The sequence below is a fragment of the Balaenoptera ricei genome, chromosome 7, assembly GCF_028023285.1.
Source record: "Balaenoptera ricei isolate mBalRic1 chromosome 7, mBalRic1.hap2, whole genome shotgun sequence".
In the NCBI taxonomy this organism is placed as follows: domain Eukaryota; kingdom Metazoa; phylum Chordata; class Mammalia; order Artiodactyla; family Balaenopteridae; genus Balaenoptera; species Balaenoptera ricei.
The window spans coordinates 70,550,009-70,622,097 of NC_082645.1; the positions used below are offsets into that span (position 1 = coordinate 70,550,009).

The 72,089-nt window shown below is 38.4% G+C and overlaps 1 protein-coding gene across 1 annotated transcript; it reads right to left on the reverse strand.

The window, feature by feature from the left end:
• Positions 1-7,465: 7,465 nt before the first annotated feature.
• Positions 7,466-40,509, reverse strand: FRZB (frizzled related protein). The gene is made up of 6 exons (XM_059928281.1): positions 39,404-40,509; positions 32,380-32,427; positions 16,533-16,598; positions 12,231-12,435; positions 11,819-11,882; positions 7,466-8,749 (listed from the first exon to the last, which is right to left on the reverse strand). Exons 1-6 carry the CDS (start codon positions 40,182-40,184, stop codon positions 8,633-8,635), a joined length of 1,281 nt encoding a protein of 426 aa, XP_059784264.1. The 5' UTR covers positions 40,185-40,509; the 3' UTR covers positions 7,466-8,632.
• Between the last annotated feature and the right edge of the window lie 31,580 nt (positions 40,510-72,089).

A 72,089-nucleotide genomic window follows, 5' to 3' on the forward strand; every position in this document is an offset into this window, starting at 1 on the left:
GTCTTAATCCACAGGCAAACACAATGTTGGCTACATTTCATGTATGCTTTCAAAGCCTGGTCTGTTCATTGATTGGAATGATTCAGTGGCAGTCATATAATTGTTTCCCACAGGCTACTAAGAAATGTAAACTAACTCAGATAACAAGGTTAAAGTCTGATTTATGAAGATGGTACACATGTTTCACATACCTAATTCATTCCTGCACACTCAAGTGGGATTAAATAATGCAGAATCATGTCTAACTCTGTAATCCTGCTCTTACATCACCTTCAAAGAAATGTCAGCGTTGACATATTCACACATGTAAAGCCCTATCCATTATATTAATAAATGCCTTCCTAGATATTCCTAATACAACTTGTTGTGATGATTGCAACCTTCTGGCAGTAATTCTGCCCACCTCCAATATCTTTTTATTAGGTCATCTTTGACTCTTTTCTCTTCCCAGCTCCCTACATCCAACCCATCAGCTAGGATTTCAGAATCTAACATGTATCTTAAATCTGTCCAGTTCCCTCCATAACCACTACGACCACTGCTGTAATCCCAGCACCATCTCTCGCCTGGAATATTGCCACAGTCTCCTTTCTCTAATCATGCTCCCAACCTCATATCAATTCTTATCGTCTGAGCAATCTTAAAAAACATAAATCTGATCATGTCATTTGCCTGCTTAGAACACTCCAATGGTTTTCCATATCACTTTGACACAAACCAAACTCCTTCATACGGCCACCGTGGCCCTCCATGTTTGCCCCTGTTACCTTCCCCAACTTTCCCTCCTACCCTCTCTCTCTATTCCCCATTCTACTCCCTCCACAGGTCCTCCAAGTGGCTGGGCAATTTCCAGCTTCGGGATTTTCAAATGGCCCTTCAACCCAACTGGACTACTACCCCCGCATCAAGCATGGCAGGCTCCTTCTTAGCCTATTGGAATCAACCAAAATGTCTCTTCTTAGAGAAACCTTCCCTAACCACTAAGAATGAATTCAGATTTTGTGAGCCCTGAAGCTTACACAATTTGGGAGAAACTTTTTTTATGGAAAAATTTTAAATCTTAAATTTGTAAATCTTATAAACACACACCATCATGGGACCCCTGTGGCTGGGACAAGTGAAGGGCCCTAAAGCTTAGCATCATACCCTTCACAGTGACTCTCACTCAATGACTACCGTTGTCGAGCAGGTCCTCTCCATCCCCACCCCCACCTCCACCCCATGGCCTCTATCAGTGCATCCCCTTTACCCTTCTTAGCACTTCTCACAATTTGTCACTTGTCTCGTCTGCCCCCTGCATCAGACTGTACCTTCCAGCAGGGCAGGTACCATGCAATAACACCCACCACCAAACATCACATCAAAGTGCCACTGAATGAGTGGGTGACAAAGTGTCCTTTGAGATGAACAATGCTAGATAAGTGTAAAGAACTATTTTACGATTTAAATTTGCATGTCATTAAAGCAGGCTGGTTTTCTGTCCCTCTGTCCCATGAGAAGAACCTGGCAGTCCAGCGGTTAGGACTCCGCACTTCCACTGCAGGGGGTACAGGTTTGATCCCTGGTTGGGGAACTAAGATCCCACATGCTGTATGGTGTGGCCAAAAAAAAAAGAACCTTACAGTATGACATAATGCCTGGTATGGAGGAAACACTTGCTATGTCCTCTCTATCTACTCCAAGCCTCAGGAATTTTTAAGCCCACCTAATTTCCAGAGACAAAAAATCAGTTGTCCAAGAGGGTGGGCCTGGTTTGGGTCAGGATCACCATCCTCTGTGTTTTGGGGAGAGAGTTCTGCATCAACATGACTCTGGCTGTGGCGACACTAGTCAGGGGCCAGGGGCCAGCATCCTCTGGCATCCTCTTCCCAGGCTCAGGCCTCTCCTCTTTGGATATGTTTGTGTACCCGTTGCCTCGTTATAATCACATTTTTGTCTGTTGGCCTGTCCTCATCACCGCAAGACGTTTCCCCAGTCTCCAGGCTGTGGCTTTGAGAATGGCATCATGGAAAGGGGCTGGAGTTTGTCTCCAAGGAGAGCTAACACCTGAACCCAGGTGTAGCTGGAGCTCACACACTCCTTCCTTAATCTGAAGGAGAAAAGTAGAACTTGAAATTTTCCTGATTTACTAAGATGATAGTCAACAAGTCGGAAATACTTTCCAATTTGGCTATTTAGTGTAAAGTATTAAACAAGTACTTGAAAAAAAAAAGCATAGTTTTTATAATTGTAGCTAAATATTTCATGTATCTTGACATTTTCTTGCACTAAAACCTGCAATGTAACCTGCCAATAGCAGGAATAATTATTAAACCTTAGAATTATCTACCAATAGAAATCATTAAATGACTTCCAGCATACTCTTTTTGAATGCGAGAGATATAAATAAATCACTTTCTTAAATGGTTTAAATTTGGTTTTACCTGAACTAGACAAGGGTGAGTGGGGTTGCTCTCAGGTTTAGAATGCTGCAAAAATCTTGTCTGCCTTCCACTAAAAATCCCTCAAAGTCCTCAAAAAAGAATAAGCTGCACAAATCCAGAAATGAACTTGAGGTTCTTCTGTATTTATATGAACAACCTGCATTTCATTTGTTGAGTGACTCAGGATCTATGCTATTCATTTATTTGTGGCAGGTTAAATAGTCAGCTGGGGTGTATATTTTATGGTTAAATTAACCTGAACTAGGTTAATTATGGTGGCAATTGAACCTCAATCCTATACCTTGCAGACTGGACCTTGGTGAGACCATATTCCACTCTAAGCTACAGTGTATCAAACACAAACTTCTGATTGGAAGCAGTTTCAGAATCAATTTACATTCAAATAAAAAGGCACTCCAGTGAGAGGCACACTAAGATGTTTAAATTATGGGGCATGTGGGGTTCATCAAGCAAGGAAAGCCCTGTAAATCAAGCTTATGGTGAATGGGTTAAACACACAAGGGGGTTTTAGTGCATGAGCAACACTTCCTAGTATCTTTTTCTACTTTTAGCAACTTAAATGGAAATGTTAAGGAAATAGCAAGGAGTAAGTAAGGTTTTTACAAATGACAACTACCAACCATATTTGTAGTTTTCCACTGTTCCTGTCATGCCAGCTTTAAAACTAAGGAATAACTAGCACTAGGAACACATTTCAATATACCAAACTAGAATGAATGGGAGGGAGGGCAAGAGAGAAATGAGACCGGTAGTGCGAAGGGCTTTTAAAAAGAATTACCCTTTGTTCTTGCTTCTTTTGTAGATTCTACCATTTTGTATTATATGTGGATTTTCCTTGCTGGATTATCCTATTCCACGTCTTACCTTCATTTCCTAGCCCTGAGCCTTGCAACAAAATAGGTGTTTGTTGAATGGGTGTGTAGTAACCGAAGTGGCAGTCTCTGTCTGGATATCTAAGCACTCATTCATGCAGGACATTATTCCTAAAGAATGTGCCTTTGCAGGAACAACAACAACAAAAATATTATTGGGTGGTCAAATGGATCCTATGAATAATTGTTTAAAGCAGGGAGACAAACACCTGCCTTTCATAGCTCTCCCCTTTCAATCCCCTTTTCTTTACTCTAGGCACTATGTGCTCTCGTGCAGCTTCTAGGGCCTCTTTTGGTCCTAGCTACTTAATTAATACTAAAGAAATGCTGACTTGATATGTTTCCCAAGCACTTGCATTTTAAGCAGGTTCCTAAAGAGAACAATGTTCAACCCATAAACTGAATTTCTAATGGTAAAATTTTAGGCAAAGTCCTTTTTAAGCACAAATCTAACTTTTCTTAGTAGTTAATTTCTCTATGCTACCAAAACCACCTATTTCATTAAGTCCATCAAATGATAAAATAATTCAAACTAGTCGGGGAGCATTTGACTAGATCCACAAAGATAGACAAACTACAACCCAAGGGCTAAATCCAGCCTACCTCCTGTTTTTGTAAATACAGTTTTATTGGAACACTACCATGCTCACTCATGTATGCATTGTGGAGTTTGCTTTTGAGCCTCAGTGGCAGAGCTTGCAACAGAGACTGTGTGACCCACAAAGCCTTAAGTATTTACCCTGCAATCCCTGGGTTAGGTTGTTCCCTTTTTCAGCTGGCTCTTAGGTTATCTTCTATTTTTCCAGTATGTACTAGTCCAAGCCCTTGTGAGTTATTCTTATTTCCAAGTTTCAGTAAAAGCTGCCTCTGTTTTGAGAACCCTCAGTGTGTAGCCTGGAATGCAGAGCCTGCACTTTTGAAACATAAACACTTTGTCTCGATATAATTTTAGTACTTCTGGAACTCCCTAGGAAATGAAAAACACCAAGAAGCTCCTCTGACAAAATTCAACTCATATTGAGAACGTGTATCTTTGCAAGAGGTCTCTCCTTGCTCACCTAAACCAGGAGCAAAAACCTTTTTTGGAGAGCCAAACTTTTACCAATAACATTAAGAGAAAATTGTTTGACCTGCTTCGCTCCTTGATGTGAAATAATTTATTACTTATAATAGATAACAGTAAAGTATAGAAGTCCAATTCCACTTAAAAGTTGAAAGATTAATAAGTGAATTAATCTGGAAGTTGACATCTCCATCGAGATGAACAGCATAAAGATATGAAGCTTTCTATAGTTTTATCATCCTCTATATTTAAAAGTGATTGGAGAAGTATTCTGGTTGATTTCCAAAATAAATCACATTTGAAATAACTTTGTATCAGTGATGTAAGTATTTGTAGAATTGACTACTATGTTGTTTTTACAAAATCTTATCTTTTTCAAAATTGATTAAGTATTCATCTAGTCTCCTGATCATGTTGCTTTCTAAGCACATCTACCTGGCTGGAGGAGGTAAAGGAAGATGATTTCAATCATCTTCAACTTGAGGATGAGTTGGGGGGACTTTTTTTGAGTCTGGCATCGTAAAGATGGAGGAAAGAGAACAGGGCAGGGGGTAGGATCTCTTGGAAGCTGCTTTTCTTCTTGCGTTAAGCACTTGCGAGAGAACTGTTAGAGAACTGAGTACCTCATAAAAGTATTCAGGAGTAAAAGGTGGAATGATTCTGACACTTATTAAGCACCTCCCATGCTCTAGGCACTGGCCAACAGGCTCCACCCAGCTCAGCTCACCTGATCTTAAAACTTGGAGTGTAGACTAAACAGCCAGTAAGTTGCAAAGTGAGAATTTGAATCCAGGTGCCTTAACAAAGCTCTTTTCGAAATGTGATAAGGGGACCATTTTGAATGACTGAATGTCTCTAAGGAAAAAGGAGTGAGGGCAGCTGTAGTTCCAGGTTGATGGCACTGCTGGGTGTTTATGTCAGGAAGCACTTAACTTTTTATCAGTAATTTCAATGGTGAAAAACATATAACTTGGGGAATAAGATGGTCTGAGGCCCAGCTCTGCTACTTACATAACTCTGAAGTTCTAAATTCTTGATTTCTTCATCTGTAAAATGGAAATAACAATTCCTCCTTCACAGACTTCCAAGGATTACATGAGGTAATACACATGCCAAATGTTTTGCAGAGCACTCGAGCCACTGTTAGACATTATTATCCCAAAGAGGTAAATTATCAAAGGCGTAATTATACTGTTTTTGGTAATATTAGTACAGCTGGCAACCATATTTTAAAATTCTATTGGTTGGATTTCAATAACAGTATTAGAAATCTCCACTTTACCTCACTTTTACCCATGTTCTTGAAAGCTTGTATTATTAAAATATTAAAATTCAGTCTAAATAAACATCACTCTTGAAACATTTAATTTTTCATTTTACTTGTTGAAAGATAATAGCAAATAATTTCTTGCAGAAGACAATAAGTAGTGCTATTTACTCACAGTGATTACAATTTTTGTATTTGCCTTCTTAATCTATAACAGATGTGGAATGACATGGCTTTGTCTCAGCCCACCTCCAATGCTCAGTGCAACATATGGCACCGAATCAGATTACACTCTGGACGTGACACAGTAAAATACTCACGTATCCATGAGGAGAATCCAAGTTTGCTGTTATTGTACTTTTTGCTAGTTTATTCAACATGCATCTAACATTTTTAGTGTTGTTATTTGGCTAGGAAAATTAAAATCCTGAAAGTGAACAAAATTTTCCAAAGAAATGTTAAATTAATTTTGTAGATCTCAAGCTTACTGACAAGGAGGCATATATATTAAATTTTTAGTGGCTTTGAAAGTTAATACTTGTCAGAAAAGCCTGTAGAGGGGCATTAATTAGACGTATTTATATTATGGCAATTACAGAGTAGAAATGATTTTGCAGTCTGGTTAGAAACGTGACCATTAAGATAAAAAAAATCATGTCATCCTCCAAAATAGGCCTATACATAATTTATTAATGGAGATATTGCAACTATCAAACTGAAAAAGCAAATGTACTTTATTCAGGGACCTTATACCATTAGAAACTGTAGCTGACAGAGGCTCGTACTGATGAGCAGAATGGAGGGTGGAAAAAAACACAGCTGAATCTAAAACTCTGGTCCTCTTTTGCTTATAAATATCACAATTGTATATGTATTGAACATAAATTGTGTCAAATCTCTACACAAATATTATTGCCCTCCCCCCAAAAAAAGAAACCTGAAGGAGCTGCAAACAGTTGTGGCTTTCATTGTACCTCAAAAGATTTTGCTACTTAAAATTCCTCTTACTATGGTTTGGAAGAGTTGATGATATTTTGTGGATTTGAGAAACCAATTCCTTTAAATCTCCTGCAGCCGGTTCTTGCCCTTCTTCCCTCATGAACATGAAAAAGGCATGAGAGAAACAGGAAGAGGCAGAAGTGCTAGTTTCCAGTCCTCAGTCCTTGAAGCTCAAGTTGAGGTCAGGACGAGAGATACTGAGGTGCAGTTCATCCACTGTGGGACTTCACTACTACCCCGTGACACCCAAACTCCCCTTTGTGGGCTACAACAGCAGCATCTGGAAAGAAATGACCCTGTCTTAGCCATCTGAGAGTAAAGCCCAAAGGGCAGATGGTGAAAATACCTGAAAGCAACCATATGGCAGCTCAAAGACTATGTGGGCCTGATGTAGGCAAAGGTGAGAACTCCTTCTTCTGGGATTGTGGAAATGGTTAGGGTTTGGGGGTCAGTCAGGAGGCAGGGATGTTCTCTTACTTCCAAAAGAGGGAATTTAGATGAATTGTTATTTACCATTTTAGGGAACTTTTGTTCAGGAATGAATTTCTTTCTTGCATGTTTGTCCTTGTAGAAGGAAACAGCACCATTTGCTTCATAGGTGTTTTCTTTTCAGCATGCCACAGCTTAGAAATTTGGTTCTATTAATACTAATATCAAAAATGTAAATTTAAGAGAATGAGACTGTCAAGTGATGGGCACAGGCTCTAAAGAACCCCTGCTGGAGGAAGAAGTGATTTGTTCCCCATGGTCCCCGGAGGGACCCCACTGCAGCTTGGGTAATGAGAATGAGCATTTGTTTCAAAAGTCAGAGTCACCTCTCTCCTGACAACCGTAATTCCTTTTATTAAGCATATTTTACTGAGCATTAAACAGCACAGATCCAAATGATAAAGTGCAGGCCACTGCACAGGCCTGTAATTCAGTTCAGCTTGGGTGTGAGTGTACGGACACACACCCCACACTAACACACACAGACACACCCACACCCAGAATCTTGCACGTTTTACCATCTTGCAACTACAGCATTTTAGAGAGCCCCATATCTTTAAAAAAATAACACCCTGGTGCATATGCTTACACACTTTCTTTTCCTGGTCAAATGCAGCAAGTGAGATTTATTTTAAAAGAAGAAGAAAAAAAAGACTTACACCAATGGGTTTATCTAAAAGGAAGCAAATTAAACAGAGCCATGCTGATAACAGCTGATGTCTGGTTATAATTCACTTCCCTAATGCTGATTAATATATTCACAAACAAATCGAATGTGTTGCCAAAACAGAAACGCTGCTGTTAACACCCCAACCAGCTACTGGTTTCAGTTGTGCTTCTCGATCAGGCAAAATGCTCTTTCCCCAGCTCCTAACACTGTTTATTTTGCTTCCTGCCAATCTTGCAAATAATTCGTCTTGCGTGTCGTTTCCTCATAAATGCTTCCTGGTGCTTGATCGCTTTGCCTGTGTGGCATTTGATTTCAAACTGCCAGTTTACCTTTATAAACATTTAGAACTTTCTAAGCGTGAGGAGAATGCCCAAAAGGCATGCAAAAATGAGGCTGTAATTAGATCAGCAAAGTATGCTTTACAGCCTATCTAGCTTTCTGTGTATACCAGAAATCTCTCTTTGCATCCAATATTGCATTCCCAATCTGGGTGCAGAACAGTAAATTAACATTTACTCCAGCAAAGAGGCCCTGGTATCAACATGTTTAATTTATTATTATTGCAAAGAACAGTTTTCCCATGATTAGTGAAATAGAATACATATAATATATTTAAGGATCTGCACCCAGACCACAAAAAAGGGGGGTAGGGATGGAGGGAAGGAGAAAAGCAGAAAACAAAAGAAAAAATAGAAGTAATATCAGTTACCACCTGATTTTTGTGGTTAAAAAATAGAATATGACGTGCAATAGTGCAATTTTCCTCTGCTAGTCCAGCAACGCAAGTCTTAATAGGAAGTCCACTGAGGATTTTCTGCATTTCAGGATTTAGTTGCGTGCTTGCCGGGGGTTAGCGTTCCTACCAGACTTCTGACTCTGAGTGGAATCACTATGGCTAGAATCGCTTTTATTCAGTCCAAGATGATGGAGCTTCAGATCCCAGCGCTGTGAAATTTAAAACAGAAAATGGTCACAAGCACATATTACCAGGGTCATCACTTCTATTATTCTAACAACTGAGTAAGACTGCAAAATCAGATCTCAAAAGCATTTTACTACTTTTCCAAAAGTATAAAATCTATATCCCAGGGTAACGATGAGATGGACGCTATAGAAACATAATTCTTTGATTTGAAAAAGCACAAAATTGGCCACTTGTAATGTATCAGTAATGCTTTCATATCAAATCTTAAACTTAAAATCTCCAATAAACGGTGACACAAATATACATTGATATCTGTGGGTATTTCCTGAGGTAACATATACAAGTCTAGTACTTACTTCATGGGTGACCAACCAATGGAAGATTTACATAGAGAATTTGAAGAAAGGGCTACTTTTTATTTTCCTCTCTTATGACTCGTAAAAACACAGCCTTTTAAACCTGTGTGATTTGAGCAGTGAAAAAAATGAAAATGGGGGGAGGGGGTAGAGTCCCTTAAAAATATTTCCTAAATAATATCTACCAAGTGCAACAAAACAGAACAAAGTTCTGCCCTCATTCTACGTTTTACAAAGCAGACATCACCAATGTTTCTAATAACTACAATCAAGTTTATTAATATTTCATATTAACAATTTCAATAATGTTTACATTATTGAATATAATAATTTAAAAAGAAGTTATATTATGGTATTACAGGTAGTCAATAAGAATAAGGGCTATAGCAGTACTTCTTAAACTTCAATGAATATAGAAATAAATTGGAGATCTTGTTAAAATTGCAGATCCTCATTCAGTGGGTCTGGGACGGGGCCCAAGATTTTCATACCTAACAAGCTCCCAGGTGATGCCAATGTTGCTGGCCCAGGGACCACACTTTGAGCAGCAAGGAGCTAATGTCAGATGGCCCAAGTTCAAATTCTAATTCAGTTACCATTAGAAGATTCTTGGACTTACTAGACCTTATCATTTACATATTAGAATTAATTCTAGCATCTGCTTAGTGTTCTGAAGATTCACAGATGAAAAATGTATAAAATTCTTAGTAGATAACAAATTCTCTATTTTCAATTACTGAAATTACTGAAAGTAATTCTTCATTTTAGCACACTTAACTCCACAATCTTACTGGATTTTCACATTAAAAAAAAAGTCTGAATTTCAGCTCCCCAAGGCAGGCCAAATATCTTGATTTGAACAACCTGCTATTACAGAGACTTAGGTTTAAAAAAAAAATTTGCATTGCAAAACCATAAAAAAGTCTTTATTTAATTCTTGATCTATCCCTGAGAGCAAAAAAAATCAGCTGAAAAGGACAACTCTTATTTAAAAAAAAAAAACCAGTATCCTCCCTAAAACTCTTTTTTACATCTTCAGAACTGACTGGAAAACTACAGTAAGAATCTCAGTGATTCTAGCCAAAAGAGGTTTCCCATTTATGGTCTTTAACCCTGAGTTCTGCGTATGAATTAAAAATTGTTCAAGTTATTTCTTCCCTTCAGCATGTTTAAATCCAGACTGAAAATATAAATGAGTTCACAATAATAACTGTGAGTTCCCTGTAGAAAGCAATGGAAAATATCTTTGCCTTACTAGGAAAAAGGACAAACACGCCATGTGTCCTGGGTCTTTACACGATGATAATTGTTTTGGTACCAAAAGAGAAGCAGCAAGCCATGTTATATGCTTTGCAGCAATGATGTTGAAAGCTCTTCCAACTGGTACAGGAATTTAGGACAAATTCCTGTTCTGCATTAGCAAGCAGAAAACGGAATTAAAAGGACAGTAAGAGATTCCAACACACTGAAGAAGAGCTACTTTTTAACAGACACCAAACAAATTGAAGAGAGATACAAATAGAAGATTCTCATGAGTCTGAACTTGAAATACATCTCACTTTTGACAAAATACTGGGGTGGGGGGCGGGGAGCTTTCTGGAGGGTATTTTCTCCCTGCAAAATAATGCCCTCTACGTTTCTTGTAGGTCACTTAAACTGAAATGTGTCTGCTGTGTCAAGTGCCAGGTGTATAAGATAAACTGCCTGGGGTTGTTTAACTTACCCTTGTAAATGTTTCCCAAGCCTTCAGACTCAAAGAGGGAAGAGGATGTATTATGTTTGGTACAATTCCCACTCTCCCCTCCCCCCCTTTCTGCCCACTACACACACACACACACACACACACACACGGTTTTTGATTCTTTGCCCTTCTGTGCATACTCCCCACATTCCTTTTGTTGAAACAGATTTGCTTAGTAAGGGGAAATGGAAACTTCTATAATAAAGTGATTTACTGTGATTTTTTTTTTAAATGCATCACTTACAGAATCTAAGAGTCATTGGCTTAAAAATCAAGCTATGTTTCTGCTCTAAGGACCTAATCTGGTCAGATCTCTTACATACAGATGAATGCGGCTGCACCTTGTACATAGGAACTGGTGTCTATGCATTGGGACAATATTGGCAGTTTTGTACCCAAGCTTTATTCTCCCCTTCTTCTCTGACTCACAGAACTGCAATTGTTCAAGGAACCAACATATTCAGCTAAAAAAACTACATTTTCCAGCTTCTCTTGCAGCTAGGGATGGACAGGAGACCCAGTCCTAAGTAAAATTGCTAGGTAGGATGCTTGGAATCTATTTTTACCTCCCTTTTCTTTCTCCCTGAAATGTAGGTGTGATGTGGAGGTAGGGCAGCCATCCTGTGACGTCCAGCTAACCTTGAATATGGAAGCAATATCTTTAAAAATGACAGATCCGTAAGCTAGATGGAGCCTGGAGCCCTAATGATAATGGGAAGCCACCAGAGCAGGGCTGGACTAACTACAGCTAGACTTCCCATGGTGAGAAGTTAGGCAGCTGTAGTTAGATCTCTGATACACACACAGAGAATTTTCTCCTTAAATGAAACAGACCTTACAGACAAACTCAGTTCTTGGAATATTAAATATATATGTATCAGGTTTTAATATTTCTCATGAAGTTGAGGGCAGCTATTTTGTTTAAATGACAAATGACTGTCTTTCTACTTTTATTTTCTGTTTATCATTTTGAACATAAAATTTAGGCTTACCTTAACTTTTTTACCAAGTCGATCCTTCCATTTCTCAGCAATAGAACCTTCCACCAACAGTAATCTATATTTTTAAAGAAGCAACCATTTTTGAAACATTAAAATATATTACTGAAAAGTACAAGGAATCATTGTCAGAAAGACTTAACTGTTTATACTAGACTAGGACAGCCAAGTTTTAGAACAGTAATTCTAACTAATCGGGAGTCATGGACCCCTTTAAGAACAAATGAAGTTATGATCCCTCTCCCCAGAAAAATGCACACCCACAAATTTCCCACATATACTTTTGTATCCAATACATGAAATTGAAGGATCCAACTAAAACTGATCTTTATTCCCCCAGAAGGTAGACAGATCCCAAAGTAAGAACCCAGGAGTCATTATTCTGAATCCTTAAGGAGTGAATTACCTGGAGCGTTCCTCATCTTCATAGCCCATGATGAGATACTCCTCATTGACGTTAAGTGGAGGACACAGGCAACCGGAGCTGGTGTAAAGGTTAACAGTGTCCCTTGGAATGTTTACCAGAGAAGCCTTTAAAATCTCCTTCACCTCCACTACTGCAGTCACATCATGGCACTTGATCTTTACTTCTTTAACTTTAGCCCGAATGACTGGATAAAAGACAATAAAGCTGATGTGGTAATATGATACATAATAGGCACTGCATTCAAAAAAGATACATAGGCTTCTTTCTAGTCAATTCATATCCACTTAATGCTCAAAGAATAGAGAGGAAAAGTCAACCCTATATTTTCACCTTAGACAGTAGTGAGTGACACACTACACAACACACCTGCCCCCTTAATGTTCAGCCCTGATCCCCTTTGCATGTAAGTTTATATTTGTGTGTATATAAGCATACATGTGTGCATGTATTTCATGGTGAGAAACCATTTAGATAAGCAAAGATTGAATCTGGATGTAATTTTCCTTCAAAATTTCTTTTTGGTTGTGTGTATATGTATATGTGCAGTTTCAATTGTGCCAAGAAGAATTTAAACTATATTAATTTCACTATATGTAAAGACCTAGTACTTAAATATTCTTTGTTGCTTTGTCAGCATTCTTCTATAGGGTCTATTAATAGATTTTCTAAAGAGTTGGGGTTTTCTTTAGTGTCGTAAAGTTGTTCTGTTCTACGGTGTTCCCAAGCTTGTTCTTCGATCTTTCCACCTTCCTCATCTTAGCTCACTGTTCAGACGTCGGCTCCTTTCTTCCTTTGTTTCAGTATAGATTATCTTTCATACCCTCCTTAAGGTATACTGCATTTTCTTTTTGAATAAAAACTGTCACCACTCATGTGCTATGGAATGTGGTCTACTATGTCAATTGCATTAATTTACCTCTCTCAAGGGATATTCTAGCACCCAACTTATAAGACTCGGCTTGACTTCTCAATATAAAGACAAACTGCCTTAAAAATAATTCAGTTGCAAAGTCAAAGTATTTGACTCAGAATCTAGAAAGTACAGTTCTCCTTCTTTTCTGTATTTCTCTCCTTTGGAAGAGCCAAATTCTTTAGATTCCTACTTCTGGTAAATGAGCTTTTTACTTTTTTTTTCCTAAAGGGGGAGTTTGAAAAAGCCTAAGAAGAAGGAAAAATGTCAATTAGTAAGAAGCCAGTGGCTTTTGACCAGGCAGCCTCATTGCTCTAGTTCAATATCCATGGATGTTATACAGAGGAAAACACAACATATCTAAATGAATGTACTATTTGAAAGCCTCTTAGGCATATATCTGTAAACTACTTTCATCTGAGTCCCTTCCCACATATTTTAGGTGTTTAGAACTACAAAGAAAAAAGTAATCCGTGAAAATATAAAGCCAGCTAATAAGCCATTGCCTCCCGTCAATGCCCCAGTTCCATACAGAAACTTATTCAATAACATTCCACCAGTACAAGACACATACAATAAAAATTAAGCTACTAATTCTAAAAACTTTAGGACAAAACCTCATTTTTGCTTCACAGGTATTTCAATCTTCAGAGAATTAGTTGTCTCAAGTATGAGAGCTTATACTAAGCAAAATGTAACTGCCCAGCTGTCCCTGCTTGGTGTAATTTGTGAGTGAAGGAGTCCCTTTTTATTAGTGTTCTACTCTTATTTTAACAAAAGATAAGATTGCCCTTGTTGAAATGTCATTTGGGAGAATGAGATGATAGATTCACAACCCCAGCTAGCAGACATTTTTGTGCGTCCTGGCTTATGTGAATGTGCTTCATAGCATTCACCAACTATCACAGATTAGTGAACTGTGCAAACCTTCTCAAACTAATGATTTATTTACCCAGTGTGTCTACTATTTTTATTAGAAATTTTTAGCACATGTACCCACTCCAAAATAAATATCTCTCTACAAGACTTACTTTATTATTCAAACAATTTTGTTAAAGCTCAAGAGCTTTTAACTGAATTAATCTGAATGAAGCAGAGGTTTTATCTGAATTATCAAATGCTCCCACCCCCACTTTGTTTTCTCAGTAGACACATGTAGATATTTAAGAAAGACAAAAATCAACATATTTTGGAATTTAAAATGTATTTTCTTTGCAGGGTTTTTCCTTCTATTTAATCATTTCAGTGCCTGCCTTCCCCAAAGAAGCTCTGAGTAAGCCTCAGACAAGTGAAAATCCTTAAACTATGAGCAATCTAGTTATTGTTTGGCTATGAGAAAGATATTATCTTTTTTCCATTAACTGTGCTCTGTATCCCATTTTCGGTTGTAATTTTCACTCAGCTACCTCGTTGCTGATTTTCTCTTCCCATGACTTGTAACCAGTAGTATTTTATCTTTTAACAAAAATAGCAGCACTAACCACTGCAGCACTAAGAAGGTTGGGTATAGTAAAAATTAATAAGTAAAATAAATATAAATTCAACTAAAATTCCCCAATATAAAATTTCTATCATGCTTTTGTTTTTAATATAACCATACTTAAAAGTTCATATAGCATTTTTCAGTCTTACAAAGCTAACCTCCTAAAAATTAAGACTTCCCTTTTCTTGTGATATTTCATATCACTTTGTAGAGGAGAGGGTCCTCAGGTGAGCAGCCAGGCTCATCTTAGGTAAACATTTCAACCTTGGAAAGTGTGTCTACCATTGGCTAAGAGAAACTATAGATTCCTCTAAAGATGTTAGTAAACAAAAAATAAAAATTGATTCCATTGAAGAAAAACTTGAGAAACTAGGTGTATTTATTTTAAAGAGATTTAACTACACTGAATCTTTTACTTGATACCTTTCAATACACAGTATTCTCAAAGATATCAAATATTACTCTTACAGAGATTTACCCATTTCTCTCCATACAATTCCCAAAATTATAAAAGTAGGATAAGTCTGCTGTGTATGTCCTATATTCTCTAAAGTAGGGCATGTAAACTCAATAATAAAGCCCTCATTTTAATAATGTAGGTGCCTTTAAAAATCTATTTAATTGCCATGTTTATTCATTTACTCAGCATCGACAGAGACAGTAACATGAACTTTATTAATCTCATAAATGCCGGGGGGGGGAATTATAATAAAATGCCTATGGAATACAGCAAATACTGATTTGTTCCTTATTTTATCAACTGGAAAACTCTATTAATTGACTCTTTGAAATATAATGGTAATTGATATTTGTGACTCTGAAGCATCCCAGTACCCAAAAGTAATTCTGAATAATCAAAGGAAAGACAACTTAGGTTCAATAATCATTGATAAAATAAGGATAATAGAACGTCTCATGGCGCAGTTGAGAAAATCACATAAGACAGTGTATGGAAACCACCTATCACAGTACTTGGCACAGAGGCAGCAGACTTTTTCCTCTTCCAGTTAAATTTGTCAGCTACATTTAGAATGGTAGCTCTTCAATTAATATTTTGTTTATCAGAATACCAGATGTCTAGGTCAGGCTAGATAACAAAACATTTCCTTAATTGAATACTAACAACTTTTGTGTTACTTTTCAACTCTGTCAATGTTTTCCATGAGTTAGACTGAAGAAACCCAGTTTGATTCTTTTAACCACTCATATGCATTGAAGTGCTCCTCTGTTTACCTCACTTACTGTTCACCCCCGTAAATCACAACTGATGACCCACTGCAGCTCCAAATCCTCCCTGGCCTGTCAGAAAGGGAAGAGTCCCTCCCATCTGTTTTGAAATGTATCTCTGTGTACTTAATTGCATGGTTCTAAGATGCCAGCAATGTTGCCTGATATGCTTCAAAAAAATCAAGCATTTGTTGAGAATGGTCCCCTTATGAGACCGTTTAGTTGTTTGGAACAGGGAGAGTTTGCTCTTAAAAGTTGTCCCTGTTGGGGCTTCCCTAGTGGTGCGGTGGTTAAGAACCCACCTGCCAATGCAGGGGACACGGGTTTGAGCCCTGGTCCGGGAAGATTCCCACATGCCGCGGAGTAACTAAGCCGGTGCACCACAACTACTAAGCCCATGTGCCTAGAGCCTGTGCTTCATGACAAGAGAAGCCACGGCAACGAGAAGCCTGCGCACCCCACCCGAGCCCCTACTCGGGGCAACCAGAGAAAGCCCACGCACAGCAATGAAGACCCAACGCAGCCAAAAATAAATCAATAAAATCAATCAATCAAAAAAAAAGTTGTCCTTGTTTGTTTTTAAGCCTCATTCTTATTTACACACACATACACATCCTTTCTTAACTCAGCAGTTTATAAATCAATCATGAGTTATCCTTACCATAGTTGTAATTGTTTCGGAAATAGGTCTTCTGTGTAGCTCTGATAGGTTTACATTTGCAGCGTTCTAAAAAATATAACATTTTATCTATTATAAGCAAAACTTCAACATCAGCTTTCTTTTGTTTATGCACATTTTTTGGTAATATTAGATCCAAGTTCGGCAGCAAGGAGGCTCTTAGCAATTCTACGTGTCTGGTCTCTTTCTCCTGGAACTACATTCACGTTTATTCTAGCTACATAGCCTCTTATTCAATGTCAAACGCTCATAAGATCCCACTCTCCAACAAACCACCCAGATCCTGAGGAAACACTTCACCACCATGCAGGAGGAGAGCATGACTCCAGAGTCCTGAAAGAGACACGCTTAGTGCTTGTGGCAGAAGAATCAATGCCAACTGAGAGGCAATTTATGCTTATGCTCAGGTAACTGGTTTACCCCTGTGCAAGACCACTTGCATTCATAGACATTTTACAGATTACACAGCACCCCTCCAAATATTAGTTTCCAGATCTAAAAGCAACTCAGTGAGATAAGTAGGTATTGTTATAACCCAGTGAACTTATTGAAGAGGCATGAGTTCCTTCTTTTTTATTTAATTTTTAAAATTTTTACTGTTTAAATTTTTAACTGAAGTATAAATGAGTTACAATATTATACTTGTTTCAGGTGTACACCATAGTGATTATCATGACTACCTTCTACAGGCAGAATAACTGCTATTAAACTCAATGGTATTTTTATGTGTATTGGCAGAAATTACTAGATACATATTTCAAAATGAGAAGTTCTGTGCTTTTTAAATATCTGGTGAGTGGTGACCAGAACACATATTCTATGTGACATAATACAGGTGTATGTAATAAACGTAATTATCTCAAAATGTTTCATGTATTGGATAAATCATTTAACATCTTGGAGAGTAGATTACTATACTGTTTATAGATGACTTAGCTAAGAAATATACAACATGTATACATCATACATCATAATATGTATACATCATAGTAAATTCTTAGTCATTAAAGTCAATATAAAAATAGGAAATAATACACAATTACCTTAGAAAGCATTTTAGTTTATGTAAAGATTTATTTAAAATAGTACCCCTGAGAAAGCTTCATTTAAGATGAAATGGTATGTGTTTCTTTTATTTTCACACAGAAAAAGGAAAAACGAACACAGGAAACACAGAAAAGAAGCCAACAAAAAATTTTTCTTTAAAAAGTGTTTTATGTTAGCATGGAGACTAATAAAAGGCAGAAGCTTTCCTTGACCATTTGACATTGTGTTTTCTAATCAAAATAAATGTTATTTCCGGTTGAACTCACAGATAACATGCTTTGAAGTAGTAGTCCCAAGGGATGTAACACCTCACTACCCGCTTTTCAGTTCTAGAAATAAGCGTCTCTACTGGGGGCAGGTGCTGGTCTCCAAAGCAGGAGCAGCAGTGCTATTGTTCTCACCCAGGAGAGAAGTGAGGGTGTCCTCAGTGCTACACACAGCAATTCTCTTGTTCTGCAGGTCATTTTTAACACTATTTTTGTGGAAGAACAACCTCAGCCCAATACACCATACGTAACATCAGTGCTGGTTGCTAGTTTGAAGAAGACTCTTCAAAAAATAACTTTCTTATTAGCAAGACATTTGTATTCCCATTTAAAACAGAATAGAAAGTGATCTAGTTCTACTGTTTTATTTTGTACCAAAATATTACACATTTTTAAAAGAGAGATATTCTTGAGATTGACATTATTTCTGAAGAAATATATGTTATGGTCTTTGACTTACAAATTATCCTCACCCATATATAGATATGGATTTATGCTTTTCTATCTCTTTATATTTTTTTTAATTAAAAAGAATTTTTTTATTGGGGTATAGTTGTTTTACAATGTTGCGTTAGTTTCTACTATACAGCGAAGTGGAGTTCCCTGTGCTATACAGCAGGTTCTTATTAGTTATCTATTTTATACATATTAGTGTATATATGTCAATCCCAATCTCCCAATTCACTTATGCTTTTCTATCTCTTTAAAAATAGATATTTATTCATTAAAAATAATGAATGTAGATAAATTATCTACATGTTTGTAATTCTTCAGAAAATTGCACATGTTCTAATAAAAAATTCTTGGCAAAAATACACCAGCTGTTACTGGATTGCATCTAATATGATGTTGTTACCGTATAACTTTGCTTGAAGCATAAAAAATGGATTCCAAAACACTTTCCAGGCAGAGATTTTTCAAAAAAATTATATCATAAAACAATTTAGGAAGATTTTAAGTAGGTGTTTCCACAACCAATTGTACAACTACATGTATTAGCTAGTCTCTTTCCTAACCTAAGCAATTATTTTCTTGGGACTGAATTTTGTTCCTCCTCAATGCACTTGTTTCTCCTGCTGGCCTCAGAGGTGGCAATGCCATACTATATGTTTGAAAACTTTCCTATGCTCCAAACCTTAGCTCTTGCTATCAGCAAATATCTGTCTGGTTGAAGTAACTAGTAGCTCAAAAAATAACAGAGTAATAAGGAGGAGTGGAATTTCATATCCACAAGGTTCAAATACAGAAGAACTTTCACTTATTTATGCTAACTCAACTCAAACATTCATATCTGAAGGTTTTCATGAAAAGTGTATCTTAGATCAACATATCTGGAAGATTATCCCTTTTCTAAAGTATTTCTACCCACATCTACATATATGTCTCCAAAAGCCCAAGAACTGGGAAATGGCCAAAAAAAAAAATCATAGAGGAATACACTGCATGCATTATTCACTATATTTTTTTGTACCAGCCACCCTAAATCAGACTGTAACAGCTTCTTTCTATTTTACTACCAATAGTTGATTTCTCAGACTTTTTATTGGGCCAGTTGCATTATCATCATATCTACTTTAATTCACCAATAATTTTGCCACTAGTCTCCCTCCCCCAGCTTCCCAATGGCACAAGGTCTTATTTTTTTCCCTAAGTGGCAAAGTAAAATCTATTATTTTACTGAGCTTTGCACAAAAGACCAGTAAATATTGATTTGCTTGCATTCCACTGTTGAGAAGAAAAACGTGTAAAGGAACTGCCTTGGTGCTCTTATCTAAGGAAAAAATACGGCAAAATTTAAAGGAGTTGGTTGTGACACAGTAAAAGAAGTGACAAGGAGTTCTTCAAGTGTGGGGAAAGTTTTAATATTAGCAATTCATTCACCTCGAAGTCTAGAATTAAGTACAACCTGAATCACAGAACAACATGCAGTCCTATATCTCACAAGCATCCGTGGAGCACAACCAGGAAACTGTCTTGGGCAGCTTTCCCTCATATTCTCTAGCTAGATTCTCTCAGCTACTCTTCTAGAATCCAAGATCTCCTACTCCTCTGCTAATGAAAGTGAAAACTGTTTATTATCCTAGTATGAACATGAGTTTACCACCCTAGAACAGATAGGAGTTTGTAAGATTAATATGCCCAGTGCTGCACAGAACCTGGTCTGCAATTCAGGGGAGCTGCCGTACGGTGCACTGCAGTGCCTGAGCCGGGAACAGCTTCACTGTCTCAACACTGGGGCTTCTTAGAAACATAGCTCCGGGTGGGAAGTCATCACATCCTTCTTTATTCATTTTTTTACACATAAAAATAAGAATCAGCTCATTTATTGAAAATACATAAAGACAAGAGTCTTTTTTAAAGGGTTCCATGATTTTACAAGTCTAAAATTTATAAGTACCTGACAATTATGAAATTTGATACTCACCAGACCTTAACTATTTAAGGCAACCTTGTTTGAGTTCAAGCTTAAGTGTGATATGACTTTCTAACTAACCCTGACCTTTGTTTGAAATTGACTTCTCTTGGGTCTTCTCCAGAGCTGTAAGACTATAATTAACTTTGGCAGATTCCAAAACCCCTATAACCTTTCATGTACCATGACTTTGGAATACTACCATCTGTGAGTGAGTACTTTTCTGCTTTTTTTTTTAGGAAAAGGCCTTAGATCTGTGCTCAAGATTTATTTTCAAAAAGTAGGGGGAAAAAAGAAAATACAATTCTATTTGCATTACAATTTCTATTATAACTCTTTCAAGACTGACTCTAATCAGATCAGAGTTTAAATAATTTTAATTTGTACCAAATGAACTGTATGTTTTATATTTGACCCTGGAAGCCCTCTTGTCCACCTTCGCTCCATTTTAAGACACATAGAAGACCACAACAATTTTTAAAACAGATGTAAAATATAAAATGTTATGATCCTTAACTATGACTTCTTTACTGAGATCCAGATCTATATTTTCAATTGCCTATAAATGGTGTCCATGGGCAAGTCTTGAGTAATTTTAAACATATGTCAATGTCCATCACACCATAAACTTGTCTTTCTTCTATAGAAATAGCGTTTTCTGACTCTACAACCCTGGGATTAACTATGCTTCTCTAAATATAAGATGGAAAAGGAAAAGAGAACTAACATTTGTTGAACCCTTTGAGTCACTTACATATTAATTCATTCATTCTACAAATATTTATTGGGTGTCTATTACATGCCAAACTCTGTGCCAGGCATGTAGGACACCTGATGAGCAATACAGACAATTCAGAATAGGATACAGACATTGAACAAATAATTACACACGAAATAATTTATTTTCATATGTAATACATCCTATGAAAGAAAAGTACAACGTGCAGTGAGAACATACAAATTGATGACCTAAACTAGTCTGGTCTTCAAAGTCCTCTGAGGAAATGACATTAAAGCTTGAAACCTGAAAGATCAGCTGTAGCTATCTAGGCAGGAACTACATCTTCATACATAAGATAGTGATGAAGAAGACCATAAAGGAGACTGAGAAGGAGCATCCAAAGATGGGGAAGAAATACAGGAGAGTATAGAGTCAAAAAGCTGAAAGAAGATGGTGTTTCAAGAGAAAAGGAGAGCTCTCTTTGAGGAGAGCACCCTCAAAGCTCAGATGACTTAAGAGAGAAAGGGGTCCATTAAATTCAGTTGGCAAGGGGACTTCCCTGGCAGTCCAGTGGTTAAGACTCCGCACTTCCACTGCAGGGGGCATGGGTTTGATCTTGGGGAACTAAGATTGCGCATGCTGGGGGGCCAAAAAAAAAAAATTTAGTTGGCAAGGAAAAGATGGGTGAAAGCCAGAGGGACACTCTAGGACTGCACAAGAAGAAAAAGGAGAGAGGGGTACTGATGTTGACAGCTTCTAAATCTGTTGCTGGGATGATGAGAGTTCATTCTGATGGCTTTTACTTTCTCATTGAAGGATGAAGTCATCAGCTGTGGGGAAGGAGAGGCTAAGAGAAGCAGGGTATGGAAGAGTAAGGAGAGAAGAGAAAGTATAAAACAGTTATTTTATTGAGTGGAAAGGCAAACTTTCTAGAGAAACAAGATAGGATTGCTAGGCAATGTTGATCATGTATTTGAATTTTGTCTTGAACTTAAAGTAAAACCAGTCACCCTACCTAAGTAATCTCCTCCAGCGTCAGGAGTTGAGAGTTTGCCAGGTGACTAAGGCAGAAGAAAAGATAGGCAAGGGAATTGAGGGTATTTTCAAGGGAATGATTATTACAATAGACCATGAAATCTCAGGTAGACAAGGAGGTTAAGGTTGAACAATAATAGTAAGTGGTATATGATGAATAGGTCGTCCCAGTGGAGTAACATTTTAGCAGTGATGATACTAAAGCAAATCTGCTGGAATGAAAAGAGATGGTAGGCAAAGAAGTGGATACTTGAAATTAAGATTACAGAGCTGGCACCACTGCTAAATGGCAAGGTACAGAATGCACCCATGGAAGTGGATGGCTGGGGTAGAACAAACAGGTTAGTGAAGTGAAGGAGTCAATGCACTAGATGGATGATCTACTTTATCATCAAAGTCATCAAAATGGCAACAGGGATGGGTGCCATTATGGAACATGTACAGATAGAGCTTAGTGCAGGGTGGGCAATGTATCATTTGGCCTTCTGGAAGTCAGTTTCACTACCCTTCTAGAAAAAAAGAGATGGTGAAACATCCCTAGATGCCACCCCTAGGACCACCTTCCCTCTTCCCAAAATTACAAGTCATGAAATGGACACTGTATTGAAAATCTAGAGGATATTATTATTCCTGGTGCAGTAAAAAAAAAAAAACCAAAACAAACAAAAAAACAGAACCCTAATGTCCTGATCTCAATAATGAAGGAAAAATTTTAAAAAGAACAGCAATGCATCTCTTACAGAATCAGGAACCATGTTGATCTATACCACTAAGAAGATCTATACCACTCAGGCAGAGTCCAGGAAACACCATGGTTAAAAGGATGGACTTTTATTGTGAGACACAGCTGGGTTTGAATGTAGGCCCCATCTCTTACTATTTTTGTAACTTTTAATATCTAAAAGGTGGTATCTTGCAGAATAACTGAGAGAATTAAATGAGATAATACACATAAAACACCTTTCACAGTACCTAGCACACCACGGCCCATAAATGTCAGATTTATTTTTGTGCAAGATTCACTGGGAATCCTAATCCCTCATTTGTAAAGACCATTTAATGAGTAAGATAAGCAATATTTTCCCAAGGCTCCTTGCCACCTACAGAACTGTGGTGCCTACCAAAAGTAAGCAAAGCGATCAGATTTTTTTCAGTAGTGCCTGACTCTGCTATTTTGATTCAGGTACACCAAGCTCATTTCTTTCCTGATGTAGGAACTCCATTTGAACTATTATGTACACATCCAAAATTTGAAGGATCAAACTTAGCGAGCCAAAGTGATCATATATGTGGCCATTCTAATAAACATTAGTGCTAAAGAGTATGGCAAAATTAAGGGCACATGAGTTTAAATCCCATCTCTGTCCCTTCCTACTTTTGTGGCCTTGGGCAAGTTACAAAACCCATTTCTAAACTAAAGCTGGCTACCTCATAGGGTTATTGTAAGAATTTAAAGAGTAATTCACATAAAGAATTTGGCACAGAGCCTGGTACTTAATCACTCATTGGATGTTAACTAGTAGTAGTAGTAATATATAAGCAAACCAAAAAGATTGGAAGGAAGATACTTATGCAAATTCAAGAGCAGTTTATGAAACAGAAGAGATAATTTTCTAACAAAAAAATGATCTATATGTTTGAGGATAAAAATTTGCTAATTTTTTTCCTAGAGATAGAAACTTAATTTAGATTATTACATTTTGTTTTGGGGGAACTGTATAAAAAGAATAGAATTTAGAAATCATATTGGTATTATGCTCACACAAAGGCATACTATTTCACAATAAAATGATACACAGAACTAAATGGGTAAATCTCAAAAGCATTATACAAAAACAAAAGCAGCCAGTCACAAAAGAGTATGTACTGTATAATTCCACTTCCATGAAGCCGAAGAACAAACATTAATTTATGGTAATAAAAATCAGACCTATGCTCACCTCATGGTGGGGTAGGTGATTGACTTGGCACAAGGGAATTCTCAGGGGTGATGGAAATGTTCTTTATCTTGATCTGGGTGACAGCTACATGGGTATATACATTTGTCCAAAGTCAATGTGCCATAGACTTAAGAATTGTGCATTTTACTATAAGTACCATTGACATAAAAATTCATACTTATATGAATTCCTTTCATTTTTCCATAAATTAAAGTGTCATGACTTAGCAGCTATTCATTACGTGTTTAAAATAATATTTATTTCCTAAACATATACATTGGGCAAAGAATATCATATTAGATTCTATTTTGGATTAGAGCAGTATGTGGAAAATGCAATGAAGTTGATTGGTGAACTCAGGTAATATAATCAGGCTTTAAAAAGCAAAACTAACATTTGCTTAATCTAGCTCAAAAAACAAACCTCGAACATTGTAATAAAGGTCTCAATTCATAGTAATTTGCACTTTGTAAAAGGGAATTGCTTAAGATTGAGGGAACTAACACTATATTAATATGAAAAGGAAATTTAGTTTTATTCCTTTAGGATTTATGTCACTGGAAATTTTAAAATGAACTGTCTTTCAGAAGGTTTCTGGATCCACAAGTCATTCAGGATATACAAAATGTAGAGAACCAATGTGATATGCCTGTTTTCTCCTGTGAGATCTGAAGTGTTAGTTTTGTGATATATAAAAGAGGTCAATTAAGAGGGAATTCCCTGGCAGTCCAGTGGTTAGGACACTGCACTTTCACTGCCGAGGGCCCTGGTTCAATCCCTAGTCGGGGAAATAAGATCCCCACAAGCCACTCGGTGTGGCTAAAAAAAAAAAAAAAGGTCAATTAAGAGAAAAGCAAAGTGGGTCTTTCAGAACATCATGCATCCACTCAATGTCAACCACACAGAAAAGAGGTGGGAGAAAAGGGTAGTGCAGTCAACTGTTCATTCCTTCACTCCCTCCCTGTTCTTGGCATCAAGTATGCCTGGTGCAAGGGGTGGTCATTACATTTTTGATGAACGGTGGGTGGATGGACTAATAAGTTTATCGGTAGATGGACTATGAAGTTTCAGTACTGGGGCTCTGGGAGAACAATAGTGCCACATACTAAAACAAAAGTTGCAAGGAGTAAACTTTTAATGAAAAGAAAATTATTAAATCATGTAGTATTTGAAGTACAAATAGGCTGCCCAGGTAGAAGTGTTCACTGGAGGAGAAATGCGGAACTCTACCTGCAAGAGTGATCAGAGCTGTCACAAGAGTGATCATTAGGCCTATGTGGCTGAATGACTTCCAGCAGGAAGAACTCATTGCAAGGAGGAGCAGAGGCCAAGCACAGAAACTTGGGGAATGCCCATAGCTGTGGACAGGAGGAAAAGAGCTAGGACAATTTGGGTAGTAGCTCAGGGAGAAGAATACTTAGGAATAAGTATTAATCAAAAGTGTCCAGGGACTTCCTTGGTGGTGCAGTGGTTAAGAATCTGCCTGCCAATGCATGGGACATGGGTTCGATCCCTGGTCCAGGAAGATCCCACATGCCATGGAGCAACTGAGCCCATATGCCACAACTACTGAGCCTGCGCTCTAGAGCCCGTGAGCCACAACTACTGAAGCCCACGTGCCCTAGATCCTATGCGCGGCAACTACTGAGCCCACGCACCGCAACTGCTGAAGCCCACACCCTCTAGGGCCCGCATGCCACAACTACTGAGCCCATGTGCTGCAACTACTGAAGCCTTCGTTACCTAGAGCCCGTGTTCCGCAACAAGAGAAGCCACCGCAATGAGAAGCCTGTGTACCGCAATGAAGAGTAGCCCCAGCGCAACTAGAGAAAGCCTGCTTGCAGCAACAAAGACCCAACACAGCCAAAAAAAAAGCGTCCAATACTGGAAAGCAGTGAAAAAAGCATATATTTGTAAGCTACTATATAATTACAAAATACGATTTTTATCTATCCTAATTTTATTTTCAAATAAAAGGTAGAAGTTGCCACAAGTTAAGTCAGCCTCTATAGTCAGTATACATTTGCACCAAAGGAAAAAAAAACATTGGACTCCTTCCCAAAATTAGTAGAAGCCAAAGGGGAGGAAATAAATTTGGAGAAGGAAAGAGAGAGAATGGGTCTGTACTACCCAAGCTAGGCATTGGTCATCCCAATAAAGGGGGGGGGGGGTTGCCAGGGCAGGCCTGGCAGGTGCAGGCAATCAAGAATCACCAGTTACTCAGCTGCTCAGAGGAGTTTCTCAGAAGCAACTTTGAAAAAGGGTCAGGAAGGTGTTAGTGAAAACTGGGAGACTACCCAACTTAACACCAGCAGATATTACTCATGTTTCCCTAATTTGAAAATATATCAGATATGGGACTTCCCTGGCGGTCCAGTGGTTAAGACTTCGCCTTCCAACGCAGGGGGTGCAGGTTCGATCCCTGGTCGGGGAGCTAGGATCCTATGTGCCTCGCGGCCAGAAAACCAAAACGTAAAACAGAAGCAATATTGTAACAAATTCAATAAAGAGTTTAAAAATGGTCCACGTCAAAAAAAAAATCTTAAAAAAAAATTTTTTTAGAAAGAAAATATATCAGATATATATCAGAATTCAGCAGTCAATATGATCTGATTTTATCTTAAAAAAACAGACCCAGAATAACAGGTTAAGTAATTTGGTCATGCTTATACAGTTAATTAGTGTCAGAATTTACTAACTATATCACCTCTTTGGGGAAATTTGTATTTTTCAAATACAAAAGCTCATAAATTGGTCACCATCACCAAGTAGAAAACTGGAGTCGGGGGGGAGATTCTTTTTCAGAATTGTTTTAATAAACAACATATCTTTTCATTGCACCATTTGAATACCTGTCTTAATTTTCTGTGTTGATTTGACAGACGAAGTGACTCAGCAGAATAGAACTAAAATTGTTTTTCTCCATATTCCATGTTATGGAAACTAGAGAGAATGTACCCCTTATTATGATAGTGGATTTACAACAGCAAAACACACTCACAAACTGGAAGCTACTCAGACAGTCACTGTCTCCCAAAAAAGAAGACTGTTAGGCTTTGAGGCAAAGGATAAGTTAACCAGAGAGAAAGAATTTCATTTCCAAATTCCAGACAGAAACAGCTTGACACTTTTGAAAGAGGGGTTATGAGGGTTACAATGTTTTTGTGTCCTCCTCATTTCCTGCTTTGTCATAATCAACCTCAGCTGTTACATTACTCCAACGCACAAAATTCTGAGTGTGAACAAATTTTCTTTTCTTTTGGAACATGTGACTATGTCAGTGTGTTTCTTCACAAGCAAATGAGCTTGGTTTTGCCTCCCTGTTAATTTGTTTTCATCGCTCCCATTATACCAGGGGACAGGAAAACATTTATAAAAGAGAAACAGTAAACACTGAACCCTGGGACACTGTATTCATTCGAGGTAGTTTTACACATTGAACTATCTTTGTGTATGAATTTATAGTGTCATTAATGTCTTCTCTCTTTCACACACTGAAGTGCTATATTATTCTAACCATAAATTCTAGACAAATTGATAGCACATGCATGCGCTTGGCCTGAAATTTTGACTCACTAATTGTACTATATACTAATGAGTTTTTCGGTTTGTTTTCAGCAAACATGAACATAGCAGGAGTGATCCTTAAAATAGCACCACTACTGGGCACCAGTGATTTCCAGCTAATTTTATGACACTATAAGAACACTCAATTACATTAAAAAGGTAACAACATAATTCTAAATAAATCATTTTAATTCACTTGTGTTTTTTAAAAGATAAATGTTTGTTTGGTACACACTGCCTCATGTCAAATACTTGTCACTCTGATAAGATTCAGTGGAAATCAACAGTGAAAACTCTTCCAATCTAATGAAAATTGATGTTTCAAACTTATTTACAACTTAATAAAGATTCCACTTCCACATATAAGACACCTTACAAGGCAGTACATACAGACCCAAATCAGTGCACATTACTATTTCCAGAAAGTAAAAAAGAAGTATACAGTAACTAATTGTAGTTGTAATGTTCCTGCAGAAACAAATGCAGCATTAGTCATAGTAAAAAAACAAAACAAAACTAGAAACAGAGCAAACGTCCAGGAACATTAGAATGAATAAATGAAGTGCGGTATACTCATATGATAGAATACTATATAGCAATGAAAATTTAGAAGTTCTGCTATACACAGCATAATGAAGAACAAAGGAAGCCCCACACACGCACACACATATGCACACACACTATATATATATTAGGATTCCATTCATAAAAGTTGAAAATCAGGCAAAATTAATCTATGCTGTTAGAATTTCTGCTAGTGGTTACCTCTGGGAAGAAAGGTGGAAGTAGTGGTTTGGAAGAGGCACAAGGAAGTGTTTCTGGAGTGCTGGTAATGGTATACATCTTGATCTGTGCAGTGGTTACATACGAGTGTTTACTTTGTGAAAAGGCACTGGGCTGCATGCTTATGATTTGTGCCTTTTCTGCACGTATGCCATACTTCACTTAAGGGTTTATTTTATGGAAAGATGGAGTAAGTAGACTCCATCATGTATCTCCCACTGAACACAGTTATAAAACAGAACGCAAGATGTTGCTACTTAAGGACTCTGAAAAGTAAACAGTAGCAGGAAGTTTGAGGAGAAGCTCAGTACCATCAGACTGATAGTGGGTTCATCATTCTTTCCACCTCTGGTACCTCCCAGCCTGGTTTCAACACAGCCAGGAAGTAATCATCATGCAGAGAGTCCTCCAGGAAAAGCCCCCTGGTTCTGACTCAGGAAGTCAGAAAGGGTCTCCTAACACTCCATTCTCTTCTATCCCCATCTCTGAAGGAATCCTGGGACAGTGGTGGCAGCAACAGCTGCTGCAAGGGAGGTCCTTGGAAGCCTAAAATGACGATGGAGGGGAACCTTCCTTTCTGATTGGATGACATGTGGTGTCAAGAGACTGGGACAAACCCCCATTGCTTTGTCCTCCACCACTTGGCCCCTGATACAGAAGAAGTCACAGGAAGTATATCACAGAGTGGGATAAATAAAGCTCCAGCTTTCTGGCCAAAGGACAAAAAGGGGGAGCCCCCAAGGAACAGAAAAGTACTAAGGCAATCACAGAGAGGGAGGAGCTTGGGAAATGATCCCATAAAAATATTTATGAACTGCTGGGCTCACCCCGGGTATGTGTGAATCTGACACTAAACAGTATACTATAGACTTTGAAAACTCGACTATGGTATAAATCACAGCCTTGATCTCACACTGGCCACTGAGTAGTGTACACATGGGATAGATCTGAAAGGCACCACAAATGCCTTTGGAAGTGGAACTGATATTGAAATCACAACCCACAGAAGACTAGTCAGAATTTGCAGCCTAACCCAGTTAGGTAGACTGCTGCTAGAGCAAAAATATCACCATTCTCCATATGATTTTAAAGACCCAAAGTCTTAGAACATAATATTCAAAATGTCCAGAATCTAATAAAAAATTACTCCGCCCATGAGAACCAGGAAAATCTCAATCTGTATGGGAAAAAACAATCAGATGACACAAATGTTGAAATTATCCAACCATGATTTTAAGGCAGTTTTATAAAAATTCCCCAGAAAGTCATGGTGAACACCCTTGAAATGAAGGGAAAGATAGAAATTCTCAACAATGAAATTCAGGATATAATAAAGAACCAAGAGGAAATCTTAATTTTGAAAATTACAATAATGGAAATTTAAAAGTTCAGTGGATGGGCTCAACAGCAGAATGGAGAGGACTAAGGCAGGAGTCAGTAAACTTGAAGACAGGCCGATAGAAATTATCCAATGTAAAGAACAGAGGAAGGCTGGGAGGGAATGAACAGAGCCTCTGGGACCTGTGGGAAATATCAAAAGGTCTAAAATTCATACCATCATCAACTCTCAAGTAGAAGAGAATGTGGTATAAAATATTTTTTGAAGAAATAATTGCTGAAAGCTTCCCAAATCTGAGAAAAGGTATAAACTTATAGATACAAGAAACTCAATTAACCCTAAACAGGATAAACCCAAAGAAATCAATGTCCAGACATACTGTAATCAAACTGCTAAAAAGTAAAAACAAAGAAAACATTATTGAAAGCAACCAGAGAAATCTGATGCATTACTTACAGGAGAACAACGATCTGAATGACAACCAATGTCCCATGAGAAACACTGAGGACAGAAGTAAATGAAATAGCATTTCTTAAGGATTGAATGAACTGCCAACCCAGAATTCTATATCCAATGAAAATATCCTTCAGGAATGAATATGAGATGAATTTTTAGATGAAGGAAAACTGATAGAATCTGTTGCCACCAGAACTGCTCTAAAAGAAGCATAAAGGAAGTTCTTCAGACACAAGGGAAATGATACTAGAACATCAGGGAAGAAGGAAGAACAATAGAAATTATAAACATCTGTAGAAATACAGTAGGCTATTTTTCTCCTCTTGAGCTGTTTAAAACATATTTAATGTTTGAAAGAAACATGAATGGTTCAAAGAGAAAATACTACATTGTCTCATGGAAAGATAGATATATATATATCACACAGACACATACATGGGTGTGTCTGTGTGTGTGTGTACACACACATGCACATGAAACAGAGAGAGAGAGAGAATGAGAGAGAGATTCATTCAAATAATCCAAGAGAAAGCTAGGAAATTGGAAACAGGAATGAAAAAGAGAGGGAACAAACATAAAACAAATAAAATAGTGGCTCTAAATACAAAGATATTAATAATTACAACAGATGTAAATGATCTAAATATACTAATCAAAAGACAAAGGTTGACAGAATGGATAGAAAACCAACACCAACAAAAAAAACCAACTATATGATGTCTAGAAGAAATTTATTTAAAACATAATGATGTAGGTAAGTTAAAAGTAAAAGGATAGAAAAAGATACACATTGCAAACACTAATCAAAAGAAAACTGGAGGAGCTACATTAACATAAAACAAAATAGACTTCAGAGAAAAGAAAATTACCAGAGATAAAGAGGAACATTACATCATGAAAAGGGTCAATTCACCAATAAGACATAAAAATATTAAATGTGTACACACCAAATAATATCACCTTTGACTTCATGGAACAAAACTGACAGAACTGAAAAAAGAAACAGAAAAATCCACAATATTTGGAGACTTAAACATTTCTCTCACAGTGATTGATAGATGTAGTAGATAGAAAACCAGCAAGAATATAAAAGAACTAAAAAAAAGTATCAATCAATAAATCTAATTGACATTTAAAGAACATTCCACCCAGTAACACCAGAATATATATTTCCAAAGTACACATGAAACATTCACCAGGATAGACCATATCCTGGGTCATGTAATAAATCTTAACAAATTTAAAAGATTAAAATCATACAAATTATATTCTTTCACCATAATGGAATTAGAATAAAAAATTAATAGCATAAGAAGAACAGAAAAACCTCCAAACAGCACCAAATTTAACAACACAATCCTAAGTAAGGCATGAGTCACAGAGGTAATCTCAAGGGAAATTATAAAACATTCTGAACTGAAGAAAAATCAAAATAAAACCTATCAAAATTTGCAGGATGCAACTAAAGCCATTCTTAGATGCAGAGCACCTAGAACTCTTAAGTATTGCTAGTGCAAAATTGAACAGTCATTTTGGAAACAGTTTGGCAGTTGTTTTATGAAGTTAAACATACCTTTATCATTTAGCCCAGTAATCATATTCCTAGATATTTACCCTAGAGAAATGAAAGCTTACATTTACACAAAAACCTATACACAAATGTTTATAATAGCTCTGTCTATGATAGCCAAAAAGTGGAAACACCCCAAATATCCTTCAAGACATAAATGGATAAACAAATGGTAATACATCCAAGTAATAAAATATTCAGCAGCAAAATGGAATGGACTATTGATACATGCAAAAACTTAGATGAATCTCAAAGGCATTTTGTGTGTGAGAGAAGCCAATGTCCAAAGGTTACATACTCTTATCATCCCACATACGGCAATCTCAAAAAGACAAAAGTATAGCAATGAAGAACAGATAAGGGATTGCCAGTGGTTAGGGTGGGAGAAGCTCAAGGGAACTGGGGTTTTCTTGTTTGTTTGTTTTGAGGTTATGGAACTGTTACGTATACTGACTGTGGTGGTAGTTACACAAATCTAAACATGCATTAAAATTCATAGACCTATACACAAAAACAAAAGATCAAATTTTACCATGTTAATTTAAAAACTAAAATTAATACAAATAAATATTTTTATAAGTTTACTTTGAAAATATAAGACACAAACTTCCCCAAATAAGTTTTGAATATCTAGGTAACATCAAGACTAATCTGACCACAAAAGAAAACCAGGAAGATAGTGATATACTCACCACTGCTTGCCCCTCTACAGTTTCCATTACTAGAATCCATAGGAAAATCTGAAAGGAGGTGATAGAATAAAGTAAGAATCATAACATATTCATTATTATTTCAAGAATTCCCATATTAAAATCTAATTCAGTCACAAGTTGATTTGGGTAAGAACCCAGGTGTCTCAAGGAAATTGATTCTTGTTAGTGTTGTGAGGTTGACACACTATCATTTGTAGGTCAAATAAGGACATGATGTATCCTTTCATGTGATTGAAAGTTGATATACTCTTTTGAATCTTCATCAACTGTGCATACTATTTCAGTATGTAATAAACAAAGTTTCTGAGTTTCACAAAAACTTCCTGTAACTTTAAAGCCCATGAATATATTAGGTATTCACCCAACACATTTCTTGATGGCTAAAAGAACTAAATACACCTCTTCGATAAATAGATGTATCACACTTCACTGGCATACATTTTAATTCTTAGTGCTTAAGGAAAGCATGCAGAAAGCATTCTTGTGCTTCGTGTTAACTGCAGACTAAACAGTTCGTTAGCTGAAAGGAAGCCTACCATCCAGGGACTACTCAAGCCAATGCAATTAACAGACACAGTAATAATTGGAAAGTGCCATCGACTCTTTTCATGATCCCCAGATCCCGGAAAATGATAAAATGATAAATGGTAATGAAAATGGTAATTATGTAAAATTCTTCTTTGTTCTAGTTTAGAAATCAGCCTCTAATGAATAACACTGAGTGCCCCAGCAAAGCACTATGCTGCACCTAATTATATGTTCTTACTGACACTTCAACTCAGTACACTTACACGAGCATTTTCCACTTGTATTAACACTTTATGTTAAATGAGTTTAATGCCTCTGTTTATCCTAATAGAAAATAATGTTCTTCCTCTGTCCTTTTTCTTCACAGGTCATATCATGAATAAATTAAACAAGAAGGGATAATACCATTTTAGAACAATAATACCCAAAATTACAACTAATGAATTACTTTCCCAGGCTTAGTAATCATTAGCTGGTATTTTAAAAGTTATATCCTAGGGAGTTTCCTGGTGGCCTAGCGGTTAGGATTCTGGACTTTCACTGCTGTGGCCAGGGTTCAATCCCTGGTCGGGGAACTGAGATCCCGCAAGCCTGAGGTGTGGCCAAAAAAATTAATAAAAAATAAGAAAAAAAGCTATATCCTAGGAAAGATGGCAGTCACCAAATAAAAATATAGATAATTAGGCAACAAATACTTGATTCTAAAATGTTTGGTTCCACTCAGGTCAGATTCTATGAATTCTATTCTTGAATAAGTCTAATAATCATGTGATAATATGCATATGATTTATACAAAGATGATCTCTCCATAAATTAAAAAAATATATTGATCCACATTTAAAATAATTGTTTAATGTCAAAAGATTGAAATAAAACTGAAAGATAAAATTCTTCTCTTGGAAAAAGAAAACCCCTTTGAAGCAGCTGAACCTCGGAGCTTGGTTTTCTTCTTTTACTCTTGTTCATAGGAAAATGTTTCTACACTTTTTAAAGTGCTTAGACATCAGTTGTTAGAATTATAAGAGAGAAAACCAAAGTTTTCTGATCAGAAATAATCCAAAAAAATGTTTTCAGAAAGTTAAACTTAGGAATTCTAACAAAATTATCCTAAATTAAAATAGCGGGTATTATTAGTAGGTTTTAATGCCCCAAGGATTTCAGGTAGGGGTCATAGAGGTTTCCAGGAGAAGAGTTCTAAACAAGAGCTGGAGGAGGAAAGGAGGGTTTTCCAAATAGAGACTAGCACATGCAAACGTCTGGGATGAGAAACCACAGGACTCATCAAAGGACCTGCAAGTCTTCCAGTGGGGCTAATAGAGTGGTGTAAGCAGAGAGAAAGGAAACTAGAGAGGTAAGAAGGCATGAGATCATGAAGACTAGAGGCAGATATCAAAGGATTTTAAACAACAGATTTGTACTTCAGAAAGATCACCCTGTTGGAATAGGGAGGCATCATACTGGAGGTCAGCAAGCCAATTATCATTCTAGTTCCATAATCCATGGAAGAAATGGTGAGGCCAAAACAAAGAAAGTACCATTAGGGAAGAAGGGGAGGGAACTGGATTCAGAGTAGATCTCATAGCACTTGATACCTATTGAATGTGGGGGATAAAGAAAAGGGTGGAAGCAAAGCTGACTCCCAGGCCTGGAGTATGGGTGTGGTGGTGTCTCTTAACAATATAGAAAATACTAGAAGAGAATAGGCGTATGAAGGTAAGGAGATGATGAGTTCAGTCTGGGGCCTGCAGAGACTGAGGGGCTCAGGGTTAGACAGGAGAGTCTGCAATGTATGTCTCCTGCTGTCTCAGAAGTTCAGAGAAGTACTTATCTCTTATCTCTTGGAATCCATTGTCCAGGACTGTCTTCTATTCTCTTAAGCCATATATAAATGGGCTTTTGAAATGCAATGACGAAAACTTGTTCCTTTAACTGAAATCTGATGGTCGAAAGACACAGATTCTCTGTACAGTTAGTATCACCTATTTCTTCATAAGAGAGGACGTATAGCTTAGAACAGGTCCTGGTTTGAATCTTCTTTCTATTAATAGCTTTATGGACTTGGTGCACTTAACTTCTCTAGATGCTTCAGCTTCCCTTTCTGCAGATAAGAGTAATAGTATTATACCTACTGTGCAGTTATTATGAGAATTAAATAAATTAATATGCATTGCCCACTTAGAACAGCACCTGGAACATACTAAGTGTTGTTAGTTCTTATTCTGTGGCCGCTAATGATTCCTGTTCCTCTTCCCAATCACATTAATGTTGATTTACCATTTATCATTCACTTCACATGAATATTTCTTTCTGTTCTTCACAATCCCAATGTTAAGGTCAGATGACTTGCTCAAGGTACAACATTAATGGCAAATCTGGGATTCCAACTAAGGGCCCATAACTTTTAAACTGGTGTTCTTTAAACTGAGGATATATAGCCAATTCTTCATCATTTAAAACTCTATATGGTGGTTCTTGGTCTCCTCTTTTGATACACCTAGTAGGAGGAGAAAGGACAAATATAACTTAGTCATTTTTGCTATTTATAGCAAACAACTATTTAGAATTTTGTGGGAATAAGATAAAAGTGAGTTACTGAAATACAATTTGGAAACTACATGAGATTCCATTACCACTAATAATTGTGTTAGCTATAAGTAGAATTTAATATCACCGCATTCTAAAATACTCTTCCCTACCCCATCCAGAGTGCCTTTCAATATTTTACATGATGAAGAAGCTTTAGAATCATGTTTTCTCTCTAGTCTTAATCTAAAATGTCCATTTCTCCTTTCCATTCCATTTTTCTCCTCATATCACACTAAATAATTCTCCCTTCTTGGTATTTGGCCCCTCAAATATTTGTAGAACAGGGCTAAAGAAAAGGCTGCCTGTTCCCCAGAAAGTGGAGAAATGATTAAACAGCAGTGCATGCATGTGAAAGTTGGCACAGCTCTGCCAGGCGAGAGAGGGCTGGGAGAAATGTGCTGGGCAAGAGCTGGGGTGACAACAAAAAGCAGCAATGACTGAGGAGCGATTATAAAGCCCTTGGCATGGCAAACCAGGAGGCTGTATAAACACCAGTTAACTATCAGACCATAAATTTTCTTAAACACTCAACGTCTACATTTCTCAGATAAACTATTTGTAACTAACAGACATCCATCAGACTCATTCTTTATACCTATTGCTCCCAAAGGGATTTGTTCTTGAGCCTGAGGTCCAGGTCCATTTGTGTACAATGAAATACTAAGTTTATATTCAGGAGAAATAAGATCCGCTTTCCCAGTTAGTTCTCAGTGTGAAGCTTGTTTCCCAGAGTTGAACTGATAAAAGTTCTAGGCCGTACCTACATTTACCAACAGACCATGTTTGTCCAAAAAAACAAACAAAAAATCAATTTGAATAACAATGATAATAATGGTAAAATAGCAATAGCAACAGCAGCAATTTGTTGAGGACCTACTATGTACCAGACGTCCATGGGGTGTAGGCAGTATGTCCCCATGTTACATATTAGAAAACTTTGAATTGGAGTGGTTATATCATTTCCCTATAGTAACAGTTGGTATGAGGCCAGAGTCAAGATTCAATACCTACCCAGTCTGCCCCATTCCAAGCACATACCCTTTACTCACTATACGATATTAAAGATTTGACTAATGTCTTAATTAACTGGCTGAATGACTAAATTGAACTGAATTCTCAGATAAAGCAGGTGTACATGCAGTCTCAACTCTCTAGTAAATATAAAATGTGGAAAAAGAATAAATTTCATGTGAATTTCTTGGTAATAATCAGGAAGATATGATCTTTTCTTTATAAAAATATGTTTGCCCCTAATATTTCAAAACAAAAAGTAGTTTGAAGCAATATTTCATTTCAATAAGATTTTGCTTTGTAAAATGTCCTTAAGCTTGTTGGTGGAGTCATAATGTACTACAAGGGAACAGATCTGTGTGAATGGTAGGATTTGAAAATCCTCTTGACATTGAAGGAACGTAAAAGGTGGTTCCATTTTGTTCAGGGAGACCTCATTTTTATATTCTGCTAGATTCTAGGCATAAGACATAGGAACTCTGTTTATACCTAGAGGAAGGAAAAAAAAAAACCCTGCTTTGTGAACTACCATATCCCACTGAACCAAGGAGCATATTGCATCGTAAATTAAACTGGCCACATGTGGTAGTTCCTAAGTAATTCCAGGTGCCTGACAGTTTGACCCAGGATAGGGAATGTAATTTTCAGCAAGCTGGCCTTGGAATCCACCATTCCATTCCCCTTCCCCACCTCCCCTTCAGCTCCCTCCTGCCACCACAGTCTCTGATTCACACTGAGGGTTATGGTAAAGGGAAGGGGAAGGGAGACCATCACTAAAATACAGTTCCAACTGCCACCTACCCCTACTTCTTTTTCTAGCAAGGATGCTGTCAGCAAAGCACATTATGGCATTTTAAAGCAGCTTAGCAATCAGGTTCCATGGACTGACAAATTGTTTCCATGCATGTCCTATTTGAGGGCTTCAATGAGGCAATTGTTCTACATTTGGTCCACGATGATAGGTAACTTAAGGGACACTTAAGGAAACTGCTTTCCATTCATATTGACCATGGCTTTTGAGAGCCATTAACCTTGCCAAACCTCTCTCATTTGAGGTGCATCTCTTAAGAGAGGTTTCAGAGCAAGAAGAGGAATGTATTTCAGTGTGAACCGTGGCCACCTCGTTCCTAGCCCTTGGCCTGAGAAGAGCACCAGCATTTAACTAATCTAAGTGCCTGGCAGGCCAGGGCAGCAACTGAGCTCTCCTAGTGTCTGCACAGCTTGTAACGTTAATGAGTACAAAAGCTCAAGAGTGCTCTTTTAGACCAAAGATTAATAAGAAATACATTTCTTTTTGATTAATTTAAACAACCAGTCGTTGGTTCGTCATTAAAATCAAGATGACAATAGGGGTAGTCAAAGGTGATAAACTGAGGCGACCATCAAAAAGCTCTTGAAATCTTTCTGTTTAGTTTGGTTTTGCAGCTATTTGTACAAGTACTTTTCCCCTCCCCACTCACTGTATGTTAAGTGGGTCAACGCAATGTGCACAGAAAGCAATTTTTCCAAATCAATTCCCGGACCACCAAGAACTATTTTACCTAGAAATGGACTAAGGACATGAGCTTAGGCTGAGCAACTTGAGAGGCAGAAGAAAAAGTTGATGCCCCAAAAATGAACAGAGAAGGAGGTATAAAGACATCACATCTAAGGGCAGAGTTGATCCGGGGAGGGTGTGAAAGAGGACCAATCATAAAAGATTGGGTTTATATTTAAAGTATATGAAGGGTGAAATTTTCGAGTTTTGGGTAGTTGGGAGGAATGATTTTGAGTTAGAATTAAATGGACCATAATGAACTAGGTTTAGCTGGGGTCTTAAGAGTTATGACTGCCCTAATTAGACCAAACACTAGTGAGAAAACAACTTGTGATCGATTCCATTTACTGTAGAACTGCAATAAAGTTTTACAGTAGGGAAAGATTGAAATGAACCGGTGCTTGATGCACACAGAGAAAGAGCATAAAATAAAGTATCGAAGACAAATTATTTGCAGAGCTTAAGAGTGGGATAAGGGGTGAGATTAAAAATAACATTACATGAGTGTATGATGATAACACGCCTTAAATATAACTCCTTTCATCCATATGTCATTTACAAAATGACTTGAAGGCATGTGGGAATGTGAAAGGAGCCCAGCAATTTCACTCCGCCAGCTCTGTGGCTGCAGGCAGTCTCAGGAGCTAATTAGCAGTGCATGGCAATGTTTCCCAGCTATGTCAGTCTGGAATGGAAGAACAATTTATCTCATTGAAAGGAAGGGGAAATTTAAGGTGAAGGTAATTGCTCAAACTGGATGTTGAGCAAACACATACCACTAACATCTGTGGGTTGGAGTAAGGTTACTGGAATTATCTTGGCATTTTTAACGATTAGAAGAAAACAGTTCTTCAGCTCTCTGTTTTCACCATACAATCTTGACAAGTAGCTAAACACGAGGAATATAGAAAACTGATGACTGAGAATGCAAGAGAATCAGGCAAGAAAGTTAAGTGATTCTAAACAAATTAAGAAAGTAAGAAAAAAGCATCACTCTAGGAGATGTGGTTACTTGGACATGGAAAGAAGAAGTGAAGGGGCAGTGTTGAGTAGAAGTGTAATGGGAGTGGAAGGAACTGAGTGTTTTAGAAAGACAGATCGCCTATTGGAATAGAGTGCATCCATTTGGAAGGGTGATGAGGTGAGCGAGAAAAAGGCATGGTGCTCGATAGAGCAGTAATTGAGAGAGACATTAAGAGAAGTGATCCAGAGAGAAGAGACACAAATCAGAGAGTAAAGGCGAGTAACAAGGACTCCAGGAAGTGAGCGGCTGGAGGACACGCTTGGGCCGGGGGTTGGGGGGGGGGGGTGGTGCGCAGGTTGTGCAGTGTCAGGACTCACCGGCTCCGTCTGCAGTGACGATGGCCTCGGGAGAGATGCACACGCCGCGGTCATAAACCGGCAGCTCCTCACAGGCCAGGCTTTCCGGCCACGAGTGGCGGTACTTGATGAGGATGGGCTCGCAGCCCTGCCGGGCCCGCTCGCACACAGACTTGCAGGGCTTGATGGGCTCGTGCTGGAAGTCAATGGTGCAGATGGGCGCGTACATGGCGCAGAGGAAGAAGAGCAGATCCGGGCTGCAGTGGGTGCCCAGTAGACCTTCGAACTGCTCGATGGCCAGGATGGCGTTGGCCTGGGTGCTGTGGTGCAGGTGGTTGGGCATCTTGGTCATGTTCCAGGGCAGGGACTTGCACAGCGGGATGCGGACGGGCTCACAGGCTGCCGCCCGAGCTCCGGGCACGCGGAGCAGGCAGAGCGCAGCCAGGGCGAGCAGCCCGGCCCGCAGCAGCAGCATCCCTCCCGGGCTGCCGCAGACCATGATCCCGGCGGGACGGGGCAGGGTGCAGCAGTGCCGAGGACGCCAAGAGGCCCGCTCCGCCGTCTCCTCCTCCCCCCCTGGAAGTGGACACAATGATCTGGGAACTTCTCCTCCCCCGGCAATCTCACAGCTTCCTTGGATCAAATTCCCCCAATGGGGTACCACGAGCTTCGCCGAGCTCCAGCCGCCGCCGCCCCTGCCGCTCCTGCAGCTCTCTGCTCTTTCCCGACGTCTAAACCTTCTGGGGCCGCAGCATCTATTTATTCCTCGCTCCCTCTGGCAGAAGCATCGGACTTCGCACATGAATCAGATGAGAGGAAAACAAGAGGAAGCGAGGGAGAAATGAAAACAAAAGTAGAATTCAGCTGAGGTAGTTGGAGCTCTGGGGTGTCACCTCCCCTGGATTACAAAAAGGTGCTAAAAGAAGCATGAAATTCTCCCAAGTGAGGAGGAGGACCGGAGGGGGGTTGGGGAAGGGGGCAACCAGAGGGCAAAGACTCCTAATGCGGGAGGAGGGTGCAGGAAGAGTTTGCAAGTCTTGCAGGCTGAGCAGAAGATCCAATTTTTGGTGTGAGCTGCGGCCAGCCAGCCGCAGGCAGGAGGGGACCAGCAGGAGGAGCCTCGACGGGAGGTCTATGGCTGCGACCCTCTGCTCTTCGCTTTCCTACCTACCGACCCGACAGGCAGCTCCGCCCCGGTGCAGTCCCAGCCCTCCAGCCCTCGCTCCCCTTCCCGGGAAGGGAGTGAGGGGTCCGGAGAGAGGTCTGTGGGTTGGAGGCGAAGGAAAGGGAAGCCTGACGAAGCAGTGAGGATGCGAGAACCCAAGACAGAGCGGACTTGAGACGACCACCTCTTCCCCACCCACACACGGGGGAGCACCCCCTCAGCGCCCCCAACCCCCGGCTCCAAAGGAGAGCCCCCGGCCTCTCACTGAAGAGCCCACCCCAAATCCCCACGAAGGAGCGCCCCCAGTTCCCCACTTGGGAACCCACCCGAGTCCTACGCTCCCTGGAGATATTTCCTTTAAGCAAATTATAGCCTCACCTCTGTGATCACCGGCTCTGCAGAAAGTCAGACCTGAGGGGGAAAGACTTAAGCAACGTCACTCAATGTCCAAGTCGCAGGAAGCAGGGACCCCTGCAGCGGTGTTGGAGCCTTATCAACCCAGAGCTCCTGACTACAGAGGTCTGCATTTTGAATAGCTAGGTGGAGGGAAATCGCCTTTCATAAAAGGAGAAGAAACACTATATAATTACAAATAGGCCACCAGAAGCAAGATACGGGTGGGTTTTGTTGTTGTTGTTGTTGTTGTTGTTATTTTGTTTTTCCTTTGCCCTGCAGAATTAAAACTTTTGAGTTTTGCTTTTTAAGTTTCAAACTGAAAACTGCTTTAAAGTACTTGGGCATTTTTTTTTCTCGATTTTACTCACTAAAATAAAATGGCATTTATTAACTCTTCTCACCAATAATTTCACCTAACACTTGAGAGATGTGTAGGAAAATTACACCACACTGGTAATGATAATGATGATAATGACAACAATAAAACCCTTTTCATCCAAATGAGCTCAATCTAGAAAAGAAAATGGAAAACAGATCCCCTCCTGGTCTGCTCCTTCCACTAATGAGCCGCCCCTTTTCCTCCCTCTCCCCCTTCCTCCCTTTTCAGGGCAAATTGTAAATGAATGACCTGCAGAGGCACTCCTACCCTGCCCTTTCAATGGGAAATCACTGAGCAAAAGGATTGCAGAATGTCAGAAAACACAGCCTTCATTGAGAAGAGAAGGAAACAAACCCTAAAACAAAACAGGAAGTCACCTTTGCTCTGCATCACTGAAACATTTCGCTGCTTTAATCCAGCCATTTCTCACAGTCAATAATAAGCAGACAAAAGATGCTTCCACTTTAGAGAACCAAGTGAGATGGTTTCCATTCCCCAGCATTGACTCGACAGCACTTATAAAATGTCAGTGCTAACCTGAGTTTATGGAATTTTATCTCTAAAATGACCATAAACAGCCATTTGGGACTGCAGTAAATTATTTCAGAAGGAAGTTTCTTCCACTTAGGAGAAAAGAAAAAACAACAGATGGCAGATAGGGAGTCATTTAAGTGAGTATACCAACTTTGCCTGGTCTACAATTATTTAGTGTCATTTAACAAAAGAAAGCCAAAAATTATATAAATGAATTAGATGAAAAATGATTTAGGAAGTAAAATTTAGGGGAAAAAACAAATATAAAAACAGTTAATAATAGAGCCTTTGGGGGGCTCTGTAAAGAAAATGTAGGTGGAATTTTCAATAAACTAGAAGGAAGAAGTGAGGAGTAGATATAATAGATTGTTTGATAAATATATTTTCCTGTTCATCTTAAATCTTAACAGCATGAGGGGAAAAAAATGAGCCAGTTGTTTTAATGGTTCTACAATTATCTGAAATAAAGTGTGTTTGCCTTCCCCTGCACATAAGTCAAATATCCCCTTTGTCTAACATGTACCCTCACAACTTTTCTCTAATCCAAATTTCTCTTTATCAAAACCCAAAATAAATTTCACTGCCTCCCAGAAGCCTTTTTGGGTTTTGGGGTTTTTAAAATTTATTTCTTTATTGAACTATAGTTGATTTACAATGTTGTGTTAGTTTCTGGTATACAGCAAAGTGATACCGTCATATATATATATATTATTTTTCATATTCTTTTCCATTATGATTTATTACAGGATATTGAATATAGTTCCCAGTGCTATACAGTAGGACCTTGTTATTTATCCATGCTATATATAATAGTTTGCATCTGCTAATCCCAAACTTCCAGTCCATACCTCCCGCAAGCCCCCTCCCCTTGGCAACAAGTCTGTTCACCATGTCTGTGAGTCTGTTTCTGTTTTGTAAATAAGTTCATTTGGGTCATATTTTAGATTCCACATATAAGTGATATCATATGGTATTTGTCCTTCTCTTTCTGACTTACTTCACTTAGTATGATAATATCTAGGTCTATCCATGTTGCTGCAAATGGCATTATTTCATTCTTTTGTATGGCTGAGTAGTATTCCATTGTATATATGTACCACGTCTTCTTTATTCACTCATCTGTTGATGAACATTTAGGTTGCTTCCATGTCTTGGCTATTGTAAATAGTGCTACTATAAACATAGGGGTTTGTGTATCTTTTCAAATTATAGGTTTTTTTTCCAGATATATATATGACCAGGAGTGGGATTGCTGGATCATATGGTAACTCTAATTTTAGTTTTTTAAGTAACCTCCATACTGTTTTCCTAGTGGCTGCACCAGTTTACATTCCCACCAATAGTGTAGGAGGGTTCCCTTTTCTCCACACCCTCTCCAGCATTTGTTATTTGTAGACCTTTTAATAATGGCTATTCTGACCTGTGTGAGGTGGTACCTCATTGTAGTTTTGATTAGTGTTTCTCTAATAACTAATGATGTTGAGCATCTTTTCATGTGCCTATTGGCCACCAGAAGCCTTTTTGAGTACCCTGCCTGGTTCTGATCATTTTTCTAGTTAGTTCCCCTTGGACATCATTCATTTTTGCAAATTATTCTTTAGCACTTGCCAACTTACTGCTTCAAAAAAATTTCTTCATTATTTCATCTGGGTGGGCTGTGCCTTCCTAAATAGCATGTATGATTTTTTTTTTTTTAAAGAAGAGATTTCATCTTCTATTTCTTTTGAAATAGTCATTTGAGAAATGTTGGCTGATGGAACTTGGAATGCAATATTTTAAACATTAAAATATACATATCTTAAAGAGAAGTAAAATACAAACTGAGTAAATTATGATAGCCAAGTTTGAAAAGTAGGCTATACAATCATGAAGGAAACACAAATGAGATATGGCATAGTTTCCACTAGTAGATGAGATGTACCCTCAAAACTGCGGGCCTTCAAACAGGCCCACACTAGAGAAAATTAAGGGAAGGCTGAAACCGGGTGCCCCAGAGGAAATAGGTCATTGGTAATTTGTTTCTCTTATGTTCTATTTTACACCACTTTATTTAACCAGCGTTTAACTGACAGAACACTGATCTTTTTGTAAAACTGCACCTGGGCTACATGAAAGACAGCTGATTGCTTTAGACATTTCTCCCTATCTGGTGAAGAAATTTCAGAGTAGATAATCTGTAGGCCACACAGAAGGGGCTGGAGAATTGGAGCTTTTAAATGATATTTTGATGGGCATAGCTATAGTGATCTTTTAGAACTCACATTTTGGAACTAAGGATGAAAATCAAAGAGTTTTATGCAGTGGATTTTATATTTGAGAAAGTTATCAAGGCAGCAAATGCAACTTATTGATGTACCAGTACCTTACTGAAAAACATTTTATGAAAACCAGTTTCCAGGACTTTGAAGGGCTCCTCAAGGCTCATCCGGTGAGTTTCTTCCAGGGATGAAGGCACTTCAGAGTAACCACATGGCACCTGGCTCTGCAAGAGCTGCAGCCTAGCAGCCCCCTTGAACTTAGTTGGGACTGTGGGTCAATTCTGGGCTCGACGGCTGCTTAGGAACTACACCCAGACCCAGTCATGGCCAATCAGTCTTCTTATAATGCCTCATGGCACCATGGTAAGTACCATTCCATTTAAGTACCCGATAAGCGTTCCTGTGGAGACATCAAAAAAAAGATCTTGCTAGAGGTTATCACTGTGAAATAGCCATATTTCCAAAATTTAAGTTTGACCAATTAAAAAGAATTTTGCAATGTCTTGTTTTGTCAATAATTTAAACATTAACATAATTTTCATCTGTTAAATACACTTTAAACTTACCCCAGCTGTGGTTTGTAAGACTGTCCACATCTGTCCTATAAGGAAATGTGCGGGGCTGACGTGTGAAGTAACTAACAACTAGGGCGGCTCAGACATTGACCAGTCAGAGTGACTGCAGCCAATCTCATTCTGCACCAACTGAGCATCAGCCCTAAGTACCCGGGGAGCAAGGGGACTAGTGTTTATTCAATACCTACTATGTGTGAGGCACATAAACCACACCACGCTTTGCCAGAGGTATTGGTTACAAAGATGAAGAAACTGAGGCTCAGAGAAATGAAGTCATTTCCCAAAGCTCTCACAGCTGGCTAAGGGCCTGTCAGAAGTGGGACTTGAATCCATGCTCTTTTCACAGTTACAACAATCACACTTCTTCCTGGGCAGAAGGGAGCTGGGAAATGGGAGAAACAGGGCTTTCTGTGAGACTGGGTCTCTGAACACGGCCACACTGGCGGTCAGCCTCTGGCTCTGCTACCCAGGAATAGAATGCAAAGCTTTGCCCTCCAAACAGGGACACCTTCCAGCTTCATGGCCCCTGCCCAAGCTATTCTGCAGACCTAGTAATTCCTCTTTAGGAAGATCTCACGTTTCCAGTCTCCAAGCAATCCAACAAAAGCTTCCCACCTGTTAGCTACATCAGCATTAGGGCAGTGACTCTCAAACTGTAATGTAATGTGCAGCAGAATCCCCTGCGGGGCTTCTGAAAACACAGATTGCTGGGCCTCATCCAGAATTTCTAATGTAATGGGTCTGGGGTAGGGCATGAGAATTTGCATTTCTAATGAGTTCCCAAGTGACACTGATACTGCTGTCCAGGGACACTTTGAGTATCACCGTTTTGAACTAGATATTAAGCTCTGATTTACCTTTAGTAAACTCTTTACATGCTATAAAGATTTCATGATTTTATCTCCTGGTTATCTTCTCTTACTTGAAACAAAATTTCAATAAAGCAGTCTAACAGCTAAATGACACTCTGAAAGGAGTAGGAAAGAAGAGAGGACTAGATGCCTCTGTTAGTTATTCAAAGGTCATCCTCAGAGCCCCATTGAGGCATGACAATAAAATCAGCTTGCTCTCTGACCCTAATGTACTTTTCTAAAGGAAAATAGCACCACTCCACCCCCATTGCAACAAAAGAACAATAGAGCCAGCTTCAAAGAAGTTCCAGAAGGAACCATAGTATCTTAGTAAAGACATGAACCTCAGCAATATAGCCCACCCACTTGTTCCCCCTCCCTCACCCCCCAGCCTTCCATATCTTAATTTGAAGAGAAAACTCAGAGTTAAAATCACTTATGTAAAGTCATGAAGTCAGTTAATGGTAGCTTAAGGTTCCCGGTTCAATATTCTTTCTATTTACACCATCCTTCTCTGTTGAAGGTGTGTGTTTTTCATCCATTTGGAAACACCAAGTGCCTATATAACGTTTATATGATAATTAAACATAATGGTATTCAGTTTACACAATCCCTTAAAATCTTGCAAACCTTCCAAACAGCTTAAAAGGATTTGGGAATCCAGAAGAGAAGGTATGGGACACATCCAAGGAAACCTCCCCCTGTGGCACTTCCTGTGTCTAATGTCAATTGAAACCTAGATGATCTTGGATTTCTTTCTAATCTCCCTTTGAGAAGATTTAACTGCAGATGATTTCTGGAATACCCTTTCTATCATCTTACTCTAGAATAGACCTCCATGTTTTGCTACATCTTTCATCTTATCATATGTGTGGAAGTCTTGATTTACAGTTCCGCCTCTTATGGTGCCAGAGGAGAAGTCAAGCAACACACAGGTCATCCCAACCTGAGTTATGATGTAAACAACTGAGCAACTGACGGTGGCCATCAAGGCCACATTAGAAAATGGCATTAAAATGATCCCCACAAGATTAGAAATCCTGCAAAAAAAAATCAATAAGAAGCAATAACCCGGGAATTCCCTGGCAGTCCAGTGGTTAGGACTCCTTGCTTTCACTGCCAAGGGTGCGGGTTCAATTCGTGGTAAGATAACCCAGCTAGTTTTCTGTCATCTGTGATTTGTTAAATGTGTGTCGCACATATCATATTTAACCTGGAAGATGATTCGGTCTCTTCCATAGTTATATAAATAATGAGAACATGAATCTGCCAACTTGGCAACTATATCAATTACTAAAGCCAATGAATTTTTAAAAACTTTTTTCAGTTTTGAAGAGTAATAATGCTCATCAGAATATCAGAAGTAGGTATTGAAAGATTTCTACATTCAAAGTGAGAGACTTCAGGGACCTACCTGGCGGTCCAGTGGTTAAGACTCTGTGCTCCCAGTGCAGGGGACATGGGCTCAATCCCTGGTTGGGGAACTAGGATCCTGCATGCCACACAGCACAGCCAAATAAATGAATAAATAAATACTCATCTGCTTTATCCCACAGCATACATATAACGCTCTTAGAATAAAAATAACAGCACAACCAGCAATATGATTACTGTAAACACTAAAAAAAAAAAAAAAAAGTGAGAGACTTCAAAATAAATTACCCAGTGTAAAGAACCTAAATCTTAACATGGATCCTCTTAGTGCTAACAGGACCTTTCCTGGGACTAGGCTTATTACCCTTATATCACTGATCAACTAATTTGCCCCGTGTGAGAATCCTGACCTGCTGAACTTCTCGCTAATCCAAGACCATTAATTACTCGGTGCCATTTTCCTCCATGATCCTTTCTAATTGAGGCCCTTGACCCTCAGGTTGGCCCTCATCTATCTTACTCTTCCCATCACCTGTTAATAACTCCACCTCTGACTAATACTCTTTCAATCTTTCTCTCCATTCTTCCATCATAAAGAACTGGATCATTATAGTGCAGCTCAGGTCAGAATCGTGGGAACCACCCAGTGCTAACAACTTTAGTAACTCAGTAGTTGAGTTAGTAGTTAGAGAATTTCCTAATTGCAGCTCTCAAAAGGTAAATGCAGACATTTTGCCTCTTTCTTGAGATATATTTAATCACATTTCACAGAAACAAGGTATTATTTCTTAGAATGTAGCAACATGAGGAGGCAAATACCGATGTTGTTTTCCTTTTCCTCTGTGTTTTTGTTGTTGTTGTTGTTATTATCTTTCTGAAATCTGTCCCTTAGAAATCCATTTTTCCTTACTCCAACTTCGGCTCCTTTGTTCATACGTTTACTCACTAAGTTGGAAGCAGAAAGAGTTGGAATTCAGTCAGCACCAAAAAGTTATGTTTTGAAGTTTGTGGACTATATATAATAATAATAAATATTTATATAGCATTTACTATGATTTACTATGTGCCAGGCACCATAAAAACATCTAATTCATTCAGTCATCACAACAACTTGATAACATTATTCTCACTTAGGAATGAGGAAGCTGAGCCACAGAGTAAATAAATAATTTCCCAAGACCCCACGACTTAATAAGAGGTCACGTCAGGATTCAAATCCAGACAATCCAGCTGTAAGACCTGTGTTCTTCCTCTTGGCCCTGCATTGCCTCCACATGAAAACTTACTCCTGCAGTCTTGGCACAGTACTCATTAGGACAGTGGGGTGTGCTTTAATATAAATACCTTACCTACTAAGTATCATGCCAATCCCCCAGATTTTTTTTATAACATCTATATTGACATATAATTTGCATAAATGATATAAACTTCGTTCTTCTAAAGTATATTATCCAGTGGGTCTTAGATTATTCAGAGTTGAGCAACCACCATCACAACCAATTTTAGAACATTTTCATCATCCCCAAAAAGAAACCCATTCCAATTAGCAGTCACTCCCCATTTCCCCCAAGCCTTCTAGCCGTAGACAACCACTAATCTATCTTCTGTCTCTATAGTTTGCCTATTCTGGACTTACATATACCTTTTCATATAAATGCAATCATACAATATATGGTCACTGTGACTGGCTTCTTTCACCTTTCATAATGTTTTTGGGTTCATCTATGTTGTAGTATATGTCAGTACTTCACTTCTTTTTGTTGCTGAATAATATTCCGTTTTATGGATATACCACATTTTGCTTATCCATTTACCAGTTGATGAACATTTCAGAAGTTTCCACTGTTTGGCTATTATAAATAATGCTGCTATGACGTTTCTGTACAAGTTTTTACATGAACATAGGTTTTCATTTCTCTTGGCTATATACCTAGGAGTGCACTTGCTGGATCACATGGTAACTCTATGTTTAACCTTTGAGGAACTGCCAAACTGTGTTCAAAGTGGCTGCACCATCTTGCATTCTTACCAGCAACATATAAGTGTTTCCAGTTCCTCTACATCCTTCCCAACACTTAATATCATCTGTCTTTTTTATTACAGCCATCCTAGTGGCTGTGAAGTGGCATCTCATTGTGGTTTTGATGTGTATTTTTTTAATGACCAATGATGTTGAGCATATCTTCAAGTGCTTATTGGCTGTGTATTTGTATATCTTCTGTGGAGAAATCTCTCTTTGGATCCTTTGCACTTTTTAATTGGGTTGTTTGTCATTGTTGGTTTGGTTTGTTTGCTTTGTTTTATGTTGTTTTGATTTGTAAGGGTTTTTAATACAATCTAGGTACAAGTTCCTTATCAGATATATAATTTGCAAATACCTTTTCTCATTCTATGGTTTGTCTTCTTATTTTCTTAATTGTGTTCTTTGAAGCAGAAAATTTTGTAATGTTGAAGTTCAATATTTCTTTTGTCTTTTGTGCTTTTAGCGTCAAATCTAAGAAGGACTGGAGTAACCCAAGGTCACAAAGATTTACTCCTGTTTTCTTCTAAGAACTTTTAGCTCTTGTATTTTGGTCTATGGTCTATTTTGAGTTAGTTTTTATGCATGGTGTAAGGAAGAGGTCCAACTTCATTCTTTTGCATGTGGCTATCTAGTTGTCTCAGCACTATTTATTGAAAAGATTATTCTTGCCCCATTTAATTGTCTTGGCATGCTTGTCGAATATCAAACATAAATGTAAAGGTTTGTTCTGGACTCTCAATTCTACTCCATTGATTCCCTTGATATCTTGATTCATTCTGATGATAATTAGTGAAGATCTTAACACCAAGATTGGTTTTATCTTAGGAAATTTGTCTTGTAAAACCTGTCTCCTTTGACGAATCTCTCAGAAATGATAAAGAAAGACAGGAAGATTATAATTTCCAAATCCTACCCTGAATGTATGACTGATCGATACAATATTATTAACTGAACACAAGAGTAAATAATTTCTTTTTTTTTTTTATTCAGAGTCACAAAAATTATAATCATCCTCATCAGTTCACTCAGTCCCATGTAATTAATTTTTTTTTTCATCTTGATCTTTTGTTAGCAGTTTTATGATTTCATCAGTTTTCCATTAGAGTTCTGAAAATGCTTATTCATTCAGTTCAGCAGTATAGTCAGTTACCAGAAACCTGTACTTGTCAGACTCTTTTCCATTAATTCCTTGAAGATGAAATCCTTTTATAGGAACATTTTTGCAAAAGCATCAGAGTACACCCAGAACTGTCTGTAAATGACAAAAGACTTAAAAATGACCACGGTTAAAGATTTGATGAAAGTTCATAATAATGCAATTGACAAGGAAATTTAGTTATTTCTGAGATATACATTTTAAAGTAATAACTACAATTATGACTTATAACATTATACCAGAACATATAAGATTTTTAGAAATTTCATGTAATGTCTGAAACATTTATGTTAACATATTTCCATACAAATAACCCAAAGAAAGTTTAGTGTTAGTTTTTGTTTGTTTGTTTGTTTGTTTGTTTATACTGCAGTTTCTTATTAGTCATCAATTTTATACACAGCAGTGTATACATGTCAATCCCAATCGCCCAATTCAGCACACCACCATCCCCACCCCACCGCGGTTTTCTCCCCCTGGTGTCCATACGTTTGTTCTCTACATCTGTGTCTCAACTTCTGCCCTGCAAGCCGGTTCATCTGTACCATTTTTCTAGGTTCCACATACATGCATTAATATACGATATTTGTTTTTCTCTTTCTGACTTACTTCACTCTGTATGACAGTCTCTAGATCCATCCATGTCTCAACAAATGACTCAATTTCGTTCCTTTTTATGGCTGAGTAATATTCCTTTCTATATATGTACCACATCTTCTTTATCCATTCGTCTGTTGATGGGCATTTAGGTTGCTTCCATGACCTGGCTATTGTAAATAGTGCTGCAATGAACATTGAGGTGCATGTGTCTTTTTGAATTATGGTTTTCTCAGGGTATATGCCCAGTAGTGGGATTGCTGGATCATATGGTAATACTATTTTTAGTTTTTTAAGGAACCTCCATACTGTTCTCCATAGTGGCTGTATCAATTTCCATTCCCACCAACAGTGCAAGAGGGTTCCCTTTTCTCCACACCTTCTCCAGCATTTGTTGTTTGTAGATTTTCTGATGATGCCCATTCTAACTGCTGTCAGATGATACCTCATTGTAGTTTTGATTTGCATTTCTCTAATAATTAGTGATGTTGAGCAGCTTTTCATGTGCTTCTTGGCCATCTGTATGTCTTCTTTGGAGAAATGTCTATTTAGGTCTTCTGCCCATTTTTGGATTGGGTTGTTTGTTTCTTTAATATTGAGCTGCATGAGCAGTTTATATATTTTGGAGATTAATCCTTTGTCCGTTGATTCATTTGCAAATATTTTCTCCCATTCTGAAGGTTGTCTTTTTGTCTTGTTTATGGTGTCCTTTGCTGTGAAAAAGCTTTGAAGTTTCATTAGGTCCCATTTGTTTATTTTTGTTTTTATTGCCATTACTCTAGGAGGTGGATCAAAAAAGATCTTGCTGTGATTTATGTCAAAGAGTGTTCTTCCTATGTTTTCCTCTAAGAGTTTTATAGTGTCCAGTCTTACATTTAGGTATTTAATCCATTTTGAGTTTATTTTTGTGTATGGTGTTAGGGAGTATTCTAATTTCATTCTTTTACATGTAGCTGTCCAGTTTTCCCAGCACCACTTATTGAAGAGACTGTCTTTTCTCCATTGTATATCTTGCCCCTTTGTCATAGAGTAGTTGACCATGGCTGCGTGGGTTTATCTCTGGGCTTTCTATCTTGTTCCATTGATCTATGTTTCTGTTTTTGTGCCAGTACCATAGTGTCTTGATTACTGTAGCTTTGTAGTATAGTCTGAAGTAAGGGAGTCTGATTCTTCCAGCTCCGTTTTTTTCCCTCAAGACTGCTTTGGCTATTCGGGGTCTTTTGTGTCTTCATACAAATTTTAAGATGATTTGTTCTAGTTCCGTAAAAAATACCATTGGTAATTTGATAGGGATTGCATTGAATCTGTAGATTGCTTTGGGTAGTATAGTCATTTTCACAATATTGATTCTTCCAATCCAAGAGCATGGTATATCTCTCCATCTGTTGGTATCATCTTTAATTTCTTTCATCAGTGCTTATAGTTTTCTGCATACAGGTCTTTTGTCTCCTTAGGTAGGTTTATTCCTAGGTATTTTATTCTTTTTGTTGCAATGGTAAATGGGACTGTTTCCACAATTTCTGTTTCAGATTTTTCATCATTAGTGTATAGGAATGCAAGAGATTTCTGTGCATTAATTTTGTATCCTGCAACTTTACCAAATTCATTGATTAGCTCTAGTAGTTTTCTGGTGGCATTTTTAGGATTCTCTATGTATAGTATCATATCATCTGCAAACAGCGACAGTTTTACTTCTTCTTTTCCAATTTGGATTCCTTTTATTTCTTTTTCTTCTCTGATTGCCATGGCTAGGACTTCCAAAACTATGTTGAATAATAGTGGTGAGAGTGGACATCCTTGTCTTGTTCCTGATTGTAGAGGAAATGCTTTCAGTTTTTCACCATTGAGAATGATGTTTGCTGTGGGTTTGTCGTATATGGCCTTTATTATGTTGAGGTAGGTTCCCCCTATGCCCATTTTCTGGAGAGTTTTTATCATAAGTGGGTGTTGAATTTTGTCAAAAGCTTTTTCTGCATCTATTGAGATGATCACATGGTTTTCATTCTTCAATTTGTTAATATGATGTATCACATTGATTGATTTGCTTATATTGAAGAATCCTTGCATCCCTGGGATAAATCCCACTTGATCCTGGTGTATGATCCTTTTAATGTGTTGTTGGATTCTGTTTGCTAGTATTTGGTTGAGGATTTTTTCATCTATATTCATCAGTGATATTGGTCTGTAATTTTCTTTTTTTGTAGTATCTTTGTCTGGTTTTGGTATCAGGGTGATGGTGGCCTCATAGAATGAGTTTGGGAGTGTTCCTTCCTCTGCAATGTTTTGGAAGAGTTTGAGAAGGATGGGTGTCAGCTCTTCTCTAAATGTTTGATAGAATTCACCTGTGAAGCCATTGGGTCCTGGACTTTTGTTTGCTGGAAGATTTTTAATCACAGTTTCAATTTCATTACTTGTGTTTTGCCTGTTCATATTTTCTGTTTATTCCTGGTTCAGTCTTGGAAGGTTATACCTTTCTAAGAATTTGTCCATTTCTTCCAGGTCGTCCATTTTAGAGGCATAGAGTTGCTTGTAGTAGTCTCTTAGGATGCTTTGTATTTCTGCAGTGTCTGTTGTAACTTCTCCTTTTTCATTTCTGATTTTACTGATTTGAGTCCTCTCCCTCTTTTTCTTGATGAGTCTGGCTAATGGTTTATCAATTTTGTTTATCTTCTCAAAGAACCAGCTTTTAGTTTTATTGATCTTTGCTATTGTTTTCTTTGTTTCTATTTCATTTATTTCTGCTCTGATCTTTATGATTTCTTTCCTTCTGCTAATTTTGGGTTTTGTTTGTTCTTCTTTCTCTAGTTCCTTTAGGTGTAAGGTTAGATTGTTTACTTGAGATTTTTCTTGTTTCTTGAGGTAGGCTTGTATAGCTATAAACTTCCCTCTTAGAATTGCTTTTGCTGCATCCCATATGTTTTGGATTGTTGTGTTTTCATTGTCATTTGTCTCTAGGTATTTTTTGATTTCCTCTTTGATTTCTTCAGTGATCTGTTGGTTATTTAGTATCGTATTGTTTAGCCTCCATGTGTTTGTGTTTTTTACATTTTTTTCCCTGTAATTCATTTCTAATCTCATAGCACTGTGGTCAGAAAAGATGCTTGATATGATTTCAATTTTCTTAACTTAACTGAGGCTTGATTTGTGACCCATGATGTGATCTATACTGGAGGATGTTCCGTGCGCACTTGAGAAGAAAGTGTAATCTCCTGTTTTTGGATGGAATGTCCTATAAATATCAATTAAATCTATCTGGTCTATTGTGTCATTTAAAGCTTCTGTTTCCTTATTTATTTTCATTTTGGATGATCTGTCCATTGGTGTGAGGTGTTAAAATCCCCCACTAATATTGTGTTACTCTCGATTTCCTCTTTTATAGCTGTTAGCAGTTGCCTTATGTATTGAGGTGCTCCTATGTTGGGTGTATATATATTTATAATTGTTATATCTTCTTCTTGGATTGATCCCTGGATCATTATGTAGTGTCCTTCCTTGTCTCTTGTAACATTCTTTATTTTAAAGTCTATTTTATCTGATATGAGTATAGCTACTCCAGCTTTCTTTTGATTTCCATTTGCATGGAATATCTTTTTCCATCCCCTCACTTTCAGTCTGTATGTGTCCCTAGGTCTGAAGTGGGTCTCTTGTAGACAGCATATAGATGGGTCTTGTTTTCGTATCCATTCAGCAAGCCTGTGTGTTTTGGTTGGAGCATTTAATCCATTCACGTTTAAGGTAATTATCAATATGGATGTTCCTATGACCATTTTCTTAATTGTTTTGGGTTTGTTTTTGTAGGTCCTTTTCTTCTCTTGTGTTTCCCACTTAGAGAAGTTCCTTTAGCATTTGTTGTAGAGCTGGTTTGGTGGTGCTGAATTCTCTTAGTTTTTGCTTGTCTGTAAAGCTTTTGATTTCTCCATCAAATCTGAATGAGATCCTTGCGGGGTAGAGTAATCTTGGTTGTAGGTTCTTCCCTTTCATCACTTTCAGTATATCATGCCACTCCCTTCTGGCATGTAGAGTTTCTGCTGAGAAATCAGCTGTTAACATTATGGGAGTTCCCTTGTATGTTATTTGTCATTTTTCCCTTGCTGCTTTCAATAACTTTTCTTTGTCTTTAATTTTTGCCAATTTGATTACTATGTGTCTCAGTGTGTTTCTCCTTGGGTTTATCCTATATGGGACTCTCTGCGCTTCCTGGACTTGGGTGGCTATTTGCTTTCCCATGTTAGAGAAATTTTCGACTATAATCTCTTCAAATATTTTCTCTGGTCCTTTCTCTCTCTCTTCTCCTTCTGGGACACCTGTAATGCGAATGTTGTTGCATTTAATGTTGTCCCAGAGGTCTCTTAGGCTGTCTTCATTTCTTTTCATTCTTTTTTCTTTATTCTGTTCCACAGCAGGGAATTCCACCATTCTGTCTTCCAGGTCACTTATCCGTTCTTTTGCCTCAGTTATTCTGCTATTGATTCCTTCTAGTGACGTTTTCATTTCAGTTATTGTATTGTTCATCTCTGTTTGTTTGCTCTTTAATTCTTCTAGGTCTTTGTTTCACTATCGTTATTCTGAATTCTTTTTCTGGAAGGTTGCCTATCTCCACTTCATTTAGTTGTTTTTCTGGGGTTTTATCTTGTTCCTTCATCTGGTATATAGCCCTCTGCCTTTTCATCTTGTCTATCTTTCTGTGAATGTGGTTTTTGCTCCACAGGCTGCAGGATTGTAGTTCTTCTTGCTTCTGTTGTCTGCCCTCTGGTGGATGAGGCTATCTAAGAGGCTTGATGGGAGGGACTCATGATGTGTAGAGCTGCCTGTTGCTCTGGTGGGCAGAGCTAAGTAAAACTTTAATCCACTTGACTGTTGATGGGTGGGGCTGGGTTCCCTCCTTGTTGGTTGTTTGGCCTGAGGCAACCCAACACTGGAGCCTACCTGGGTTCTTTGGTGGGGCTAATGACAGACTCTGGGAGGGCTCACGCCAAGGAGTACTTCCCGGAACTTCTGCTGCCAGTGCCCTTGTCCCCATGGTGAAAGAGCCACCCCCCACCTCTGCAGGAGGTCCTCCAACCCTAACAGGTAGGTCTGGTTCAGTCTCCCCTGGGGTCACTGCTCTTTCCCCTGGGTCCCGATGCGCACACTACTTTGTGTGTGCCCTCCAAGAGTGGAGTCTCTGTTTCCCCCAGTCCTGTCAAAGTCCTGCAATCAATTCCCACTAGGCTTCAAAGTCTGATTCTCTAGGAATTCCTCCTCCCGTTGCCAGACCCCCAGGTTGGGAAGCCTGACGTGGGTTTCAGAACCTTCACTCCAGTGGGTGGACTTCTGTGGTATAAGTGTTCGCCAGTCTTGAGTCACCCACCCACCAGTTATGGGATTTGATTTTACTGTGATTGCGCCCCTCCTACCGTCTCATTGTGGCTTCTCCTTTGTCTTTGGATGTGGGGTATCTTTTTTGGTGAGTTCCAGTGTCTTCCTGTCGATGATTGTCCAGCAGCTAGTTGTGATTCTGGTGTTCTCGCAAGAAGGAGTGAGAGCACGTCCTTCTACTCTGCCATCTTGGTTCCTCCTCAAGAGTAAATAATTTCTTGAACCCAAAGGAAAAACATCTGGTCAAACCTGTTAATTACAATGACATTATGATACATGACAGTCTCTGGAATAATTCTAGTGGAGAATTATATCTTCTATCTCCAAATAAAACCTTGGTTTTATTTATTTTTTTCATAAGAAATAAATTCCAAGACTATTCAGAAATATTATAATTTACAAAAAATAATATTTGTTTTGATTCTGTTTATTAGCTGCCAGTCTGATCATTATTAAGGGATTGTTATTAAAGTATATTATTAAAAGGAAAAAGAAGTGAGTCTCTCCAGTTCCTTGCTTGACCTAATGTGGTTCAAAATTTGATAGGACTTTGCACATAGATCATCTGGGAAAACCACGCCCTCCCCCCTAGTTACACGTCATGTCAAAGGTAACACATTGCATGGGAAGGATTCCCAGAGAGAGAATTAGGGAAAGATGTTATATAGAGTGACATCACTGAATTATTCCATGGGAAGTGGAAAGAGAGATAGGAACAGAAAATCAGCCATTCTTTCCCTTGGCCGATAAAGATAAAAACCTGACAAAGTTATGAAAACAACACACATGAAGATCAGTTCAGGTCATTTAGATACTTTTAAGCATAGACTTTTTATAAATCCTTCATCTCCTGTCTTGATAGACATTCAGATTTTGACTTCTTACTAGTAATTGCCAAACAAAAACAATTTGAATTCTTTAAATATTTTGCAAGAGTGAGAAATAGCATCCCTTTTCTTAGATTTCCTTTCTTCCCAATTTTGAAACGAAAACCATTTAAATTTGTAAGATTGGAATGAAAACAAGTAAGTCTTTAAAGAGGACCTTTTAGTAGAGTGCCCATTGAGTCCATTTATACTGTTTTATAAACAATATTAATGTTTTTGATTATGATGATAGTGATGGTGATTAACACAATGACAACATAGCTATCAAGGTCTAGAATATTATGTCTAATAGGACCAAAGTGAAGAGGATACAGAGGAAACAATGAAACTTCTCTTTGGTGGAGGTGAGGTGGTGGAATATAATCTCTGAAGAGAGTTTAAAAGAATATTGTTATCCTGGAAAAGATCATTCATGCATTCATTCATTGAACACATATTGCTACCTTCTAAGTGCCAGTTTTAGGTTGTGGAGATGACACAACAAAAAGTCTGAGCCATCATAAAACTTACATTTTTATAAGTTTTCTCTACAAAATGGAAAGAACTGTATAATGGTTGGTCCTATATCTTAACTGAGAAAAGACTAAGTTACAACATTATGTTACAGCAAAGAAGATTTACACTAGATCTGAAGGATGTTCTCCGTTGAGGTTGATAAATTCCTGAAATTGGTCCCTTAAAAACTAAATTAGTGTAGAAAGAGAGAACACCTTTTTCTTCCAAGGGTTTAGATGACACCACCCTACAAGCACGGTCACAGACATCACTGTTTTCTTCAGATGGGCCCCAAACTTAAAGTGGAAGGAGGAGGCCCTGGGAGGTGAGGCTTTGAAAGAATTGGCAGGTGGAAAATGGTTAAGCTAGCATTTTTGATAGTACCTCTAAAATGCTCTTGAAAAACTGCTTACATTTCCCTAACATATTTTCACCTCGGTATATATTTATTTAGTCACTTTTCATATAATAAGAGCCTAAGTTTGTACATTTGAAATGATTCTTTGTCATGCAGGTGACATGTTTCATTTCACCAAATTATAGGTCCATATTTTCCTTTTATTTTTGCTTCTTCCCCACATCACCCATGGACATGCTTTTTGCAGAAGATTGCATTTCCTTTTCTAGGTATGAAAAAATTTTAACTAGAAGTATCTGTAAGACCACAATAGCCAGGGTGGTGCAGCCCTCAAGGAACCCTGTCACACTGCACCACATCAGCCACTCAGTGGGTGCTGCCTAGTGTTAAAAATATCATTTATGGTGAAGGTTAGTTGGGGAACTTTGCAGTGCTTTACATCTGCTATGCATTTTGTTTCAGAGCTCACTTTTCTCTGAAGAATGTGGTCAAGCCAACAACATGCTAAGATTTTCCCTAAAGTATTTAAGAACAACCAAATAGAAAACCATAAAGTTGTAACACTTGATTCATAGTAAGACTTCGACTAAGGCAATCAAGAAACTACTTTACTAGAAAAGAGTTCAATCACATTTAGAAAAGAAAAAAGTATCCAAATAGACAGCCATTCCATTGTTTCTATCTAGCTATTGCTGCCTCCAGGGAAACACAAATTAGTAGGTTCTTCTTATGAATGAACTTATTCTATATTTTAACAAATGTAAGGTATTCACGCATTCCATGTTTTCAACCTCAGTAAAAATTTACATTTTCTTTCCTGACTATAGAGAATTAATATTTGCGTCATTTCATATATAGATCTCAAAATATACAAAGTATATGTTTCCATTGTTGCATTTATAAATAGGTATAACAAATAGTATATATCCCTGAGGCCATGATATATGATTGAAATAAATTATTAGGACAAAAAAATGTTTGATGGCTGCCCATGAAGTCCCCCTCCCCCACCCCAGGAAGGGAAGGAGAACAAAGGAGAGAACAAAGGAAATGAAAAGAGGTGCAGCAAAAACAGGTTGGAAGGATGCTAGGGATGAACTTAATGTTAGTGGGGAAACAAGAGATAATTCCACAGGGAGGAGGAGATGTCCACTCCTCCCCAGGACTAAATACATGGGAGGAACATGACTGGAAGAGCCACTTTTCCGGCCTGTGAACTTGAGCACAGAAAGCTACTGGGCTTTTCCCTCTCCTTTGGAGATCTTCAAGCCCTCTTTGGTGCCCACTGTGGTCACTTCTAGAGGTAGTGCAGCCACTGCAAGGAAGGCCTATGATGGCCCAGCACTCCTGTGACTGGGTACTTAATTCTCAGTCCTGGGGTCAAAAGTTAGCAAGTCCTGTTAGCCATATATCTAAAGCCACTTTCTCCAATCAACTTTGTTAGATTACTAACAAAGTAATCGTATCCATCAGTTGGTCTGCTATAACTTTTTTTCTAACTGGAATCCTAATTTGGATTGGTAAGAGAGGTCTTTGTTTACTAAACCCCTTCAAGGTTTACCAGGAGTCTAATTTCATCCCACTGGCCTCGGGGATGACTATGTCCCTGGGGTCTAGTTCCCTTATAATAAGGATAGTAATGAGACCTCTGTGCAGTGCCTCAGCACTACATCACCACAAAGGATACAATTTCAAAAAGACAATTCGATGCCAAAGTACTACTCTTATTAATAATATTGTTTATTTTTATAAAAACAATTACAAAGAACAAATAGGTCACAGATGATAAGTATAAAGTAATATTTACCAGGACTTCAATTCTCACCATTTTAACTTTTCTCATGTGTGCCACGACCCCCACCCAATTTTCCTCTCATATTGCCTGTTCTTTGCCTATCTATAAACAAAAATGCCCTGGAGATTAAGTGCTACAGAAATATAAGATGGAACAGATGTTGTGCTGAATAACCCTTTCCCTGCCCCTTCGAGAAAACCCAGGACTAAAGGTGCTTTTGACATACTGTATGTTTTTATAAGGCCCAAACTGTGTTACATCTTTTTACGATAAGAGTAGTGTTCGGGAATCTGATCTGTACTGTGGCTAAAGCCATAAAATATTATAACATTCTGGGGTAAGATCCATGAAAACCGCTGAGCTTCTGTGTAAATCTGCTTGTAATTCAACATATATCCCACCAAGTTTATCATTTACTGTCACCAAGACTCTCCTGCTCCTTTTATTTGCAACTCCCCACTGATAAAAGTAATGAATTCCAAGCATGTTCACATGGGTCTGTGAACTAAGATTCAACTCAAGACATAATGGTTTCAAAATATTTATGCCTGAGAGGTAACAGTTCCTATACAGTTTCACTATTAATTAGTTTATAAATTGCTTATAAAAAATGCACATCTGTTGAATCCTTAACTAATCTCCCCCAATTTCTTTCTTTTTTTTTAAAGAATGTCCACCAATAGATACTTATTTACTAGATAACAATAGCATGTAATTCCAAAGGGAGTGGTAAGTAGTGCTAAGATATTCCAAAATCTTTTATCATTTGGAAGGATACTTTGATTGTCTAATTATTAATATTAGACTGTGTTAGGTTAAATGTATCCTTTAAAGCATCTCAGGTAACCACTACAAAAATAGCAATAGGGCTTTCAAACTTTCAAACTAATGACACACTTCTCTTGTGTATACAAGAGAAGCAGAGATGAAAATGAAACTAAAAACCTCAAAATGGATCGCTGTACCTGAGACCAGACATGGTCTGAAATTGTTTACATTTGCAAATATTCCAGAGGATACATAACTTCTCCACCTTGCAACCTTCAAACCCCGCTTTCTCACCAAACCCAAGGTTCTTCTCTCTTCTCTCTCCCTCTTTCTCCCTCTCTCTCCCTCCCTTTCCCTTTCTTTCTCTCATTGTACATACACATACTTATATTTGTATACTTATATTTGTATACTTAATTCTTATGTTCTCTATTTATTTTTAGATCAATCTTATGTCTAAGTTTTAAGCCCTTAGATTGAACCTACATATTAATAAAGAAATTTGACTAATTAAGAACAAAGAGCCAGGTTGAATATAATTGAATTTTGACTTATCTGGTTGTTTGGTGGTGGTGGTAGGGCTTTTTGAACCTATTTTTCAATGATAAACCAGCTCTCAATTAAATTTATATAGCTTAAATTGTTCCATTTGCTCCAAAGTATATATTAATTGTTTCAATGATAATGATAATTTAGGGGAGAAGGAGGAAGGGGGAAAAAACAGGTCATTGAGACACGCAGAGAAACCATCCAGGGTTGGGAATCAGTTGCACTAGCAGATAGAGGGTAAGAAACTTCCCGGCCAATTTCATCAGCCATTTATCAATACCAGCTCTTTCCCTCTTTCCAGCTCTGATGAGATGGCTCTGATTTGACAAGTGAAGCACCATAAGGTTAGAATTAGATTCAGTGTCTCATTACTGTGGCCTCTAGAAAAGACAAGACAGTGTCTACTTGTGAATAATGCCACCAACTATAGCTAAGAGCTGCCCAGAGCCTTGATCTCTGCAGCAAGACAGGAGGCCTTGAAATTGGATTAAACATGAACAAAATATAACTCTTTAGAAAGGCATTCTATTCTATTTTAAAGAATAGAATTTTCAATGTGTAATTTATACAGCTCTTCAAACCAGCAACAAATTTTAAATCCATTTGATTTAAAGTAAACTAATTAGAAAAACTTTAAATTAGTTAGACTTTCCATTACAGTTTGATTAATATGCCAATCTAAAATTGAAGCCTCTATACTAACTTATTTACATTAAACATTTTCTAGAAACCCATAAAATGTTACATTGACTTGAAAATTCTCCTAGACTGCCGTTTTGTTTCAAGACGGCATATTGAACTACAAATTTAACTTACTTTGTGTATTTGATGGTAGACGTATGTTAGGGAGTCTTTTTCAGACAAACAGGAACTGTCAAATGGCCAAGCTTAAACAAAACCTTATTGCTAACCATTTAAAGTTTCCTTAGTGTAACGTTTTGAAAATGTTTCAGAAATCTCAATTTAAAAAAAAAAAAAGAATGAGCTTTTGCCAAAGTCAGGGTCACTGCATTTACCCACTCCTAAATGGACAATATAGGAGTTATGGCCCTGAGTTTTAAGAAAGCAAACAAAAAACATTTTAGATGAACTATGCCAAAAGTTCTGGAGCTCATTTATTCCCTTTTGTCTTTGTTGGGTGGCAAAGACATGAAGTGAACATTGAAATTTATGAAATGGTCACAGTGTGTATCTTTTTTTCATTAGAGCAAATACAGCACTTAAAATACATTCTGAAGTTCAACGTGGTCTTTCCAAAAGAAGGCTTTCAGAAGAAAATCTGCTGTTGTTAATCATGGAACAAAAATACTCTGACTAGAAAAGTCTTGAAACCACCTATCCCACCAAATAAATGCCTTATGCATCTTTCCCACTCAGTGGAAAACATCCCTTGTTATTGGAATAAAATTATAAAACTAAATCAGTTTAGCACTAGGTTTTTCTGTAGGCCATTAACTTTCAGAGTGAGCACATGGGCAATCTCAGCCCTGTGACTGACTGCATCAAAAAGAACAGTTTGGCTTTATTCAACAGAATGTTTGGTCATTACTTTTTCCTTTGAGGCACACAGGTGCAGGGAGTAGGTGAATTAAACTGAACCCCTGTTTAAGGTTATGAAGAGTGGATGTGATGGGGCACATATGCAAATGAGTTTTTTTCTACCAGAAAGTATTCCAACCATAACATAACATGATGTGAGCCTAAGTCAGGGACCTCCAGAGAAGGCAGGGAATTGTGCTCCATCCATCGCGTGTGTGCTCAGCACGGTATCTTGCATAGTAGATGTTCAATAAATGTAGGTTTTGAGAGTGAGTAAATAAAAATAAATAAGTAAACAAAAGAATATGTGTCATTTTGTCTAGTATAGCAATCTTTTATCCTTCAAAAATGTTTTGATATAAAAAATCATGTTTTTTTACATTTAAGGACACATTTTCCTAGCGAGGTTAAATCTAACACAAGTGGGGGTGAAGGGATGAAATAAAGCAGTCCTTGGACATCACCCTCTGTGCCCCTCACGCTGAGCTTTAGGGAGGACCCAGGAGGTCAGTGGGCCTACTCAGCCTCCATGTTCAGCATGAGAAGCTTCCCAGAGTCCTGCTGTCCAGCCTTCCCCAAACTCATGCCTCTTCAGAGTGGCATAAGAAGAGAGCTGGAGCTGAGGTTTACCCTTGGAAGTTTTTGTCAAAACTTACTTTTGGAACCTGGCCTAGGATAGCCAGACCCTTGACATTCTCCCCCAACTCAGGCTGCACTCCCATCACCAACCACCACCACCCCAAGGCTCCCTTGATCCTGGCCTCTTCATGTCCCTTACATAGACCTTATCCCACTCCTCCATCCAAGCCAACACACAGCTGTTTCTCAATATATACTCTCTGCTCCAGGCAGGCTGTTGGATAAGCATGACCTTTATGACCTCTTACCCAATCTTGGCAGGCTGCAGTGACTACACTTATTCACCACTATATCGCTTAATCAGAATACCCCTTGTTATAGAGGCATGTTACAACTTGTGATGCCTCAAGGTTGAGGGCCATATCGTAACTCTTGTGTGCCCCACTATCCCTTGTAGTATGCTGGTCCCATAGTAGATGATTAGAATTTGTAATCTAATTGAGAATAGATTCTTTTTCTATTAGCTTCTTTATTTGAGGCATGTTAATCCAGAGCAAAGCCCTTTCCGGACCAACACATGATAGTAGTACAATAAGAGGTGTCCCTCGTTATGTGAATGACAGTTAAGGAATTTCTCTACCCAGCAAATTTACCACTCTCCTGGATATGCAAAGAGGTGAGATGTAGACTTGCTCTGCATAGCACTGCTATGGCAGATCCAGTTCACATAATCGACATCATATAACAGTTACGTGGTCATGGAAGTGATGATGGTGCAGGGCGTGGTGGTGGTGGGGTGACAGACTATTTGGACACTTAAGAGAGTCCTGGTGTATTTTCTACTTAAAAAATGATCCTTGAAATCCTCATCTCCTTCATTTCCTTAATGTTGGATGGCCTCAGGGCTCAGTCCTTGATCCTCTTCTTTCCTCTGTATTCACCCCCTTGGCGATTTCATCCAATCTCACAACTTTCATGTTCTATCTCGAAACTGATGACTCCCAGATTTATGTCTCTTAGCTCAGACTTTGACCTTGAAATATACTCAACTTCCTACTCAACATTTCCACTTTGATATCTAATAAACACCTCAAATTTAGCATGCCCCAAATTGTGCTCCTGATCTTTTACCACCACCATGCCAAAAAAAAAAGAAAGAAAGAAAAGGAAAGAATAAAAAGTTTAAAACCTGGCCTACTTGCAGTCTTTCCAATCTCCGTTAATGATAGTTCCATCCTTCCAGTTGCTCAAGCCAAAATCCTGGGGGATCATTCTACTTTTTGGCTCCACCTTCCAAATATATGAAGAACCTGACCATATCTCATCACCTCAACTGTTAAAACAGTGGAACAAGTCTGATATCACAATAGCCTCATGACCAGTGCCCCTACTTCCATTTGCAGTCCCTTACAGTCTAATCACAACACATCAGTGAAAGTGATCCTTTATAAATATGTCAGATTACGTTACTCCTCCAGCGGCCTTCATTTTCACTTAAAGCAAACATCGAAGTCTTTACAAGGTCCACAAGACCCGGCTGAATCTACCTTCCCCTTTTCTCTATGACTTCATCTCCTACTGTTCTTCCCCTCCTTCACTCCACTCCACCACATACATCCCTTTGCTGGCTCTTGAACATACTGGGAGTGGAAATGCTCCTAACTCATGGATTTTGCCCTTGCTGATTCCTCTGTCTGGAGTGCTCTTTCTCCAGATGTCCATACGACTCAGTACTGTACCTCTTTCAAATTTTTGCTCAAATGTTAACTTCTTAATGAAGACTTCCCTGATGACCCTATTTAAAAAGGCAAATGCCCAATCCTGTGTCCCTCTTTATCCCTCCTCTTCCACTGCTTTATTTTTCTCCCTAACTCAGCACCTTGTAGTATACTCAATAATATATGTATTTATTTTATTATGTATCTTCTTTCCCTAGAATGTAAGCTCAATGCAGATAGTGATTTGACCATTTGCTCTAGCACCTAAAACAGCCAACTAGAAGGCACTCAAAAATATTTGTTGCATGAATTAATGAATGAGTGACTGTGAAGAAGAGTCTTTACTGATGGTTATAGGAAGGAACAGCAACACTGAGAAGTTATTCATTATGACAACCTCACCAAATATGAAGACTAGCAAGGCACAATTGGTTTGAGTTCTAGTTCCATCTCACACTAATATTTTGACCTTGTGTAAGTCACTGAACTTCTCTGACCCTCAGTATCCTGATCTGTAAAATGGGCATAATAGTTCCTTCTCATTTGACATCAAAAGGCAGTTTTAGGGTAAAATAAGATAATGTCTACAAAAAACATCCATGTCTCTGAAAAAACAAGTTGGAAAGGATAAGCAAGGTATACTTTCCCCTGGAGAGCAGAATTAAATGTGTGTGTAAGCAGAGGGAGGAGGAATTTAGCCACTTACTTTATGCCATGATGATAAAAAGACGGGATAAGTGGTGTTTATGTTGTATTCCCATCATTTTTCAAATAAAATTTTTAATAAAAAAATTACTTGTTTCCACAGCTCTTCAAGCACTCTTAGCAATGCTTCAGAAGTGAGTCTAGGGGAAGCAGCCTCCTAGGTCTGATTTGTTGGCAAGGGTGGGGGACAGAGAATATTTCAGATGCTGTGGCCAGGACACAGGGGACCATGTCTCCTTTTTAGTGATAATATAAAAACAGATCTAGAAAACAAGCCCCAAATCTAAACACCTTCAGAAAAGAATATTCCACAACCTCTCTCAATGATGCCTGAGTCTGCTTTCACAATTTACATATCCTGGAATTATCTGCTCATCTCCAAGGACTCTTTACATGCCTGGGCCAGTGGTTTCCTTTTTCCAACAGACTCCAGGGACCCAGCCACTATCCCTGACCTGTCTCTTGGTCCCACGCTCAATTTTCCTTACTGCTCCCAGGTATAAGCACTCCATTTCATTTCACTTAAAATTGTAAAATGAATTTTGACAGGGAATGAGAGGAATGACAAAGATAGCCAACATCAGAAGTTACAAAGTTGGCAACTGCTAAGAGTCGTGCTACCAGGTTTATGCTTGCCAACTTACTTCTGGAATAGAAGCGGAAGCCCCTAAGATTTTTGCCCTTCATTTTAATTTTTCTGGGGTTGGAGATTACCAAATCGGCTATTTCCCACATCCATCATTAGAGGAGGTCACCAACTTCCTGTGTAATCTTGAGCAAGTGTCTCAACACTTCTCAGCCTCAGTTCCCCTTCTGTCAAGTGGAATGATAACAGTACTGGACCTCATGAGGTTGCTGTGAGGATTAAATGAGATAATATGTGTAAACAATTAGAACAGTGCTTGGCTTGATCAGTGTTAGCTGTTGTTACTATTATTAGTAATATTAGTATTAGTATTATCTGTGAAAGCATCTTTCCCCATCCTAAAAATTCCCCACCCCTTTGTCAGGTGGGCACATTACCTATCCGAGCATCTCTCTTTTAATGGTACCTGCTCTTCCTACATATAACCTGGACATTTCCCCCACCTTCCCCATTCTGAACTCATTACTTGTATTTTCTCATCAAAGGAAATACGTAATTAATAATTGCTCATCCTTATCTGTGTAAGAGCTTATTATCTCTATAGAAGCTTAGGGAACTAACAACAGATTTTTTTCCATGTAATAACAGTTCCAATGCTTGTCAATGAGGCAATTTCTGGCTTTGGGTGAGTCACCTCACCCAATGGTACCCTTTGTGGCTAAGGAGGCCACCTTCATGATTTCTACAAAGGGTGTGTGGAGGGATTTGCACAGCTAAATTGGAAATTCTCACTCTAAAACTTTCTGCTGTTTGTTTCTTTTGGACTGGAAAGGGTAAATGGGTCTGTGATCTGTGTCCCCTCTAGGTGGAGCCCAGGCTGGTCCCAGCTACCCTCCCTGGTTTGGGATTTCTGAAAAGTTAGGTCAGCTCAGTCCTTGCTGTGGACCTTTTAGTCACAAGTTAGCATGCTGGATGAAAATAACTGTTTATTTTAAATATGGGAAACAAAGAGAAACTGATCTGTCTTTAGGAAAATAATGAGTTTGTTCATTCGACAAATATTTATGAAGTATCTGCTCAATTCTAGGCACTGTTCTAGGTCCTGAGTTTACAGTGATGAACAGATCAGACATAACAGCTGGCTCCGTGGCCCTCGGAATCCAGTGAAGCAATGCCATAATTAGAAAGTGTCTGGCAAAAGGTACAAACTTTCAGTTACAAAATGAGTAAATCATGGGGCTGTAGTGTACAGCATGGTACTACAGTTAATGATACTGTATTGCATATTTGAAAGCTGCTAAAAGAAAGTTCTCATCACAAGGAAAAAAATCTTGACTATGGTGACAGATGTTAACTAGACATTGTGTTGACCATTTTGTAATATATACAAATATCAAATTATTATGTTGTACACCTGAAACTAATATAATGTTATATGTCAATTATACCTCAACCAAAAAAAAAAAAAAAGTGAGCAGATATCTGATCCCCTTCCACTCCCAGACCTACTCTCTCCACAGTGAAAACTGAGTAAATTCATAGCAGGCCCTAGAATCCCTCCACAACATACCTCTTTCCCTTCCTTCTTCCTTGTTTTCCTCCTTGTCTCCTTTCCTCCCTTCTTCCCTTCTTTTCATGTTCTCTCCTTGACTTTCCTCCTCATCAGTGCTGTTTTTTGCTCTACCTTACTAAACACCACACTAATAACTTTAATAACTTGCCCCTCATTCTACTTTTTTTCCAGCCAGTTCTAAATGGAACAGACTTTTTCAGCTCTAGTGTAAATACCTGAGCTGATGAGCTCTGCCCAGGTAGGGTGTAGGTGGCATGGGGTGGGGCTGCCCTTGCATCCTAGAGATGTTGGTCTTCAATAAACACTATGAGATTACAGTTTACTAAGTTAATAAATATCATTCATTTTCCTCCTTCCTTTCAACGAAGGTGAAATACAGCAATATCTCAGGCAACATCAGGAAAAGAAGAAGAGGTGTCAAATCCCTGGTTTTTGCAGATGATAAAGATTAATCTTTGAGTTCTAAGAATTATGTAAATGTCCTCTTTCATATAAAATGTCCTAAACTGTGTTAGGCCTGAGGTTGATAGGGTACTTACAAGATTTTTTAAATGCCAAAGGCATCCAAAGCTGTCCAAAAACGGCTCAGCTGGACACAAGGATGAAAAGAGAACCACCCCCCACCCCGCCTCCTCAACACCCATCCAGCCCCCTGCTGCTGCACATCGCATACAGATACACCCATCCACACAGACTCACACAACCAGACATGTGCACACACACTGCAAACCTTGTAGACCACTTGTTCCCACACAGGTCTCTTTAGCACCTATACTGCTGGGAGCTGAGCCGCAGTGAGGCATTCGCAGAATGCCCTCTGCAGGTGGGCTCAGCGAGGGCAGACTGGTGGTCTCTCTGCATAATCATCTTCACCTCTTCCGCTCCTTCTGTGAGAGAAGGATTAAATTAAAACTCTCCACGCTACCTTTAAAAAAATTGCTGGGGGCTTCCCTGGTGGCACAGTGGTTAAGAATCCACCTGCCAATGCACGGAACACGGGTTCGAGCCCTGGTTTGGGAAGATCCCACATGCCGCGGAGCAACGAAGCCTGTGCGCCACAACTACAGAGCCTGCGCTCTAGAGCCCGCGAGCCACAACTACTGAGCCCGTGTGCCACAACTACTGAAGCCCAAGCGCCTAGAGCCCATGCTCCACAGCAGGAGAAGCCACAGCAATAAGAAGCCTGCACACTGCAAAGAAGAGTAGCCCCCGCTCGCCACAACTAGAGAAAGCCTGCGCGCAGCAACAAGGACCCAATGCAGCCAAAAAAAAAAAAAAAAAATAGAAACAAAAAAAATTGCTGGCTCTTTTTAAAAATACTTTTCTTGGGCTTCTCTGGTGGCGCAGTGGTTAAGAATCCGCCTGCCAATGCAGGGGACACGGGTTCGACCCCTGGTCCGGGAAGATCCCACATGCCACGGAGCAACTGGGCCCATGGGCCACAATTACTGAGCCTGCGAGCCACAACTACTGAGCTCGTGTGCCACAACTACTGAAGCCCGTGCACTGCAATAAGAGAAGCCACTGCAATGAGAAGCCCACGCACCGCAACAGAGACTCAGTGCAGCCAAAAATAAATTAAAAATAAATAAATTAAAAAAATACTTTTCTTCCTTGGAATTGAATATACTCAATATTGTTCCATCTATTATTCAATCAGCTATCGTTTTTAAAACAAAAGGTCTCACATATTTATTGCTGAACCAACCTATTAGTGCAGAAGCATAAAGAAAAAAAATATTTTCCCAATAAAATATGTCCAACTGGACAGGTAGTGGCAATTTTTCAGCTTGATAGGGTAAAATGCTAGTGACCTTTATACAGCATAAATGTGAGCCTCGGATGTGCGATTCCTTATAGACACAGCCTGGTTCCTTGCCAGTGTCTCCTCTTGGAGCGGTACCTGACTGTATTGTGAATTTTCATTTGAAGTCTTTGGGGAATGAAATGACTCTGCTTTTGTTTCTTAGCCAGAAATCACCTGATCCTGAAAGTCTTGTAGAAGACATGACAAGGAAAGGAGTCAACCACACATACCACGATGGTGGAGAAAGGAGTCGATCAGTTATTATTTATTACATCCACTACATGAAAGTCTCTGGGTCAAATCAAAATGTGTCAGACACAATCTTGCCATCAAAGACTATACACTCTTGTACAAAGATAAGAAACACTATTGGGTCAATAAATAAACCGGGTAGTTCGTAGGTATAAATTGTTTAAAGAAACAGGGATTAATCTGATCTCAGTATGAGATACATCTGGAACCTACCTCCCTAAATAAATTTATATGCTTAAAATATATAAGCAGTAGGGGAAAAAGCTGCCAACACGTTTTATCTTAACAGCTAGCAGCAGAATTCTCCTTAGAAAGGAAACTATCTCAGTTTAGGAAATGTTTTCATAAACACCTTGGATGAATGCCAGAGCTAAAGGTCAGCAGCCGCCAAGACAACAAACAGAAATGTGGGTGGCAGAAGAAAGAGAAGAGATAAAGAAGGGAGGGGAGCGCCAGGTCACATAGCAGCAGGGCAGATAACAATAAGAGCGATAATGATAGTAAGAGTAGACGGAATGGCTAACCACTTCATGCCAGGCATTGTTCTAAGTGTTTTTCATGGTTTACATTATTCAACCCTCACAACAATCCTATGACTTAGGTATTGCTATTTATCATCATTTTATAGAAACTAGAGCCCTCTTTTCAAAAATAGCCAAGGCACTTTCAAAATCAAGAATATCCAACATTTAATTTGTAAGTTAACATGTCTGTAAAATAAATTCCTCTACCTGAAACTTCAGTCAAGTTTTCTACATACAAATAAATATCTTTTGTGAGTACTTTTTGTGTATGTATGCAAAATAAAATCACTGGGTGACATGCCAGGGTCAAAGTGGCACAAAACATGGACACATTCATGGCATGGTGAGACAGTCCCTTAACAAATAATTTGGCAGAAGGAGGAGACGGGAGCCATAGGTGACCATGACCATAAGCTCCTCAGGAATTCATGGATATTTGTTGGGAAAACACTGGATTTTCTGCAGTTAGTGGAATGGTGTTCAACACTTAAGAGGGCAAAGTAACCCCCAGTAACACCTAGTGGAGCCAACATACTTTACTAGAGTCCCAAATGATTGTTTATCTCACCTCCTAAAAAATGTTTTTCTGTAGGCCAAGCTTGTGCTAAATGCTGGAGCTACGTTATCTCATTTAATCCTAAGACACTGTGAGTTTTTAGGTCAGTCCAATAGCAAAGAGCTGGTGAGTAGTAGATTTGGATTTGAACCCAGGGCTTTCAGACCCCTGACCCAGTGCATTTAATATCACCAATTCCAGGACAGTATTCTCTTTTTACCACCTATAGCTGAAGGATGATGCTGCAGGCTAAATGGTACTAAGGGTCCATTCCATTATATGTTTACCTGTTTTATATTAGAGAAACACGCAGGGATGTTCCATTGGAGATAAAGGGAGTCAATATAAAGAATCACAATTAGAAGCAGATTCTCTCTTTTTCCTCTACTGGACAAGGCTATGGAAACCTTGATAACCTAAAATAAAAGGAGAATATAAAAGAGCAAGAAAAGATTGAAATATATAGAAAAGGGGAAATAAAAGAAAGAAGTCAGAGATGAGTGTGAAAGAAGACAAAGTGAATAGAGATAGGTGCATATGGGAAAATGGCAGATGCTACACAGGGGCAGTAGAGTCTTGGGACACCTACCTCTACCCAGACCGTGCCTACCTCTATCATTAAATACTTTCTTCCCAAACTGCATTTTCATGTGTTTTTGTTGATATTCTACATGAATCCAATGCAGATTATCCCATTTTACAGTAACTCCTAGAGTACATCTATCCTTAAGTATGCAGCATTGGTATTATACATTTTATATAGCAGCCCCTTAGAGCTAGTTCCTCTTAGTTTGTGAAGATGCTCTTAAATGTCACAGGTTAATATTTGAAAATGCAACAAAAACTAGGGTTGAATAAATTCTGACATATTGTAGACTTCGCAAAAACTTCTTTTTCAAATATTTTGTTTTAGCAAAATGTATTTTCCAACCAGTATAATTTTCTTAAGTCAATGAGTATTGTCAGAAATTTAATCTATTTTTTAAATTTATACTTTACTCACCAATTCTATTTAAAGGATATTTTGATATCCAGGAATTTTAGTTTCTTTTTACAAGTCTCTTTTGTTTTTTAGGAACCCTAAACACATTTTATTGTTTTTTTAACATTTTTATTGGAGTATAATTGCTTTACAATGTTGTGTTAGTTTCTGCTGTATAAGAAAGTGAATCAGCTATATGTATACATATATCCCCATATCCCTCCCTCCTGCGTCTCCCTCCCACCCTCCCTATCCCACCCCTCTAGGTGGTCACAAAGCACAGAGCTGATCTCCCTTTTACAGATCTCTTTAAAACCTATTTTGTCCTGAAGTTGCCCTGAATTAAACTCTCACATATTAGAATTCAT

Excerpts from the sequence above, each read along its gene's own strand:
- FRZB (XM_059928281.1), bottom strand. The coding sequence starts at position 40,184 with ATGTGCGAAGTCCGATGCTTCTGCCAGAGGGAGCGAGGAATAAATAGA. Across the intron at positions 32,428-39,403 it reads CGTCACTGCAGACGGAGCCG|ATTTTCCTATGGATTCTAGT; the intron begins GTGAGTCCTGAC and ends ACCTCCTTTCAG. Across the intron at positions 8,750-11,818 it reads GACTTGGTAAAAAAGTTAAG|CGCTGGGATCTGAAGCTCCA; the intron begins GTAAGCCTAAAT and ends TAAATTTCACAG.